The sequence below is a fragment of the Vigna angularis genome, chromosome 5 (assembly GCF_016808095.1).
Source record: "Vigna angularis cultivar LongXiaoDou No.4 chromosome 5, ASM1680809v1, whole genome shotgun sequence".
NCBI lineage: Eukaryota > Viridiplantae > Streptophyta > Magnoliopsida > Fabales > Fabaceae > Vigna > Vigna angularis.
The window spans coordinates 376,257-437,204 of NC_068974.1; the positions used below are offsets into that span (position 1 = coordinate 376,257).

The 60,948-nt window shown below is 38.0% G+C and overlaps 1 protein-coding gene and 1 long non-coding RNA gene across 5 annotated transcripts; both read right to left on the reverse strand.

Moving 5' to 3' along the window:
* Positions 1-18,199: 18,199 nt before the first annotated feature.
* Positions 18,200-32,269, reverse strand: LOC128196783 (uncharacterized). The gene is made up of 2 exons (XR_008249160.1): positions 32,066-32,269; positions 18,200-18,519 (listed from the first exon to the last, which is right to left on the reverse strand). It is a non-coding gene; the product is annotated as an uncharacterized LOC128196783 (long non-coding RNA).
* Positions 32,270-44,478: 12,209 nt separating this feature from the next.
* Positions 44,479-52,907, reverse strand: LOC128196782 (signal recognition particle 9 kDa protein-like). 4 transcript variants are annotated; one of them, XM_052878407.1, is made up of 6 exons: positions 52,468-52,907; positions 52,183-52,377; positions 50,513-50,649; positions 50,189-50,257; positions 44,971-45,064; positions 44,479-44,746 (listed from the first exon to the last, which is right to left on the reverse strand). In XM_052878407.1, exons 3-6 carry the CDS (start codon positions 50,582-50,584, stop codon positions 44,670-44,672), a joined length of 312 nt encoding a protein of 103 aa, XP_052734367.1. In that variant the 5' UTR covers positions 50,585-50,649; positions 52,183-52,377; positions 52,468-52,907; the 3' UTR covers positions 44,479-44,669. The 4 variants fall into 4 exon arrangements, with proteins under 4 accessions (XP_052734367.1, XP_052734371.1, XP_052734370.1 ...); XM_052878411.1 differs by having other exon boundaries at positions 52,193-52,377; positions 52,468-52,824; XM_052878410.1 differs by having other exon boundaries at positions 52,176-52,377; positions 52,468-52,824.
* Between the last annotated feature and the right edge of the window lie 8,041 nt (positions 52,908-60,948).

Here is a 60,948-nt window from a genome sequence, read left to right on the forward strand (position 1 = left end):
GACTAACTTTAGACCACCAGGCTTAAAAGGCATAAGAACCAATTCTCCTAAAAGCTTAAGCAACTAGATGTACACCTATAAATGGGTTTGTATCATTAAAAAATTAATGAGACTCGTCATTGAGAGTTGAGATCCCATTATTTTTACCCAATAGTAGAGTGTAATGGAAATAATTTGTTAGTGCATTGCATGGTATACAGAATCACATATGATTCTATAACTCTATCATGCCTTAACGAGTTTGACCATGCTTAGAATAGATGTTGAGAAAAACAGGTAGAATTGTAAAAAACGTGGAATTTCAAAGCTTTTAAGTTTGTGTGGATCTTGTTTGAGAGCCAACTTTTGGAACCGCGTTAAGTTTCTTTTTCATTTTGGGCTCTTGTAAACCTATGCCCATAAAACCCACTATCAACAAAGAAAAACACCTTCAATGACCTGACATCACTACATCCTTTTCAAACTCTATTGCAACATGTGTCATCTCTTACTAGGCCCCCAAAATGCATTGCATGAATCACTGCAACCAGAGCTCTTTATTGTGTGCTTGAGGTTGCAGACTCTCTGTTTGGTTTCTCTACTTCTGTTGCTCGGCTTGCTTGGTCCATTGATTCTTTACTATGGAAGAAATAAGAATCTCTAGAGCAATTATGATTTCAATTTGGATTTCTATTTTAGAGGTCTAGTCTAAGAGTTCAAATGTTGTGTTTTGCTACTTGGCACTACTACAGTCATTTTTATGCTGCTTTGTTATTTATGACTTGAGAAATGAGCTTTGTGTGGGGTTTAGCCACTGACTTTCATATGCTTATTAGTCTTTGATTATAAATTTAACCTTAATTAAATGTTACATGGGTTTTTCTCTCTTATATTATATGCATTTGTACGAATTTTATATATCTTGTAGAACCTTATGCATCATGTTGTAGTTCCATGGTTTATGATTTTGTATCCCCTTTCCAAGTCTGAATAGAATCCCAAGTTGAATTCCTTGGTGTATTGCTAACATTACTCTAAAATTATCTAAATTATATAATGCTAGAGGAGAAAGAAACAATCAACAAAACATTAACTTAATGTCCAATTAGGCCATTGATCAACCTTAAACTCATATTTCATTCCAAACTATTTGGAAACACAATCAGGCAATGTTCATGACATTGATGGTCGCGAAAAAAAAACAAAAAAACTAATTTAGTCTTAAAGCAAACCGTAATGAGGTGTTTATAGCCCTAGAAGAAGAGTAGTCCATTAATCCTCTATCTAAACAAAACAAGTTATAAAGTGAGATACTAATATAGTCAGAAAGTAAATAGTCACTAGATTACAAACCTCAACTTTCAAATCACATCAACGAAAAAATAAATAGTAGAGTTGTCGGAACCGGAAAAAATCGCGACGGGACGACGATCCGAAAAAACGAACAGGTTTTGAAAAGAGATTTTGGAGTCGGCACCATAGTTTATTCTGGAAAACTACGGAAAAACCATAAAATGATAAGGCATGGTCTATTAGAACCAGATTCTTGGTTCGGGAGTCGGTTACGTGTAGGGAAGGTATTAGCACCCCACAACGCCTGCCTTAAGGCAGTACCTTTAATTAAATATGCGAATATGATGTGGTTTTAAAATATTTAACTTTCCGTTGAAATAAAAACTCTAAAGAAACAAACAATATTTTTTTAGTTTTTTGGGCCCGACAAGGATTGACCTTGCTCCTACGTATTCTCATTCAGAATGAGAAATCAGGGTTCCGTAGTTCGTTTTGAAATTGTTTGAAAATATTGTTTGAGAAATTGTTTAGAAAATTTGTTTGGAAAATGATTATGGATAAATTTGGATTTTTGGGAGAATGAGCCTGACAAGGACTGGCCTTGCTCCTACGTATCTCCACTTTTGATGGAGAATCAAGGATCACGTAGTTCTGCAAGGCAATATTGTTTGTAGTTTGAGATTGTTGATGTTTTTTTAGTTTTTGAAGATTTTTTTATATGTTTTTGGTATTTTAATTTAGGAGAGTGAAAAGGTTTTTAGCACAAGGACGATGCGTGCGATCACACATGTGCCTAACCCTTTAAAACATATTTTCGTAATTTTATTTAAAAGAGAGAAAAGGTTTTTAGCACAAGGACGATGCGTGCGATCACACATGTGCTTAAACCTTTGAAACGTATTTTTGACATTTTTTTGAAGAAAGAGAAAAGGTTTTTGGCACAAGGACGATGCGTGCGATCACACATGTGCCTAAACCTTTAAAACATATTTTTGGGATTTTGAAGAAAGAAAAAAAAGGTTTTTGGCACAAGGACGATGCGTGCGATCACACATGTGCCTATACCTTTAAAACATATTTTTGTAATTTTTAATTTTTAATTTTGTATTTTTCTTTTTATCTTTAATTTTTATATTTTGTAATTTTTTTATGTAAAACGAAATAAACAAGTTCAAATAAAACAAAAGGGTGGGGAAACTATACACAGGGGAATTATAGACAATAAAAACCAACTAAGAAAATAAGAACAAAAACAACCAACAAGAATAGGGGTACAGAGATAAAAACCAGTGTTGCGTGCGGAGTAAAATTGGAGCCCCCTTAGTTTGGGCCAAAATCCCTCTTTCCAACTTTTGTATCTGTCAGGGGTGCAAGAACGAAAATGGAGGTGCATCCTGAAATGTGTGAGCCCAATTGTCTCCTTTTGTTTTTCTTTTTTTTTTATAAGGGTTTGGATGGGTCTGAGTCCAGGAAATGGATAGGGGTGCGCGGGTGAGAAAACAGGGTGTGGCAAGCAGAAAAAGGTTATTATTATTTTTATTTTATTATTTATTTTATTATTTTTTTTTTAAAAAAAGGAAACCGGCCCAACAACCATGGGTTGTTTTTTTAGAAGCATTTTACTTCCCATGATGAAGTCTGAATCTGGTGCACACCCATACCACAGTCTCTCTGATTCCGCCTTGCTTCCACCGCCTCCTACTTCACGTTTATCTTCCCCACTGAACCGGTCATCAAGAGCCGCGGCCTAGGGCGTCGCCGACGATGCCGTTCGTCGTCACCGAAATTGGCCGCCGCGAGTCGCGGCTTGAAGCATCGCCGCTCACCACCGAAATCGAGCCCCGCGTCACTGCCTCTTCGGACCAGCCGCCACGCCGTGCCTCGATCCGGCTACCCAGGGAGGGGTTTCACCTCCGCCGCACCTGCACACGGGCCGCCGCCTCTGCTGAAGTATCTTCTGTCTTTCCCCCAATATGCTTGGGTTTTCTCCTTTTGGTGGTTTGAATCTGTTTAGGTGTTCTTTGCTGCCAGAGTGGAGAAAGATTTTGATTTTTGCAGTTAATGGTGTAGTCAATGATGGATGATGGGTGAAGATTGAAAAAGAAGAAGAAAGGTGTTGTCGTGAGGTCAAGTGTTGGAGGCGAAGGCCAGTGAGGAAGGAACAGGCTTGGTTGGGGTGGATGATGATTGTTGTTGGAGGTGAGGAGTTGGGAGTGAAAGGGAAGTTTGGTGATGTTTGAAGAGTAAGATGAAGGTGATAGGCTGTTGGAGGTGATCACGGTGAAATGGAAGTGTATTTGGGATGGTTACGGGTGAGGGGCTGAGGAATTTTCAGGTTGATAGCCAGAGGTGTTCCCAATAGCCGTCCGTGTTGGAGATGAAGGTGATGATGTTGGCTGTGTGTGAATAAACGAAGAGGGAAGGGATAAAGATCTTAGGTGTTGGAGGTGATCAAGGGTCTTGGCCGTGAGGTATAAACGAAGAGGGAAGGGATATGTTCATCACGGGTGTTCCAGATGAAGGTCCCCCAGTGGCTGTGGGTGTGTTGTTGATTGGAAATGAAGGCTCCTCCAGAGTTTGGAGTTCGGCCACAGTATCATCATCTCAGGTGTCTTCCCCCCATTGATGGAGGCTAGTACACTCCTTAAATTGGCAGAAGACTCAAAATTGTCGGCAAGCCTAATTGGATAAAACTGTCGGCAGCTCTCATTGGAGGATTGTGGGAATAATTTGGTAGAGATAATGGGAGGGTTGGTGAAGTGGGAAACATTGGTGGAAGTTTGTTAAGGTGGTGGTGAGTGGAGCACTGGAGGTTGGTGATGGTGAGTATCATTACTGGGCCCCTGGAGCGATGGGTGATCGGGACGAGCGGTAGGGGGAAATTATGGACGAGCGAGAGAAGAGTGGAATGAGCTGGACGAACGGTAGAAAGGGCAGGATGGACGAGCGTTAAAAAGTGGGAATGATGGACGAGCGGTAGACGATGGAAGAGTCAGGACGAGCGGCAGAAAGGCGGGAGTGATTAGGACGAGCGGTATGTGGAGTGAGATGAACGAGCGGTAGAAGAGCCGAAGTGATTAGGACGAGCGGCAGAAAGGGTAAGAGCTGGACGAGCGGTGATAGGACGAGCGGCAGAAAGCGGAAAAGCTGGACGAGCGTTGATTTGGACGAGCGGTAGAAAAGGCAGGAGCGATCTGGACGAACGCCTCAAGACACTGTTTGCCGAACGCTATTTGCTTCCGGGCCGAACGCTTTAAACCGAACACTGGATGAAATTAATCACCAGTACGAACGCTGAAGACAAATATCATGGAGACCGAGCGTTCAATTAAAGACCGAACGCTTATTACACAATATAACAGAACGCTTATTACACAATATAACCGAACGCTCACATTACATGACCGAACGTTTCAACTGAGAAGACCGAACGTTCACATAAAAAACCGAACGTTTAATAAACACAATGTCCGAACGGTAAACATGAGAGGCCGAACGGTTGAGGACGAGGACGAACGTCCAAAATGAACAAATGGCCGAACGGTCGAATAGTGGACGTTTGAGGATGACCGAACGGTTGAGGCCAAGGACGAACGTCCTAAAGGACCGAAACGAACGTCTGTGATATTATTCAATAGAGAACGAACGATTACATGCAGAGGGAAGGAACCGATCGTCAAAAAGATTTGGAGCAGAGAAGCGAACGGTTAGAAAGGCAGAGGACGAACGGTCGCATAATGGCGAGGACGAACGGTCCGAAAAAGAGGACGAACGGTCGCATAAAGGCGAGGACGAACGTTTCGAAGTTGGAATGATCAGGACGAGTGCTTGGCTGAGGACGAACGTTCTAAATTAAACAAAAGCTGAACGGTCGAATAAGGGACTCTTGAGAACGACCGAACGGTTGAAGCTGAAAATTGCCGAACGTCCTAAAAGTCAGTATGAACGAACGTTCAAATAAGGGCAAAGAACGAATGGTGGAGGACGAACGTTCGAATGAAAAGCGAACGTTCAAATGAAGACCGAACGTTCACTAACACATAACACATCAAAACCGAACGTTCACTAAGAATAAACATGACCGAACGTCCAAAATCGAACGCTGAAGACATATATCATTGAGGCCGAACGTTCATCAAATCATTACGACCGAACAATTCGAGATGAGGACGAACGTCCTAAGGAAACGAAAAGCGGAACGGTTGAACAGTGCATAGGACGAACGCTTACGAAAAGGCAAGGACGAACGCTCTTCTTCTCTTTTTCCTTTTTTTTTAATTTTATTTATTATTTTTTTATTATTTATTAATTTTTTTTACTCTCTTCTTTTTTTTTTTATTTGACAGTCATGATAAATTTATTAGTCAATCCGGACGAAATTGGGTGTTGACAGCTGCCCCTCTTTACTTAGATATTACTGAATAATATGAAAATTTTGAATTTTCGTATTATTGGAGTAAAAGCTAAGTAAAGAAAGAAACACTAATTTCGTCTGGATTTCAAAATGGACAATGAACAATAGGAAAATTTAAAACAAATATGAACAAGGCTAACAGAATTGAGGTGTGTAGACATTGTGGAGGGTGTCGTAACCCTGTGGAAGTGAATGAGGTGTCATAACCTCGTGGAGGGTGTCGTAACCCTATGGAAGTGAATGAGGTGTCATAACCTCGTGGAGGGTGTCGTAACCCTATGGAAGTGAATGAGGTGTCATAACCTCGTGGAGGGTGTCGTAACCCTGTGGAAGTGAATGAGTTGTCATAACCTCGTGGAGGGTGTCGTAAGCCTGTGGAAGTGAATGAGGTGTCATAACCTCGTGGAGGGTGTCGTAACCCTATGGAAGTGAATGAGGTGTCATAACCTCGTGGAGGGTGTCGTAACCCTATGGAAGTGAATGAGGTGTCATAACCTCGTGAAGGGTGTCGTAACCCTATGGAAGTGAATGAGTTTGATTGCTGGGCTCGACCATTGCTTTGCAGAGGGCCGAGATACCAACAATAGAAAGTAAAATTGTTTGATTGTTTGAATTTGATTTGTTGAAATTTTGAGATGTTGAATTTTTTTTTTTTTTGAGATAGAAATGAGTGTCCATTTTTATTTTTTTGAAATGAGAAGCATGGTTGATGTAAATTTGGAAATTGCAGGAGAAAGCTTTGATGCATGATGATTTTTTTTGTCTTTTTGAAAGAAGGAGAATTGATGAATATACATGGAAACAAATTCAAAGTTTTTTTTTTTTTTGAAAATATGTACATGACGTTGACTTTGATGATTTTTTTTTTTGAAAGTTTTGAAATCAAAGTGTTGCATTTTTGTACAAGGATTTGAAGTCTTGATATGTAAGAGAAATATGGTTGGTGTAAATTTTGAAATTTGAGGAGAAAACTTTGTTGTATGTTGATTTCTTTTGTCTTTTTGAAGGAAGAAGATTTGGTGAAAATATGTAATTTTGAAATTGGAGGAGAAAACTTTGATGCATTTTGATTTTTTTTTTGTCTTCTTTTTTTTTTTGTTTTTTTTGAAGAAAGAAGATTTGATGGAAATATGTAATTTTGAAATTGGAGGAAAAACTTTGATGCATGTTGATTTTTTTTTGTCTTTTTGGTGGGAAGAAAATTTGATGAATATACATGGAGGCAAATTCAAAGTTGATGAAAATATGTGCATGATGTGATTGTTTATAATGGAAAACTATGATATATTTTTTTTGTCAATTTGCTTTCTTTGAAATCATCAAATTTATGACGATTTAGACTTTCAATTTCCTTTCAATGGATGTCCAATTCTAAAGTCAACTGTTCAAAATGAAGCTTGTGTGCTACACATTTCTTGACGAGATACTAGTGTGTATATGCTTGATGTCAACGGTTGGGACAAATATGTGGAAGGATTTGGAAGATACCGGGTTGGCTACTTGGGCCTCTTACTCCTTAAAACAGTTACACATGCCAATGTAAGGGAGTAGATACTCAGGAGCTGCTCCAGTTTGGAGCACAGTAAAAAGATAGGTATGGACAAATGTATCTAGGAATTATGAGGGAATAAGTCATGAATCAGGGAGTGAGGATATCATGTGAGATTTACAAATTGCCCCATTTTTGGTTGTGATGGATTTTTGAAGTTCGGGGCGAACCAAAATCATGCGAGGCCCAACAAGGGATGCCCCAGTCTTTGTATGAGCTTTGAATAAACAAACGCAAGATCAACAAAGTTGTCCAATATTTTGAATGGGCCAAAACACATGAAAATCACAGAGTTGTCCCTAGTTTTGGGTATTGTGAGGACCGTAAATTTTGGGAGTGATGGGGACAGAGTAATCACCCACTCTTTGCATTATTGGAATGCATTATTGGAGTACAATTATTGGGGGGGGGGGGGGGAACCTGGATCTGAAACACCCGTAACGATCAAGGGCTTTCACTTCTTCACCCGTAACCATCTCAGCTACCCTATCCTTCCATTTCACTCCACGGCCATTCAGGGGCATTGATCCCTCTCTGCTATCACTCCTTCTTCATCTTTTCCTCCCAGCCAACATCATCATCTTTCACACACGGCCAAATCAGCCTCCTGTAGATACTTCAAGGTAGACGGTGGCCCGTATGCAGGTGCGGCAGAGGTGAAACCCCTCCCTGGGTTGCCCGTGGCTGGATCGAAGAAGCAGTGACGCGGAGGCCGGATCGCGATAGTGAGGAGCAGCCAGTTAGTCAGACGCGGTGCAGAGACGCCGGAGAGAGCAGACAGGATCGGAGGCTGGGTCAAGGTGGCTAGATCAGTGGCGCGGTGGCCGATTTGGCAGTGATGGAGCAAAAAGGGGGTGGTTATGGTGATGGAAGAAGCTGGAGGAGGTGAAGGTGCTAGTCCGGGATATGAGGTTGCGGGTGGTGGACATGGTTGTGCTTGGAGAAAACCAGGTAAGGGGAGCTAAATCTATTTCCTTGATTGTTAAATTATACTGTATTTGATGCAAATATGGGAATTTGGGGATGAACATTTTGGGTTTCTGGAAAACGCGTTTCTGCATAATTCTGCAGAAACGCGCGTGCGTCCAATTTTGGTGAGTCAAAATTGGACGTTCGTCCACTGTGCTCGACTGTGTTGGCCAAAAATATTCGAGCGTTCGGTTTGGTGCTCTAAGCTAACGAACGTTCGCGTTCGTCCATAGATAAAGTTAGAAATCTTAAACATTCGTCCTTAGTCAAGTATTCTCGGTAATGTCGAGTGTTCGGCCTTCAAATGGTAGTCTCTAATGGAGATCTAGAGCGTTCGTCTTTCAGTTGGTATTCTTGGAAGGTAATCTGGAGCGTTCGGCCTTGGTGTATTTTTCAGAATAAGCGTTCGTCTTAAACTTGGTATTCTCGGGTAGCATTGTTGATCGTTCGTACATCATTTGATAGTCCACTGAGCGCCTCTCTGGACGAGCGTCAACTCCTGCTAGCTGGACGAACGTCCACTGCTCTATTAGCTGGACGAGCGTCCACTGCGAGTCTCGCTGGACGTCTTCTTAGATTTCTGGACGAGCGTCCTCCGCATTGCTGAACGAGCGTCCTCCGCATGGCTGAACGAGCGTCCTTTGTCTGGCTGAACGAGCGTCCTCCGCATTGCTGAACGAGCGTCCTCCGCATGGCTGAACGAGCGTCCTTTGTCTGGCTGAACGAGCGTCCTCCGCATTGCTGAACGAGCGTCCTCCGCATGGCTGAACGAGCGTTCCTTGTCTGGCTGAACGAGCGTCCTCCGCATTGCTGAACGAGCGTCCTCCGCATTGCTGAACGAGCGTCCTCCTATGGCTGAACGAGCGTCCTTTGTCTGGCTGAACGAGCGTCCTCCGCATGGCTGAACGAGCGTCCTCCGCATTGCTGAACGAGCGTTCCCCACTGTTGGACGAGCGTCCTCCACTGTTGGACTAGGTATTCTCAGGCTCCGATCGTAAGCGTTCGGTATTAATGGTAGATAGTTCGGTTTTATTGATGTTCATTCTCAGATAGTAATTGTCCATACTGAACGTTCGGTATTATTTTAATAGTCTTAAGTTTGAATCTTAAGCGTTAGTTATTATTATGTGATTAGTAATTTATAGCGTTCGATCTGGATCAGGTATGCTTAGGTTTAGATTATAAGCGTTCGATCTAGTGTTTGATCTCTGTTCGTTCTAAGAGTCTTTAGTCAATATTGGGTCCCGAGTTCCAGTGTTCGGCTCAATAGTTCATGATTCCCTAGCGTTCATTCAAATAGGATTCAACCAAACAGTGTTCAGTGAATAACGTTCGGCAGATAGCGAACGTCCAGTAGCATTCGTCCAGTTGATTTTGGTGAACAGTGCTCGTCCAAATGTATTCTACATTTAGTGTTGGATTCTAAGTTGAATGAAATTATGCGTATAAATGTTTGGAATATAGGATGTAATGTGATATGTGTGAATGCATGAGGTATGATAATTATTGTGATGTATGTATTCTATGACATTGATATGAGATCATGCATTTGCTCATGATACGAGTATTGTGGGGAGGTTTTGTAATGGTATAATGTGAGTTGAGGAACGAGTATGGTATGAATCTCATGGAGAGATTCTGAAAAGTTATGTTGTTAGTGTATATGTTGATGTTGAGGGTCCCGTAGTTGGAGGTTATCCTGATACTCTAATAATTCATCCAGTCTCATGTAGAGAAGGATGAATTATATGGTGAGAGGAGCAGGAGGTCCTGGTCTATGTGCCGGTGTTGGACATAGTGAGGGGACTAACCTTGTGAATGGTATGAAGTATTTTGGAAGTGTATTTGTAAGAAAAAGTAGGAGTCATCACAAGTGCATAACCTTCCGTGACCGCTCATCAACGTATCATCCGGATGAATGTCTAGTAAGAATTGTAGTATGATGGTATATGAGGATGTCTGACATAAATTTTATATGATGTTTATATCAAAGCATTTATGCATGTTTTATAATTGTTGTGTTGCATGTTAGCTAACCCTTACTTATTTGTGCATGTATCGGAAAAATCTTATTTTTGCGATGATCGTATAACGTTTTTGTTGTACGGGAGCAGATGAAGGATTGTCGCATGATCCGGTGCAAATGAAGAAAGAGTTGGAAGACCAAATTAGAAAGATTCAATGTTATATATTTGTAGTTAAATCTGAGCTTAAAATATATGTATAGGGTTAAGTATGAGGTTACGGGGTGTTACTGTAAATGTATTATTATAATATTTTTTGAGTTTGAATTTTATAGGGTGAATTTTTGGGATGTTACAGGTATGAGTCAATTAAGCGAGGTTCAAAAAGAGGTTGCCCCCCACTTCGGGTTTACGAATGATAAGATGGACTCAAAATCATACAAAGCCCCAAAGTGTCTGCCCTTGTTTTGAGGGTGGATCTATGAATTTCAGTGCGGACAAATCTGAAAGGCCCAAAAAGGATGCCCCGGTCTTGGTACGAACTTTGAATATACAGATGAAACAAACGCAAGATCAACAAAGTTGTCCAATATTTTGAATGGGCCAAAACATTGAAATTCAAAAAGTTGCCCAAAGTTGCCCCCTAGTTTGGGAATCGGGGGAAGAGTTTGAATGGGATATGAATTTGTGATGGATATGGAAATGATTGGTTTGAAAGGATTGCCCCAATTGGCTTGATTTTCCTTTGTATAATCTCAATCAAAAGGGAGTTCCCTTCTTCCGAGGGCATTTTTCATCATCATTTTTTTACAACTGCATTGTTAGTCATTTTGTCTTATCTCAAAATTAAGCTTTATGAAAATTTAAGCAACCATTATTCAATCCGTGTGGACTTTTATTGGGCTTGTAATGTGGCTTGGGCTGAAGGGTATTGAAAGAAAGGATATAAAGGCCCAAATAAATGTTTTTGGGTTATTCGAAACAAGAGTTACCATCTACACTTTGTATTAACTATTTGTCAAATCTGTTTTGACTCTCTTTGCTAATTTGCAAACTTCACTCTTTGTTTGTCATCACTTTGTGATCCTTTCTGTTCTTGCTTCACTTTTGATGAATTCTCTTCGTTTGATCACTAAGTGTGTTTTTCTTGCAATTTGAGTCGACTTCTACTGTGATGGTAACCCTTGTTTGGGTAAAATTTTGAAAAGAAATTTCTTATTGGCTCAAATTTGGTATCAAAGGATATGAAATGAAAATGATGATATTAGTTGAAAAACAGATTTTTTGTTTTGTTTTAGAGAATATTAGGTTTGGTGGCCAGTATGAAAACTGGGCTTTGTGGGTCAGTGTGAAAATTGGGCTTGGGAGCCAGTGTGAGCTGGGCTTAGGGAGCCAGTGTGAGCTGGGCTTAGGGAGCCGGTGTGAGCTGGGCTTAGGGAGCTAGTGTGAAAACTGGGCTTGGTGGCCAGTGTGAAAACTGGGCTTGGTGGCCAGTGTGAAAACTGGGCTTGGTGGCCAATGTGAGCTGGGCTTAGGTGACCAGTGTGGGAACTGGGCTTTTATGGGCCAGTGTAGGAACTGGGCTTTTATGGGCCAGTGTAGGAACTGGGCTTTAGTGGGCCAGTGTAGGAACTGGGCTTTTGTGGGCCAGCATAGAAACTGGGCTTTGTAGGCTAGTATGGAAAATGGGTTTCTGGGCCAATGTGGAAAATGGGATTTCTTGGCCAATGTGGAAACTGGGCCTTGCAGGCCATCATGGAAACTGGACCTCTTTAATTCTTAATTTTTTTTGACAACAAATTCCAAGAAAATCACGCATGATAATTTGGAAGTCTGTACTGAAAACACATTGTTAACAATTTGTATCTTCCACAATTATGCTGCTTTTTATTTGACAAATATATTACTGAAGGAAAATTATGCAATTTACGGAAAGAAATCTTTTTGTATTTTTTTTTGACAGAGAAGGACAATTGGACTCAATGGGCTCCAAACCGATCTTTTCTTTTTTTTTTTTTTTTTTTTTACTTTCCGACACGGGAAAATCCAGATCGGATCGGACCTAAGGAGAAGGAACATAGAAGGAAGTTGGACTTACCAGGCACATTGACCCAATGGATCAGATGACCTGAGCTGTTGAACTTGACACAAGAAGATGACAAAGAAAACATTTTTTTTTATAGTATATGGAACAAGAAATTTTTTTTTCATTTTTTTTGTTATGAGAGGATTTCACAAGATTGAACTAAAGAAAATTTTGCAACACTACTAGACTCAATGGGCCCAACACTATTCTTTTTACAACCATGACAAGGGTGTGAATTCCTCTATTTTTATTTTTTTGCACAAATACTTGTTCACACAAATGGAAAGGGAAATTATGAATTGAAAACACAAAATCTTCATAAACATTTTTTTATTTTTTCCAGAAATTCAGATGCACTGGTTCAAGAGAAACCGCATATGACAACGGGGCCTAATGGGCTCAAAAACTGTTCATCTTTCATTCTCAGATTTTTATTACTACAAATTCATGACAACTTGGAAGATTGTACTCTAAAGACATTGTTGAAAATTTGCACTTTGATACTTTTTTGAGATTTTTGGATTGACTTTTATTTTACAAGACTACAAAGAAAAATAGGTCAAGCTTGGACCTGAAGAAAAATCGAACCAAATGCAAAGCAGTCTGAGCTTAACGGGCCGGACGTACCCAAATGTGAGTGCGACACAAGGAATTGAAAATATTTTTATTTTTTTTGTTTTAAAGTGAAGTTTGACATTATGTGAAAATTATGAAACATGATGAGGGAAATGTTTTTTTTTTTTTTTGAGAATTATTCCATGAACTCGATAACAAGATAAATGCGAAACAAAATACATATGAATCAGAACATGTACATTTTTATTGCTCTAAATTTTTTTACGTTTTTTTAGGTACATTTATTTGCTGTATACAAAGAAAAGATGAAAAAGAAATGACAAAACGATCTCCCTTTCGTGTCTTAATCGAAGGATGGTACTTAAAGTTCTAAGACCACATACATGCACTCACCAGGATGGTTTCCTAATTCTTAAATCAAGGCCACCAGAGCTATGGCTCTTTCCACTATCTCTCCACAACAGTCAGAGTAATCAACTAGATGTGGAGACACAAATGAAGAGAACAGACTCTAGCTGGAGTTCTCACGATAGCCAGACAGGAAGTACATCCCAGAGTGACACCGCTACACAATCCCTCTATTTCTAAGTTGCGCTCAGACCCGGGTATAGGGCCTCACTCATGATATGCATATTGTGTGGAGGGAGATTATAATGTAAAACAACAATTGCAAAAATAAACACAGATAAGTAGAAACAATTATTTCAAACATAAATAAAAAGTAAAAGAAACTCACATGCAATTATTCCAAATATTAAACATAGATAAAGACAAAGGGAATAAAAACACAAAGAAAAACCACATCGAATTCGCTTATCTAATTAAATGGCCTGACTCTCTGACGTCCCCAGTGGAGTCGCCATCTGTCGCAACCAGAAAAAATCGCGACGGGACGACGATCCGAAAAAACGAACAGGTTTTGAAAAGAGATTTTGGAGTCGCCACCATAGTTTATTCTGGAAAACTACGGAAAAACCATAAAATGATAAGGCATGGTCTATTAGAACCAGATTCTTGGTTCGGGAGTCGGTTACGTGTAGGGAAGGTATTAGCACCCCACAACGCCTGCCTTAAGGCAGTACCTTTAATTAAATATGCGAATATGATGTGGTTTTAAAATATTTAACTTTCCGTTGAAATAAAAACTCTAAAGAAACAAACAATATTTTTTTAGTTTTTTGGGCCCGACAAGGATTGACCTTGCTCCTACGTATTCTCATTCAGAATGAGAAATCAGGGTTCCGTAGTTCGTTTTGAAATTGTTTGAAAATATTGTTTGAGAAATTGTTTAGAAAATTTGTTTGGAAAATGATTATGGATAAATTTGGATTTTTGGGAGAATGAGCCTGACAAGGACTGGCCTTGCTCCTACGTATCTCCACTTTTGATGGAGAATCAAGGATCACGTAGTTCTGCAAGGCAATATTGTTTGTAGTTTGAGATTGTTGATGTTTTTTTAGTTTTTGAAGATTTTTTTATATGTTTTTGGTATTTTAATTTAGGAGAGTGAAAAGGTTTTTAGCACAAGGACGATGCGTGCGATCACACATGTGCCTAACCCTTTAAAACATATTTTCGTAATTTTATTTAAAAGAGAGAAAAGGTTTTTAGCACAAGGACGATGCGTGCGATCACACATGTGCTTAAACCTTTGAAACGTATTTTTGACATTTTTTTGAAGAAAGAGAAAAGGTTTTTGGCACAAGGACGATGCGTGCGATCACACATGTGCCTAAACCTTTAAAACATATTTTTGGGATTTTGAAGAAAGAAAAAAAAGGTTTTTGGCACAAGGACGATGCGTGCGATCACACATGTGCCTATACCTTTAAAACATATTTTTGTAATTTTTAATTTTTAATTTTGTATTTTTCTTTTTATCTTTAATTTTTATATTTTGTAATTTTTTTATGTAAAACGAAATAAACAAGTTCAAATAAAACAAAAGGGTGGGGAAACTATACACAGGGGAATTATAGACAATAAAAACCAACTAAGAAAATAAGAACAAAAACAACCAACAAGAATAGGGGTAAGAGATAAAAACCAGTGTTGCGTGCGGAGTAAAATTGGAGCCCCCTTAGTTTGGGCCAAAATCCCTCTTTCCAACTTTTATATCTGTCAGGGGTGCAAGAACGAAAATGGAGGTGCATCCTGAAATGTGTGAGCCCAATTGTCTCCTTTTGTTTTTTTTTTTTTTATAAGGGTTTGGATGGGTCTGAGTCCAGGAAATGGATAGGGGTGCGCGGGTGAGAAAACAGGGTGTGGCAAGCAGAAAAAGGTTATTATTATTTTTATTTTATTATTTTTTTTTTAAAAAAAGGAAACCGGCCCAACAACCATGGGTTGTTTTTTTAGAAGCATTTTACTTCCCATGATGAAGTCTGAATCTGGTGCACACCCATACCACAGTCTCTCTGATTCCGCCTTGCTTCCACCGCCTCCTACTTCACGTTTATCTTCCCCACTGAACCGGTCATCAAGAGCCGCGGCCTAGGGCGTCGCCGACGATGCCGTTCGTCGTCACCGGAATTGGCCGCCGCGAGTCGCGGCTTGAAGCATCGCCGCTCACCACCGGAATCGAGCCCCGCGTCACTGCCTCTTCGGACCAGCCGCCACGCCGTGCCTCGATCCGGCTACCCAGGGAGGGGTTTCACCTCCGCCGCACCTGCACACGGGCCGCCGCCTCCGCTGAAGTATCTTCTGTCTTTCCCCCAATATGCTTGGGTTTTCTCCTTTTGGTGGTTTGAATCTGTTTAGGTGTTCTTTGCTGCCAGAGTGGAGAAAGATTTTGATTTTTGCAGTTAATGGTGTAGTCAATGATGGATGATGGGTGAAGATTGAAAAAGAAGAAGAAAGGTGCTGTCGTGAGGTCAAGTGTTGGAGGCGAAGGCCAGTGAGGAAGGAACAGGCTTGGTTGGGGTGGATGATGATTGTTGTTGGAGGTGAGGAGTTGGGAGTGAAAGGGAAGTTTGGTGATGTTTGAAGAGTAAGATGAAGGTGATAGGCTGTTGGAGGTGATCACGGTGAAATGGAAGTGTATTTGGGATGGTTACGGGTGAGGGGCTGAGGAATTTTCAGGTTGATAGCCAGAGGTGTTCCCAATAGCCGTCTGTGTTGGAGATGAAGGTGATGATGTTGGCTGTGTGTGAATAAACGAAGAGGGAAGGGATAAAGATCTTAGGTGTTGGAGGTGATCAAGGGTCTTGGCCGTGAGGTATAAACGAAGAGGGAAGGGATATGTTCATCACGGGTGTTCCAGATGAAGGTCCCCCAGTGGCTGTGGGTGTGTTGTTGATTGGAAATGAAGGCTCCTCCAGAGTTTGGAGTTCGGCCACGGTATCATCATCTCAGGTGTCTTCCCCCCATTGATGGAGGCCAGTACACTCCTTAAATTGGCAGAAGACTCAAAATTGTCGGCAAGCCTAATTGGATAAAACTGTCGGCAGCTCTCATTGGAGGATTGTGGGAATAATTTGGTAGAGATAATGGGAGGGTTGGTGAAGTGGGAAACATTGGTGGAAGTTTGTTAAGGTGGTGGTGAGTGGAGCACTGGAGGTTGGTGATGGTGAGTATCATTACTGGGCCCTCGAGCGATGGGTGATCGGGACGAGCGGTAGGGGGAAATTATGGACGAGCGAGAGAAGAGTGGAATGAGCTGGACGAACGGTAGAAAGGGCAGGATGGACGAGCGTTAAAAAGTGGGAATGATGGACGAGCGGTAGACGATGGAAGAGTCAGGACGAGCGGCAGAAAGGCGGGAGTGATTAGGACGAGCGGTATGTGGTGTGAGATGAACGAGCGGTAGAAGAGCCGAAGTGATTAGGACGAGCGGCAGAAAGGGTAAGAGCTGGACGAGCGGTGATAGGACGAGCGGCAGAAAGCGGAAAAGCTGGACGAGCGTTGATTTGGACGAGCGGTAGAAAGGGCAGGAGCGACCTGGACGAACGCCTCAACACACTGTTTGCCGAACGCTATTTGCTTCCGGGCCGAACGCTTAAAACCAAACACTGGATGAAATTAATCACCAGTACGAACGCTGAAGACAAATATCATGGAGACCGAGCGTTCAATTAAAGACCGAACGCTTATTACACAATATAACCGAACGCTTATTACACAATATAACCGAAAGCTCACATTACATGACCGAACGTTTCAACTGAGAAGACCGAACGTTCACATAAAAAACCGAACGTTTAATAAACACAATGACCGAACGGTAAACATGAGAGTCCGAACGGTTGAGGACGAGGACGAACGTCCAAAATGAACAAATGGCCGAACGGTCGAATAGTGGACGTTTGAGGACGACCGAACGGTTGAGGCCAAGGACGAACGTCCTAAAGGACCGAAACGAACGTCTGTGATATTATTCAATAGAGAACTTACGACTGCTTAGTGTAATTTATTCTACAACCACCTCCACCTTTTTAACATTTACAGTAACTTTAGAAGGAGAACAGAACACGAAACAAGAGGAAAGAGAGGATCCAGTAGGTTAAAGTAGAGAGGGATAATTACAAGGGAAGATAGGAAGAAACAAAGGCAGAGAGATGGATCATGTATTAGGAAAGGGTCGTGCAACAATTAGGGCAATTAGGGTATTTTGATCAAAATGGGTGATACGACCTTGGAGTAACAATCCAAAGTAATTCACCCATGGAAACAATTCAGCATGGCACAAACCTCATTAGGCAGGAAAAAAAATAATTGGATCATGCCATTCATCAAGTTGGCAGAAAAAATCGACAACCGTGAACTACAAGATTGCCAAACTCTCTAGTTAACTAACAAACTTTTATGTAATTTTGGATTGAGGAAAGAAGTTAATTATATCTCTCAGTAGATAAACTTGGCTGAACACATTAAACCCATTAACACATGTTGTATAGAAGAATCAGATTATGATTTCATGTCAATCCACATTTACAATCTCAAACATGCATAAAACACTGGCATTTAAAAATTAAAATACATTGAATATATATTTGTTTTGTTCTAGAAAAACAAACTGATATCTATTGTTTATCAGTGACCTTAACTACCAACTTGCCATCATAGTGCATGTACTTCATGACATACCACGTATGCTTCAAATACAATTGAAGAAATTTCATTTTCAGTACGTTTTAATAGAACAAGAAGGACAAGTTGGATAACTTGGACAATCAAGAAACTGAATTATAAAAAATCAATTGAGTATTGCACAACTGAATATGAAAAGAAAGCAAATATACCAATTAAAAGCTTTTCTAACAGTAAAATAAAACAAAAGTCTGAATGAAATTTGTCACGCTTCTGTTACTTTAAGAAACGCGAAAACGTTGAAGGTATAGAATTACAGAGTCAGGATCAGCACGAAACAATTGAATGGATTGCTCCACAAATTTGTCCTGTAACACCCCGAATTTGGCGTTACAATTTATGTTCCATAAAATACATATAATTTTTTTTTTCTAAATTTAATTTCAACATCAACAAAATATTAAGTTCTTTATTACAACACAAGTCTTCTGAAAATAAAATCCTACACAGTTCATAAACTTCTGAAATTTAAAATTTCCCACAGTTCGGAAATTCAAACACAGATTTATTTTATAAATTCCCCATGTCTCCTTTTTCCCCCACAGATCTCTCATCTTCTAAGCAAGTCCAGAACCATCTGCTAATTCATCTGAAATAGTTTCTGCTCCCGTATAATATCACACATTATACGATCATTGCATTCACATGCACAAACACAAACAGTAGGGTGAGCTAACCGATTCAAGAAATATACATCATCCACAATCTTACTAACATCACAAGTGTGGCAATCAGTCAAATACATGCATCTCAAACATACTCAAAAACCAACTCTTACACTGATACTTCATAATATTTCTCCAGTCAAAATCATCAGTTGATGACAAACTCATAGCTAAGGGTCCAATCACAAGAAGCATGGCCAAACAAATTCAAGAAGGATTAAAATCATTTCCAAAAGAAGGAGCTAAACTCTTATTTACTTGGGCTATCATGAAGTATTTCTAGACCTTGTATTAAGGGTCAAGTAGTATAGGGTATATTTTTAGGCCTTGTATAATGGGCCAAGTATTGTATGGTTTGTAATATTAGCTTAAAAGAGTGTGTCCCACCATGGGACATGATGGCCACATGGCAAGCTCTTAGTGAAGACACTTCTTAAAAAGGAAGTGGCCATGTGTCACTTTCCAAGTGGAGAAACTCTTCCTAAAGTGGAGTGCCACATGTCACTCTAAGAGTGGAAAGCTTTTGCAAAAGTGGATTGTCACATGGCACTTTAAGAGTGGAGGAACTTTGCAAAAGTGGATTACCACATGAGTGGAGAAGACTTTACAAAAGTGGATTGCCACATGGCACTCTAAGAGTGGAGAAACTTTGTAAAAGAGGATTGCCACATGTCTCTTTAAGAGTGGATAGTTTTTAGGGTTTCTTGTCTACTTAGGAGACACCTTTCTCTATAAATAGAAGGGTCTCCTTCCTTGTAAAATCACTTGATGAATTTGAATGTTATTATGCCAAAATGTGTGCAAACATATCTTGTCTCAAGTCAAGGCTAGAGCATCCCATGAGGTCCCTCTAACCACCCTTCTCTAGAGTTGACCCAACCTCTCCGGAGATCCATCAAACACCTCCATCCTACCACAAATACTCACCAAAAACCTCACCAAAATTGTGAGCCCACCACCATATCCATCGCTTCCGCATAAATTCCACCTCCATAGCTTCATCTTCGTGCTTTGGCCCAACCTAGCTCGAGGAGGACGCTATCATTTGGTATCAGAGCTTTGGGTCTACAAGAGCTAAGTATCTTGGTCCTTTACCTATCTTTGTGTATTTCTTGTTGTTATCGTGTTGTTCTTTATTGTCTTCCATTGTTTACATCCATATATGTTATTTTTATGGTTCTAGTTTGTTCTTTTGCGGAACCATTCGGTTTTTACCACTAAGTTTCCATATACATGTGTTGTGGCGTGCTTTTATATTTTTTTTGAGTTTTTCTTCATATATTTGGTTCTGTTTTAATGTCATTTTTGGGTTATTTTTTATTTTTAATTCCATCCATGTTGTCTAGAGTCATGTGTAGTCATTTTTATGTCATTTTCTCTTAGTTCGGGCTTTGCAAAAATCATAAAAAAATATGTCCCATTGGGATTTCGAAATTACAGTATATACATCCATTTGAGTGCTTTTTTATTTCATATTTGAGTTCATGCTTGTCATTAGATCATTGTCAAGTTCTTAGAGTTAAGTTTCTCTTGTGTTTCTTTGAGTTTCATGCTCTATTTTTGATTCTAGTAAGATTTCTTCCATTTTTTTTCTTTGAGTCATGAACTTTGAGCTACCCAAACAAATTGTCCAGATCTAATTTGTGTTGAAAAACAAAAGTGTAGACAAAAGTAAAAAGCCAAAGTAAAAGAAAAAAAAAAGTAAAAGTACAAGCAAAAGCAAAAGTGAAAAAAAAAAAGTTACTTTGACTTGAGACTTTGACATGAGACTTTACCATGACACTTGGAGATGATACTTGGACATAATACCTTGACATGACACTTGGACATGACCCTTGGATATGAGACTTGGACATGACACTTTTGACAAAATATTGTCTCTGCCTATAGTGCACCATTAGCTCAGTGTTTGTAAAGATAAGAAGTAATAATTCTCTATTCTAATTGTTTTTGGTTTTGTTCATCTATTCTAGTGCCTTTCTTTAGGTAATTCTTTTGAGTGCCTAGCCTTCGTTTTTTTAAGCTTTATTTTCTTGATTGTCTTGTTCATTACTCTCTGTTTTGTCTCAACATAACTCCTTTTGAAGAGCTATTGTTCAAATTGGCCCTTGATTTGCATTCTCTTTGGATTCCTACCTTTCGGATTTGGTTTGATATTTGGTGTAGGATATTCTTTGGAGGAAAAACGAAATTGGACATAGTATATTGGGTGATCGGAGACCTCTTTGGACCTTGAAACCTTGAGGAAGAGACAAGAAGAAAAGGAGTGAAACACTTTAGAGAGGAACACACATTATTTATTTGTATTACGCATTTTTGAGTTGTAAAATTGTATTGCTTTTGGATTTGTAACTCATAACCTTGTTAGGTATCTTGGGGTAGTCTGTGATACTCAATCCCATATCCTAACAAAGACTTGTAAACCATATTGAAAACGTTTTTAGTTGGTTAAAGTTTGAAGGTTCCAAAGTGCCTTCTAACTTTACCATTAGGCCGCATAGTCTAGTTTAATTGTTGTCTTTAACTGCTTATAATTTATTGTGTGTCTACTTGTGTATCAAACCTAATTCCATTTGAGAAGTTTGGTGCAAGAGAACTTGAGGTAAACTTTGGCTAGGAAAGGCTTGGATTTTAAGTGATCCTTAGTGATTCTCTTCTCTTTCCTGGAAGTGAACTTGAGATTATTTTGCCTCCTTAAATCTCTAAAGGAATTTACTTTTGAAATACAAGTTTGTGTGTGCATTACATATTTTGAATTTTTTTTTAAGAATGTCTAAGGAACCTTCTTACCAAATTGATAGTGATTATAGTGAAGAGGCCCAACCAAATTTAGAACAAATGGCCAAGGAACTAAAATCACTAAAACTTTGGCAAAAGCAAGAATCCATTTTGAAAGAAAAAGAAAGAGTTGAAAGAGAACAATATCTTGAAACCTTAGAAGAAGAACTTAGAGTTCTAGCCCAAAAACAAGAAAAGGTCCAAGAAGAGATAAAGAAAAGTAGGAGTAGGAGTCACTCAAGGAGAAGTTCAAAAACTCCCACAGAAAACACATACCCTGAACAAGATAGTAGGACTGCTGCACAATTCTACCAACATCCTCCACCTAGAAGGTATAGAAGGGAGAGTGAACAACCACCAAGAGAGATTAGGATAGACCTTCCTCATTTCCATGGGAAAGAAGATGTTGAGGCATACCTAGATTGGGAAATGAAAGTAGAACAACTTTTTGAGTGTCATCAAATAATAGAGGAAAGGAAAGTTTCCCTAGCCACCTTAAGCTTTCAAGGGAATGCCATGTATTGGTGGACTGCCCTAGTAAGAGAAAGAAGACTCTCCAATTCCCCTCAAGTCCAATATTGGAATGACTTGAAGAGTGCTCTAAGAAGAAGACACATACCTTCCTACTACCATAGAGAGCTTATGGATAAACTCCAAAGGCTCCAACAAAGAACCATGAGTGTGGAAGAGTATAGGCAAAAGATGGAACTCTACATGATGAGGGCGGGAATTAGGGAAGAAGAAGGAACCACAATTTCTAGATTTCTAAGTGGTCTTAATCTTGATATTAGAGATAGAGTGGAATTGTTGCCCTATCAAGATCTTAATGATTTGGTACAAATTTGCATAAAGGTAGAGCAACAACATTTGAGAAAAGGTTTGAAAATTGACCACTCAAACTCATATGTTAAGAAAGACTACAAGAGGGACGGAAAACAAGTGAGAAGAGAGGAAACCCCTAGGAAATTTGAGAAAGAGAAAGAGAAGCCCAATCAAGGATCATCATCATCCATGCGCACTAGTGAAATTAAATGTTTTAAGTGTCAAGGTAGAGGTCATATTGCATCACAATGTCCCACCAAAAGGATCATAATCTTAAGGGGTGTTGACTCATATAGTAGTGAAGAAGAAGAAGAGAAAGGTGCAAGTGAGGAGGAGAATGAAGGAGAAGATTCCTACCCTTGTGATGGAGATCTCCTCATGATGAGAAGAGTTCTCAAGAATCAACCCAGTCCCCAAGTCTTAACCCAAAGAGAAAACATCTTTCATACAAGATGTAGAGTTTCAAACAAAACATGTTCTCTCATTGTAGATAGTGGCTCATGTTGTAATTGTTGTAGCACTAGGTTGGTGGAAAAGTTAGGTCTCACCATCAAACCCCATCCTAAACCTTACAAACTTCAATGGCTAAATGAAGGAGAGGATTTGAATGTGAACCAACAAGTGGAGGTCAAGCTCTCAATAGGGAACTATGAAGATAAAGTACTTTGTGACATAATTCCTATGGAAGCTTGCCACATTCTATTAGGAAGACCATGGCAATTTGACAAGAAAACTATACACAATGGTCATACTAATGAGATTACTCTCCACCATAAGGAAAAGAAGTTTATTCTTCATCCCCTACCACCTTCTAAAGTGTTTGAGGATCAATTACAAATGAAGAAACTAAGGAATGAAGAGAGAAATGAAGAGAGCATGCATAAGGATTTAAGGGAGCAAATTCCCAACTCTTGCATTCATGAAGAAGGGGAAAGTAGTGCTCTTACCAAGGTCACTCAAAAGGAGAAAAATTTGTCTAAGAAAACATTGAAGAAAACTCTCCTTTGTGAGCAACCTTCCTATCTCCTTTTTTGTAAAGGAGCACTTTCATGCATTACTGCAAATCTAGAACCCAAGTGTCTATCTCCTTTGGATAAACTTTTGAAAGAATTTAGTGATGTGTTTCCCAAAGAAGATCCCAAAGATCTTCCACCAATCAGGGGTATAGAACATCAAATAGATTTTGTTCTTGGGGCAAGTTTACCAAATAGGCCAGCCTATAGAACCAATCCTCAAGAAACTAAGGAGATTGAAACTCAAGTTCAAGAATTATTAGACAAAGGTTGGGTTCAAAAGAGTTTGAGTCCATGTGTTGTGCCCGTGTTGTTAGTTCCTAAGAAAGATGGAAAATGGAGAATGTGTTGTGATTGTAGGGCTATCAACAACATCACCATTAAGTATAGGCACCCAATTCCTAGGCTTGATGACATGTTAGATGAGTTGCATGGATCCATGATATTTTCCAAAATAGATCTTAAAAGTGGTTATCACCAAATAAGAATAAGAGAGGGTGATGAATGGAAAACTGCATTTAAGACTAAATTTGGTCTATATGAATGGTTAGTGATGCCATTTGGCTTAACTAATGCACCTAGCACCTTCATGAGATTAATGAACCATGTCCTTAGGGATTGCATTGGAAAATTTGTGGTTGTGTACTTTGATGACATCCTAGTATATAGCAAGAGTCTTCATGATCATTTAGGACATTTGCAAGTTGTTCTCTCCACCTTGAGGGACAACCATCTTTTTGCAAACAAAGAAAAATGCACATTTTGTGAAGATAGTGTGGTATTTCTAGGATTCATAGTGAACAAGCATGGTGTGCATGTTGATCCCACCAAAGTCCAAGCCATTCAAGATTGGCCAACTCCCCAAAATATAGGAGAAGTTAGGAGTTTTCATGGTCTAGCATCTTTCTATAGGAGATTTGTCCCTAACTTCTCAAGTATAGCTTCACCTCTCAATGAGCTAGTAAAAAAAGATGTGAAATTTGTGTGGGGAGAGAAACAAGAGTTGGCTTTCAAGCAACTCAAAGAAAAACTTACCAATGCACCCATTTTATCTCTTCCAAACTTTTCAAAAACTTTTGAGATAGAATGTGATGCAAGTGGTGTAGGAATAGGTGGAGTTTTGTTACAAGAAGGACACCCCATTGCCTATTTTAGTGAAAAACTAAATGGTGCCACTCTCAACTATCCCACCTATGATAAGGAGTTGTATGCTCTTGTAAGGTCCCTTCAAACTTGGGAACATTATCTAGTTTCCAAGGAGTTTGTCATTCATAGTGACCATCAGTCACTTAAATATTTAAGGGGACAACACAAGCTAAACAAGAGACATGCAAAATGGATGGAATATCTAGAACAATTTCCTTATGTGATCAAATACAAGAAAGGAAAATCTAATGTTGTGGCTGATGCTCTTTCTAGAAGGCGCAATCTCTTTTCAAAACTTGGAGCACAAATTCTTGGCTTTGATCACATGGGAGAGTTGTATGAACAAGATGACTTCTTTTCCTCCATCTTTTCAAATTGTCAAAAGAAGGCTCAAGGAGGTTACTATGTGTCCAAAGGGTATTTGTTTAAGGAGGGTAAGTTGTGTGTGCCTCAAGGTTCCCATAGGAAACTCCTCATTAAGGAGTCGCATGAAGGAGGTCTCATGGGCCATTTTGGAGTTGATAAAACTCTAAACATTCTTCAAGAGAAATTCTATTGGCCCCACATGAGAAAGGAAGTTCAAAGGTATTGTCATAAGTGCATTGCTTGTTTACAAGCCAAGGCTAAAACTATGCCTCATGGTGTGTACACCCCTCTCCCTATTGCTTCATCCCCATGGGAAGACATTAGCATGGACTTTATACTTGGTCTACCTAAGACTCAAAGGGGATTTGACTCTATCTTTGTGGTTGTAGATAGGTTTAGCAAAATGGCTCATTTCATACCATGCCACAAGGTAGATGATGCAAGTTACATAGCAAAACTCTTCTTTAGAGATGTGGTAAAATTCCATGGGTTGCCTAGGACCATTGTCTCAGATAGAGATCCTAAGTTTCTTAGTCACTTTTGGAAAACACTTTGGTCTAGACTAGGAACCAAGCTTCAATTTTCAACCTCTAGTCACCCACAAACTGATGGACAAACCGAGGTTGTGAATAGGTCTTTAGGAACCATGTTGAGGGCTATCTTGAAAGGAAACCACAAATCTTGGGATGAGTACCTTCCTCACATTGAGTTTGCATACAATAGGGTGGTTCACAAAACTACCAAAATGTCTCCTTTCGAGGTTGTGTATGGTTTTAATCCTCTCACTCCTTTAGACCTCATACCTCTCCCAAATCCTAGTGATTTCATTCATAAGGAAGGAGTGTCTAAGTCTGAATTTGTGAAGAAAATGCATGAGAGGGTAAAGTCACAAATACAACATCAAACTGAGAGATATGCCAAGTATAGTAACAAGGGCAAGAGAGAAGTGATCTTTGAAGAAGGAGATTGGGTTTGGCTCCACTTAAGTAAAAATAGATTTCCAACACAAAGGAAGTCCAAACTCAACTCTCGTGGTGATGGACCTTTTAGAGTAGTTCAAAGGATTAACAATAATGCATATAGGCTAGAGTTGCCTTGTGAGTATGATGTAAGTGCTACTTTCAATGTTTGTGATCTAACCCCTTTTGTAGGAGATTTGGAGCAAGATGAAGATGAAGAGCCTCAAGATTTGAAGACAAATCCTTCTCAAGAGGGAGGGGATGATGACAAACTCATAGCTAAGGGTCCAATCACAAGAAGCATGGCCAAACAAATTCAAGAAGGATTAAAATCATTTCCAAAAGAAGGAGCTAAACTCTTATTTACTTGGGCTATCATGAAGTATTTCTAGACCTTGTATTAAGGGTCAAGTAGTATAGGGTATATTTTTAGGCCTTGTATAATGGGCCAAGTATTGTATGGTTTGTAATATTAGCTTAAAAGAGTGTGTCCCACCATGGGACATGATGGCCACATGGCAAGCTCTTAGTGAAGACACTTCTTAAAAAGGAAGTGGCCATGTGTCACTTTCCAAGTGGAGAAACTCTTCCTAAAGTGGATTGCCACATGTCACTCTAAGAGTGGAAAGCTTTTGCAAAAGTGGATTGTCACATGGCACTTTAAGAGTGGAGGAACTTTGCAAAAGTGGATTACCACATGAGTGGAGAAGACTTTACAAAAGTGGATTGCCACATGGCACTCTAAGAGTGGAGAAACTTTGTAAAAGAGGATTGCCACATGTCTCTTTAAGAGTGGATAGTTTTTAGGGTTTCTTGTCTACTTAGGAGACACCTTTCTCTATAAATAGAAGGGTCTCCTTCCTTGTAAAATCACTTGATGAATTTGAATGTTATTATGCCAAAATGTGTGCAAACATATCTTGTCTCAAGTCAAGGCTAGAGCATCCCATGAGGTCCCTCTAACCACCCTTCTCTAGAGTTGGCCCAACCTCTCCGGAGATCCATCAAACACCTCCATCCTACCACAAATACTCACCAAAAACCTCACCAAAATTGTGAGCCCACCACCATATCCATCGCTTCCGCACAAATTCCACCTCCATAGCTTCATCTTCGTGCTTTGGCCCAACCTAGCTCGAGGAGGACGCTATCATCAGTCGATTCACTAGAGTCAATACAACATATTATTAATCTGCCTACTTACCAAAGCACAGCAGTCAACAATCCTTCTGTCTACTTACCAAAGTAGTATAACCATGATATACTGATTACTTACCAAAGTAATCTAACAAGGTTATTTTTATTATCTACTTACCAAAGTAGTACAACAAGATGATATTGTCTACTTACCAAAGTAGCACAATAAGGTAATATTGTCTACTTACCAAAGTAGTACAATGAGGTGATATTGTCTATTTAACAAAGTAACACAATAAGGTGATATTGTCTACTTACCAAAGTAGCACAAGAAGGTAATATTCAGCCTACTTACCAAAGTAGTACGGTTTATGTTAAATTCACCTCTCATTTTCCCACCTACTTACCAAAGTAGTGTCCGGCTTCAAACCTTTCCCCTCTCGACTTACCAAAGTCGTAGGAAAATAAATAAAAATTCAGATTTACAATTATGGCAATAATGCCTATACTACCCATCCAAATTTACCATCAACTTATTTACAATTCATGATTTAACTCAAATAATTATGACAACTCAGAATGTTCAATATAATTAAATTTTATAATATAGAATATATTATATTACTCATCCTCCAATCTCCAATCTCCAAAATACAACTACAAATACAATTTAAGGATATAATTATCCAAGTTTTTTTTTTTACTCAATGCAAATAAATTTACTATTTCGTGAAAAGATTTTTCTTCACTCATATCATTAATTACAGATCTGAACCAATAAAACTAATAATCAGCATGTTTAACTCATATGGTAAAATTTTCAGTCCAATCCAACGGTTAATGAGGCGGAAATCATAATTTTTGTATAAATGATCCAAAAACATAAATTAAGCAATATTGAGATCCCTGAGAAGATACGAAATTAATATCTCTAAATCTGTAACTCCGATCTAAAATCCGAACGGTCGAAGTATGCCACTATCTCTTAGAAACAACATACTAAAAGTTCAGATTAATCTAACGGTTATCTAAGTAGATATGGAGATTTTACCGAGGTAACTCAGAGACAGAAATTTAAGTGGTTCTCGGTTAAACTCAAAATGCGGAATGAATTCCTCTAAGCACAGACATCTAATTCCAAATCTGAACGGTCAAGATCACTTAATATGTCTTATGAACTACATACTAAAGTTTGGGCTCAATCTAACGGTAGATGAAATATATATGAAATTTGTACCATGACAGCTTAAGAACAGCAATACAGTGTTCATCCGATTGTTTCACACTTTCGAAATTTCTTTCTCTAAACATAGACCTTCAATTACAAATCCGATCGGTAAAATTGTATTAATATGTCCTAAGAATCATATATCAAATTTTGAGGTTGATCTAACGGTTAAATAGGTCAAAATCTATATTTTTACCGAGACAACTTAGTAACAGAACTACAGGGTAACTAATTTACTCAAAATTGCAGTATTTATTTCTCCAAGTACAGACTTCTATTTTCAAATCCGAACGGTCAAAGTTTAGTAATAGGTCTTAGGATTCACATACCAAAATTTTAGCTAAATCCAACGGTCAAAACAATTAATAGAAAATTTTCACCACAGTAACTAGAAAATAAGAAATTATAATCATGAAAACCAAATTTTACACAAGTCAATATATAACTACTGTCAACACCCAATTTCGTTCGGATTGACTAGATAAATTTATTTTATCGTAAAAAGAAAAATAAAAAAAAATATGTATATAAAAAGAAAAAAATAACAAATAAACAAATAAATAGATAAATAAACAAGGGAAGAAGAAAATATAATAAATAAAATAAAAAAAATAACAAAAAAAAAAAAAAAAAGAAGTTCGTCTTCCATTGAGCGCGTTCGGTTCCATTCTCTGCATGAAACCGATCGTCCTTTACCATGCGTCTCAGTGACGCTCGCCCGCTTGTGCTCAACCGTTCGGTCATTCAGTTTGATAGGACGTTCGTTAGTTCTCAGCCTCAACCGATCGCTCATCCTCAATTGTTCAGCATTTCGATCTCACCTTAAACGTTCGGCCATCCATGAGGCATTCACTAGTCACCGTTCGGCCACTCGGTCCTTTAGGACGCTCGTCCTTCGTTTCAACCGTTCGGTCATCATCAACCTTTCCACACACTACCGTTCGGTCATACTCAAGCGTTTCAATATATAACCGTCATCCTCAAGTGTTCCACTATTCAAGTGTTCGACCGATCGGCCTCGCATGTTTACCGTTCGTTCTTTAGTAATTATTAGCGTTCGGTCATTATTGTTTAAAAGAACGCTCGGTCTCTTCATTTGAACGTTCGGTTGGTGAAATTAATGTTCGGTCTGCATGATGTTGGTCTTCTGCGTACGTACTAATGGTGCTTTATTTTGATTAGCGTTCGGTTTAGTGCGTTCGGTCTAGTTTGATTTGATGTCAGTGTTCGGGGATCCAGTTGATTCGTTTTTAACGTTCGCCCTGCGTGATTCTTAGAGTTCGTCCAAACAGTCTGAGGCGTTCGTTCAAGAACCGAATATCACAGACGTTCGGCTTTTTACAATCGTGCCGCTCGTCCAGGTCACTCCTTATTCTGGCGCTCGCCCAACTCACTTCTTTTCTACCGCTCGTCCAGGTGATTTCCCCATGCTCGTCAGGGCCCCAGGAGGCTTGCCGACAATTTGGGGATTTTCTGCCAATTTAAGGAGTGCACTGGCCTCCATCAAAGGGGAGGACACCTGAGATGATGATGCCATGACCGAACTTCAAATTCTGGAGGAGCCTTCATCTCCAACAGCCCATCATCTTCATCCCTTCATGACAGACAACCCCTTGATCGTCCTCACCTCCAACATCCATCAATATTCGTCCCTTCCCTCTTCGTTGTCACCTCACGGCCAACCCCTATCATCACCTCTTTTTACTTCATTTTGATCTCCAAATGTTAATGACCACGGCACAAAGCACTGGCTCCTCTCACCCGTAACCATCCCAACCATTTCTTCTTCACAACTCATTCACTACCTCCACTACGTTTCCCGTCACAATCCTTATTCCCTCACCCAACCTTCAATCTTCATCCATTCCCAACAACCCAAATACACCCACGGCTACTGGGAATACCTCTACCTTCAACCATAATCCATCTCTTCATCCCTACGCCCACATGCTACTAGTAACTGCCCATCCTCCATATTCACCCATCAACACCAACACCTTATACACGGCTAAACACTCATTCCCCATATTCACACACCCACGGATATACCCGTAACCACCCTACTTCAACTTCATCTTTCAACTGTCAAAGAAACCAAAACCATTTTCATTTTTTTTCACACAGACAGTAAAACACCACCCTCCATCACGCACGTCACAAGAACCCATCACCCAAAAGCTTCATTATCTTCTTCCGTAACACTCACACACGGCCAAATCAACATCCAGTTCAACCACTAAAAACCCCAAGAGTCAAACCCAATCAAAGTACAGGAACAAAGGGGGAGAAACCGTTCCTTCAGCTGGCAGCCGATAACACCGTCACGCGAAGAGAAGAGAAGGGAGGAGGGGCCTGGATCTGGTGGCAGAAGCGAACCCCTCCCTGGGTGGCCGGATCGTGTGCAGCAGTGGTTGGTCTGGTTCGCGGCTTATTGGTGCGTGTGCGGCGGCGGCTGGAAGCAGTGACGCGATAGACAGAAGGCGAGCATCTCGGCCTCGCGCACGAAGAAGAGGTGGCAGCAGCGGCGGCCATGGCCGGGCAACGTTTTGGCTTGTAGATAGCGGCGGCTGGATGCGTGAGTTGGAGAACGAGGCAAGGCTCGTTGGGAGAGAAGCGGTCCGCAGGCTTTCTGGATGTTTGGAATGGAGAGAAGGGAATAGAACCCCTAAGGGATTCTGATTAGGTTTGAAAGAGGCTTTGAACCCTGAAACAAAAAAAGAGAACCTTTTCTGCACCCTTTGTTTCATGATTTGCACCCCTTTAATTTGGGCTTAAGCCTGCGAACAAAATAAGAAAAAAGAGATAAAGAAAAATAGAGAACCGGGCCTGACCACCAAATACTCAATGGCACCCCCAAATTTCATCTTTACACCCGTGGCAAATCCAAAGCTGAAGCAAAAAGTATTGGGCCTAAACAAAAGAGCCTCAATTTCACTCAACACCTCTGATTTTCGCCTTTGCACTCTTATTCTTCTCGGTTTGTTTTCCCTCGCTTTATTTTTAAGCTTTTATTTCTCTATTTTTATTATTTGTTTGATTGTTAGTTTTCTTTTACTGTATGTAGCCCTTTGTGTGATAACTACACTCTTGTATATTGTATCTTATATTTTGTCGGGTTTGTTAATAAAAAATATAAAAAATATATACATAAAATAAACAAAACAAAGCCGTGTGAGTGCTCGTGCGATCGTACGCATCAGCCTAGTGTTCATTACACAAAACAATAAAAAACCAAAGAAAAAACCGTGTGAGTGCTCGTGCGATCATACGCATCAGCCTAGTGCTCATTACGCAAAAATTTAAATATTATACAAAAAATACAAAATAAAAAAATATAAAATCTTCAAAAAACCAAAAACATCAACATTTTCAAACAACAAACAGTCTTGCTAGCTAGAACTACGTGATCCTTGATTCTCCATCAAAAGTGGAGATACGTAGGAGCAAGGCCAGTCCTTGTCAGGTTCACTTTCCCAAAAATCCAAAATCATTTTACAAACAAAATTCTCAAACAATTTCCAAACAAATTTTCTAAACAATTTTCAAACAAATTTTTAAGCAGTTTTCTAAAAGAACTACGTAACCCTGATTTCTCATTCTAAATGAGAATACGTAGGAGCAAGGTCAATCCTTGTCGGGAACAAAAAACTAAAAAATATATTTTGTTTATTTAGAAGTTTTATTTTAGGGGATAGTTAAACATTTTGAAAACCACATCATATTCGCATATTTAGTTAAAGGTACTGCCTTAGGACAGGCGTTGTAGGGTGCTAACACCTTCCCTACACGTAACCGACTCCCGAACTTAGAATCTCATTTTCGCAGACCATGCCTTATCATTTTATGGTTTTTCCGTAGTTTTCCAGAATAAACTATGGTGGCGACTCCAAAATCTCTTTTTTTCAAAACCGCGTTTTTATTTTTCGGATCGTCGTCCCGTCGCGATTCTGGTTGCGACAACTACCATTACCAAATTTTAACACATTCATACTCATATTCATGATCATAATCAAGAAAGGATTAGCTCCCCTACCTCTTCTCCTTGCAAGAAATTCTTCACTCTTGATACCTCTAGACCACCACCTTTGCTTGTTTTCACTTTCAATTTCAAAGAAAATTCTAACTTAAATCTCTCTTCTTCAAAGAGAGCAATTCCTCTCCTCCTTGCTAGACCAAGTCAGTCTCCACACTTAGAACACTTAGGATTTTCGTTCACCTCCCACCAAGGACCTCTCTACTCTCCCCAAAACTCCAAATCTGATTTGGAATTAAAAGAAGATGCCTTAGACAACTAAGGACCTATGCACTTGGTACTTAGCAATAATAAACAACCAATGAACCATCCTAAACCATTTTTTTCAGCCCTAAAACATGGTAGGAAAGTCTCCAAAGGTTCCAAAATGTTCTCCTAGTGCAGAACACAACCTACCCACTCCAAAAAAATCGCAACTTGTAAAAATGTACCTAAAATTAAGGTTGGACGCTAGCCCCTGGACAGCAACACTGTCACGTTTTCCCCAGCTCAGTTAGACCCCTTCCCGAAGTCCAAAATATGCGTATGAGTATTCAAATTGAAGCTCTTTGAGTCTAGTTTCCAATGAAACAAGAATCAACTCAATTGGAGTTCGGTAGAGAGAGTAATAAGCAAAACAGTCATCATAGGTCAAAACTGAACCTACCTGAGCGTGATTAACGTTTCCGAGTTTTAATAATTTTACTGCAGCTAGCCCGGTAGTCCAAAAATTTATATTTATATGTCCAATTAAATATATTTGAGTCTAGTTTCCAATAAAACAAGAATCAACTCAATTGATATTTTCTACAAAAAGTTATGATTAAAATAGTAAACCATGTCAAACCTGACAGCATTCCATTTTACATTATAACTTGAACTTTTTACAACTTGGTAAATTCTTGAGGTTCTAGGGTCTTACATTCTACCCCCCTTAAAAAAAATTTCGTCCTCGAAAATTAAGATGTTACTCAAACAAATGAGGGTATTCTTTTATCATATAATCCTCTAGCTCCCATGTCATCTCTTGGGTTTCCTCGTTCCAAAGCACCTTCACTGTATGAATTTTCTTTCCCCGTAACTTCTTTGTTTGAACTTCTAACACCCTTACTAGCATCACTTCGATAGTAAGATCTTCACGCACTTGAATGTCATCTGTTTCCAAAACATGAGTCGGATCAGAGACATACTTCCTCAGCTGCGACACGTGGAACACATTATGCAAGTTCGCCAACTGTGGTTGTAACACTACCTCATATGCTACTGGTCCAATCCTCCTAAGAATATCGTAAGGACCAAGAAACTTTGGTGACAACTTCCTTGATTTAATAGCCTTACCTATGCCGGTAATCGGTGTCACACGTAGAAACACATGATCTCCTTCGTTGAACTCAAGAGGTCTTCTTCTCTTGTCTGCATAAGATTTTTGTCGACTTTGTGTTGCACGCATCCGGTCTTGTATCAACTTGACTTTTTCTGTTGTTTGCTGCAATAACTCGGGACCTACTGAAATTGTTTCTCCATCCTGAAACCAGCACAAAGGTGTCCTGCACCTTCTCCCATACAATGCTTCATACGGTGTCATTCCAATGCTCGCATGAAAGCTGTTGTTGTATGTGAATTCCACCAAAGGCAAAACCTCACTCCAACCTCCCAAATGATCCAATACACACGTTCTCAGCAGATCTTCCAATGACTGAATAGTCCTTTCAGTTTGTCCATCTGTTTGAGGATAATATGCTGAACTCATTCTTAACTTTGAACCCAAAGCCTCTTGCAATTGCTGCCAGAACCTTGACGTAAACCTTGGATCCCGATCTGAAACAATGCTATTTGGTACACCATGCAATCTCACTATTTCCTGAATATACAACTCTGCCAATTTCTGCATTGACATTCTCAGGTTGATTGGCAAAAAGTAAGCACTTTTCGTCAATCGATCAACTATCACCCAAATGGAATCATGACCCTTCAATGATCTTGGTAAGTGAGTTACAAAGTCCATCGAGATGTTGTCCCATTTCCATTGGGGAATATCCAACTGTTGTAACATTCCACCTGGTCTTTGATGTTCTATCTTAGCCTTCTGACATACCAAACAAGAAGATACAAACTTTGCCACATCCTTTTTCATCCCACTCCACCAGAAAGATTCTTTCAAGTCTTTGTACATCTTAGTCATACCAGGATGTATGCTAAGACGACTTTTGTGTCCTTCTTCTAGAATCATCTTCTTCAGCTCATCCTTTGCTGGAATGCAGACTCTATTCTTAAAACGAATAATACCATCTAATCCCAAACTGAAGTCTTTAGCTTGATCCGTTCCCAACAACTCCACTGTATCTTGTAGACTTGTGTCTTCCTTTTGTCCCACTTTGATCTCTTCCAAGAAATCATTTGTGATCTTTAAATGACAACACCAAAGGTGATCTTGGCTTAGCTGTAATCCCAAGTTCATATCTCTGAACTTCTCTATTAATTCAAACTCCTTCACCATCAAAGCTGACATATGTATTCGCTTCCTACTCAAAGCATCGGCTACAACATTTGCCTTCCCTGGATGGTACTGTAACTCAAAATCAAAATCCTTCAAGTACTCCATCCACCTTCTCTGCCTCATGTTCAACTCCTTCTGATCGAAGAGATACTTCAAACTCTTGTGATCACTAAAGATTTGAAAACGTGATCCGTAAAGATAGTGCCTCCAAGTCCTCAGAGCAAAAACCACAGCCGCTAATTCGATGTCGTGCGTTGGATAGTTCCTTTCATGCACCTTCAACTGCCTCGATGCATAAGCTACTGGTCGCTTCTCCTGCATCAATACACAACCGAGCCCATGCTATGAGGCATCACAAAACACTTCAAAAACTTTAGAAGTATCAGGGACTGCTAATACTGGAGCACTTGTCAACCGTTTCTTCATCTCTTCAAAACTTGTTTCACACTTGTCGGTCCATAAGAAAGGTTGTTCTTTACGAGTCAACTGCGTCAAAGGACCCACTATCTTGGAGAAACCTTCAACGAACTTCCTGTAGTAACCAGCTAGGCCCACAAAACTTCTTACTTCTGACACCGTCTTTGGACGTTCCCACTTTAGTACTACCTCCACCTTCGTTGGATCTACAGAAATTCCTTTGGCAGAAATCACGTGGCCAAGGAATTGTATTTCCTCCAACCAAAATTCACATTTAGATAATTTCCCAAACAATTGATGCTCCCTAAGAGTCTCCAACACAATCCTCAAATGTTCAGCATGTTCTTCACGATCCCTTGAATATATAAGAATGTCGTCTATGAACACAACAACAAATTTATCTAGCCACAGTCGAAATATTCGATTCATGTAATCCATGAATATAGCAGGAGCATTGGTCACTCCAAACGGCATCACCACATACTCGTAGTGACCGTAACGTGACCTGAAAGTCGTCTTCTAACTATCCTCTGATTTGACCAAGATCTGATGGTAACCAGACCTCAGGTCAATTTTTTAAAACACACCAGCTCCTCGCAACTGATCCAACAAGTCATCAATTCTTGGTAGTGGGTACTTGTTCTTAATCGTCAACTTATTCAGCTGCCGGTAGTCGATGCACAACCTTGAACTACCATCTTTCTTCTTTACTAACAAGACTGGAGCTCCCCATGGTGACACACTCGGCCTGATAAACCTCTTCTTCAGTAGTTCCTCAATTTGTCTCTTCAGCTCTGCTAGCTCTGTCGGAGCCATCCTATACGGAGCCATAGACACTGGTCCAGCTCCTGGTACCAAGTCTATAGAGAACTCCACTTCCCTGCTTGGTGGCAACCCTGGTACTTCATTTGGAAAGACATCCTATACGGAGTCAATTTTGATCCATAGAAGAAAATGAAAATCGATTCAGTGCTTACCGCGAACTATGCACTATGCTTGTATATCCACATTATCTTCTATTAATTTTCCTAAGTCACACGGTGAAACTCTACCCCATCCAGAGTGGAGACAACCAATGATTGAGGGAGAAGTGTGCATTTCAAAGTAGTGGTACTTAGGTGTTGGTTCCTCTTCCAGCTAGAAAATCAATTGTTTGGTGATAATGGTTGTATACTCTTAAAACAAGACAAGATGGAACCATTGGTCGCTATAAAATTGGACTGGTTGCCAAAAGCTACACACAAATCTATGGCCAAGATTATATTGACACCTCCCCTCCTATTACTAAAATGACATCTATTTGACTTCTCTTTTCCATTACAGCCATTCACCATTAGACAATTTCAGCTTGACGTCAAAAATGCCTTTATTGTGTAAAAAACGTGGAATTTGAGAGCTTTTAAGTTTGTGTGGATCCTTTTTGAGAGCCAACTTTTGGAACCGTGTTAAGTTTCTTTTTCATTTTGGGCTCTTGTAAACCTAAGCCCATAAAACCCACTAGCAACAGAGAAAAACACCTTCATTGACCTGACATCACCACATCCTTTTCAAACTCTATTGCAACATGTGTCATCTCGTACCAGGCCCCCAAAATGCATTGCATGAACCACTGCAACCAGAGCTCTTTATTGTGTGCTTGAGGTTGCAGACTCTCTGTTTGGTTTCTCTACTTCTGCTGCTCGGCTTGGTTGGTCCATTGATTCTCTACTGTGGAAGAAATAAGGATCTCTAGAGCAATTATGATTTCAATTTGGATGATCTATTTTAGAGGTCTAGTCTAAGAGTTCAAATGTTGTGTTTTGCTACTTGGCACTACTACAGTCATTTTTATGCTGCTTTGTTATTTATGACTTGTGAAATGAGCTTTGTGTGGGGTTTAGCCACTGACTTTCATATGCTTATTAGTATGTGATTATAAATTTAACCTTAATTAAATGTTACATGGGTTTTTCTCCCTTATATTACATGCATTTGTACGAATTTTATATATCTTATAGAACCTTATGCATCATGTTGTGGTTCCATGGTTTACGATTTTGTATCCCCTTTCCAAGTCTCAATACAATCCCAAGTTGAATTCCTTGGTGTATTGCTAACATTTCTCTAAAATTATATAATGCCAGAGGAGAACAAAACATTCAACAAAACATTAACTTAATGTCCAATTAGGCCATTGATCAGCCTTAAACTCATATTTCATTCCAAATTATTTGGAAACACAATCAGGCAATGTTCATGACATTGATGCACGCCAAAAAACAAAAGAACTAATTTAGACTTTAAGCAAAACAGAATGAGGTGTTTATAGTCCTAGAAGAAGAGTAGTCCATTTATCCTCTATCCAAACAAAATACCTTATAAAGTGAGATACTAATATAATCAGATAGTAAATAATCACTAGATTACAAACCTCAACTTTCAAATCACATCAACAACAAAATAAATAGTAGAGTAAATTGCACTAACCACCTCTTAAAAATACAAAAAACATTCCTGAATTTTTCCATCCCTGCACACCTCCCTTAATTGTTTAAAAAACATTATACTAACATTCTTTATACATTACAGTAACCACCCTAATTGTTTGAAAGCATTACACCGTCTACCCCTATAAGGTAGATGTTAATAAGCAGAAGGTGCTTGTGTAATTTCACATAACCTTAGGACTGATTAGTGTAATTTATTCTACAAGCACCTCCACCTTTTTAACATTTACAGTAACTTTAGAAGGAGAACAAAACACAAAACAAGAGGAAAGAGAGGATCCAGTAGGTTAGAGTAGAGAGGGAGAATTACAAGGGAAAAGAGGAACAAACAAAGGCAGAGAGAGGGATCATGTATTAGGAAAGGGTCGTGCAGCAATTAGGGTATTTTGATCAAAATGGGTGATACGACCTTGGAGTAACAATCCAAAGTAATTCACCCATGGAACCAATTCAGCATGGCACACAACTCATTAGGGAGCAAAGAAAATAATTGGATCATGCCATTCATTAAGTTGGCAGAAAAAATAGACAACCATGAACTGCAAGATTGCCAAACTCTCTAGTTAACTAATAAACTGTTATGTAATTTTGGATGGAGGAAACAAGTTAACTCTATCTCTCAGCAGATAAACTTGGCTGAACACTTTAAACCCATTAACACATTTTGTATAGAAGAATCAAATTATGATTTCATGTTAATCCACATTTACAATCTCAAACATGCACAAAAGACTGGCATTTAAAAATTAAAATACATTGAATATATATTTGTTTTGTTCTAGAAAAACAAACTGATACCTGCCGGTTATCAGTGACCCTAAGTACCAACTTGCCATCACAATGCCTGTACTTCATGACATACCGTGTCTGCTCCAAATACAATTGAAGAAATTTCATTTTCAGTACGTTTTAATAGAACAAGAAGGACAAGTTGGATAACTTGGACAATCAAGAAACTGAATTATAAAAAATCAATTGAGTATTGCCCAAGTGAATATGAAAACAGAGCAAATATTCCAATTAAAGGCTTTTGTAACAGTAAAATAAAACAAAAGTCTCAATGAAGTTTGTCAGGGTTATGTTACTTTAAGAAACGAGAAAACGTTGAAGGTATAGAATTACAGAGTCAGGATCAGCACGAAACAACTGAATGGATTGCTCCACAAATTTGTCCCACTCAGTTATGTAAACCATCGCACCAGACAGATACTTCGAAACAATTTTCTGCCAATTGTCAAGCTCTGGTCAACTAAGTTCACCTGCATATCAATGAGAAAAAAATGAAAATATAAAAAACCAGTGTCACTAAATTGATAACAAAGTGTACATATGATGAAAAATTAGGATCTAAAGTCAGCAACTAAATTTCATTATGTCAACAAAACTAAAAAAACAACAAATTCAAATGCATAGTCTCACACCTCCCGAAATTTCACACAAATATTATCAACCGAATGAACCAATCCACATTCTCTGGTAAAAATAGAAACTCACGTTTATAATGAAATAAAAAACTTGTCAGAAAAAACAAATTAGATTTATATTGAAGATATCTCATTCTTATCGATCCTCGATTTGTCTACAACCCTACTTTCTTAGTAAATTATGCAAAGAACAATGCAAGTTACCCTATTAAAAGAGAGGAACATGACAAGAGAAGCCATTCAAGAAGTACCAAGTTCCTTCAGGGATCCAAAACCCACCAATGCCACATTGCATGCCATTTAAGCCTACACTTTGAAAACACACACACACTCACAAGTGACTAGCTAAAAATACAAAACCCACTGTTAAACTGATTTTTGTCACCTAAAATCAGAACCAACAAAGTTTTTCCACTAATGTAGGGGTCAACCTAGGTATCAATCCAAGGACTCAGTACAATTAAAGTTAACTCTTGTATTTTATTTATTTACTACCTATTAACTAATGCAAGGTGGGGAAATAAAAATGAAAGAATGAAATTTATAAAGGAAAAGAGAATTTAAAATCTGTAAACTGTTTAAAAGAAAAAAATGAAATTAATCAAAAGAGAAAATGTCAAAACTAAACTATTCTAAATGAACAACATCCTATATGAAAAGCTATTTAACTGTCACTCATTAAATTGGATCTATTACTATTTACACACAACTGAAACAAAACTTAAGACTGTGTATCATGATCAAAGAATAAAATCTGAAATTGAAAATACAGAAAAATCTAAACTAAAACTATTTTAATTTCCAATCCACAGTAACATAAAAAAATGAAATTAACATGGAAAAGAATTTCTAATCTATGAGAAAGAGTTCCAATTTAAAAAAAATAGAAAACAAGTAACTAGACCTACAGGTTGCAGATAGAATGCTCAAACTAAAATGAAGAACAATTTAACAAGTAACACCTAACTAAGGAGCAGAACAAACTCATTGGTTAAAACCATGAATCAGAAACCTAAAAGCAAAGATTAGTGCAGAATAGTATTCACTTGCAACTCAGGAAGACATCCTGTAAAATCATACCCTCTTGTATACTCTCTGTACCAAACCATAGCAATTGTGAGTCTGATGCAAGCTTTTATTCAATATCAAATGCACAGTCTAGTCTAAATGCACTTAAAACATACAATCTAATTCTAAAAACCTATAAATTTTCAATGAAAACAAACTGCCAGAAACAACTTATCGTGAACAGCAAATGAAATCAAGTAATAAAACCTAAACTATTATCAACCAATCAAAAGAATCCATCCATAAAAGGAATCAGAATTGCATTAAACATTAAACATTGAAGATAAAAGTACATGATACCAGAAATCACCGAAAATCACGGCCTGTCACCCTCGCAACTCAGTGAAATCTTCTACTCTATGAAACTAAAGAATTGTCTCTCGCTCTCACTCTCGTGATCTCCAAGTCTCGTGAGTGAAGTCTGTCACCCTTCACACACTCGTTCGTGGAGTCTGTCACCCTCCGCGATTCACTCCCTAGAGCTAAGAATGGCGCCTGTCACCCACCACCCGTGTCTATTTACATAAAGGAAACCCCGGGTCTAAAGAAAAGAGAAAATGAAAAAAAGGAAAAGAGGAAACTTGCTTGTGATGCTTTATTCTTCTCTTCATCATCGGACGGCTACCGTTTATCTGTTTCCTTGCTTTGCTCTGACCGTCGATCCTATCCACGTGGCAGCTCCGGTCAGCTCTTCTTCTCCACCGGTCAGTGACGTTTGAAGCACTGGCTAAATGACTTGAATATTGGGAGCTTTCCTCTCTCACCTTTAGCTTTGCCCTAGCTTTGGGTTCTTTCTTCAAATGAAAACGAGGGGAAGAGACCCCCAAGGCAGCTGCTGCTTGTGCAATCAACACGGTCTATGCCAGCAGCGCCAATTCAGTGCACTCCAGCAGCGGTGCAGAAAGCTTCCTCGCGGCCCAGCTTAAGACGACCCAATTCAGTGGCATCAGCACCAACTTCAAGCGTGGCAGCAGTGGCCCAAATGTTAATCAGCTTCAATTCAAACAGCCCAAACAGTGCAGGAGTACCACTGTACAAAGAATATTAATCCAAAATTAAAGAAAAAAGAGAAAATCAAATAAAAAAAAAGAATTTTTATGAAAAGATTTTCTAAAAACAATTTTAATTTTCTAATTATTTAAAAATTCTACAAAATACACCTAAAAATCTATTTTTAACTAAAATTATACAAAACTAAAGAATTTAAAGAAAAACCTAAATCTAGCCTAATTCTAAACAAGTAAAGACTAAAATAGACTAACATAGACTCCTAAACTCCTAAAAGAATGCAAATTTAAGGAGTTATCACCCACTTAATGACATACCGTGTCTGCTCCAAATACAATTGAAGAAATTTTATTTTCAGTACGTTTTAATAGAACAAGAAGAACAAGTTGGATAACTTGGACAATCAAGAAACTAAATTATAAAAAATCAATTGAGTATTGCACAACTGAATATGAAAACAGAGCAAATATACCCATTAAAGGCTTTTATAACAGTAAAATAAAACAAAAGTCTGAATGAAGTTTGTCAGGCTTCTGTTACTTTAAGAAACGAGAAAACGTTGAAAGTATAGAATTACAGAATCAGGATCAGCACGGAACAACTGAATGGATTGCTCCACAAATTTGTCCCACTCAGTTATGTAAACCATCGCACCAGACAGAGACTTCGAAACAATTTTCTGCCAATTGTCAAGCTCTGGTCAACTAAGTTTACCTGCGTGTCAATGAGAAAAAAATGAAAATATAAAAAACCAGTGTCACTAAATTGATAACAAAGTGTACATATGATGAAAAATTAGGATCTATAGTGAGCAATTAAATTTCTTTATCAACAAAACTAAAAAAACAACAAATTCAAATGCATAGTCTCACACCTCCCAAAATTTCACACGAATATTATCAGTCGAATGAACCAACCCACATTCTCCGACAAAAAGAAACTCACGTTTATAATAAAATAAAAAACTTGTCAAAAAAAAAAACAAATTAGATTTATATTGAAGGAATATCTCATTCTTATCAATCTTTGATTTGTCTACAACCCTACTTTCTTAGTAAATTATGCAAACAACAATGCAAGTTACCCAATTAAAAGAGAGGAACATCACAACAGAAGTCATTCAAGAAGTACCAGGTTCGTTGCTTTACTCTGACCGTCGATCCTATCCACGTGGCAGCTCCGGTCAGTTCTTCTTCTCCACCGGTCAGTGACGTTTGGAGCACTGGGTAAATGGCTTGAACATTGGGAGCTTTCCTCTCTCACCTTTAGCATTGCCCTAGCTTTGGGTTCTTTCTTCAAATGAAAACGATGGGAAGAGACCCATAAGGCAGCTGCTGCTTGTGCGCACCGTTTCATTAAAGTTGCAGACCCAACTTGTGCAATCAACCCAGTCTATGACAGCAGCGCCAATTCAGTGCATTCCAGCAGCGGTGCAGAAAGCTTCCTCGCGGCCCAGCTTAAGACGGCCCAATTCAGTGGCATCAGCACCAACTTCAAGCGTGGCAGCAATGCCCCAAATGTTAACCAGCTTCAATTCAAACAGCCCAAAGAGTCCAGGAGCACCACTGCACAAAGAGTATTAATCAAAAATTAAAGAAAGAAAAGAAAATCAAATAAAAGAAAAGAATATTTATCAAAAGATTTTCTAAAAAAAAATATTAATTTCCTAATTATTTAAAAATTCTACAAAATACACCTAAAAACCTATTTTAAATAAAATTATACAAAACCAAAGAATTTAAAGAAAAACCTAAATCTAGCCTAATTCTAAACAAGTAAAGACTAAAATAGACTAACATAGACTCCTAAACACCTAAAAGAATGCAAATTTAAGGAGTTATCACCCACTTAATTGCATAAAGTAAATATTCACAAAGTGGGGACCTACCACTATCAATAACAGCATGTCATGAAATCCTTCTAACATGACTCTCATTCATTCAACAAGGACGTGGCAATAACAATTTAAGAATCAATCAAAATCAAATGATCCATGAAAAGTAAAAGACGTTATCAATTTGAGTCAATTTTGATCCATAGAAGAAAAATGAAAATCGATTCAGTGCTTACCGCGAACTATGAGAAACAAAATGAGGCAGTGAAAACCCTTTGATGGGAGCACTTTGCGCATTTTCTATTCAATCCGAAAGAGCCTTAATAGTGCCAAAGCCGAAAGCTCGTAGGCACTGCAAGCAAGCCTTTTAAACAGTAAAATTGGGTTAGACTTAGATCTGCTTAAAGGAAAACCCCAGTTTTTGTTTCGTCATGTTTTAGAGAGGCGTTTTAACTTTTGCAAATAGGAAAAATAAAATAAACAAGTATCCCCAAAAGTTTACCTTTTTCTTTTTTTTACAAATAAGGACTCTAAATTTTAGTTAATTAATGTTGAATGAAACCTTATCACATTTTTAAATGTATACCTATAACTTTAATTTTAGTCCAAGATCCTTAAACACTATCATTTTTATAAATAAGCAATTTAAATTTTTACTTTTATTTCAATTCATTCTAAAAACGTAACAATATTTATAAACAGTTTTTTTGAAAAAGTTTGAATTAAATTTCTTATATCAAATGTCAATGTTTTTTCAATTTTGTTCTTCTTCTTACTATGACTTGTTTTTTATGTATTAAAATACAATAAAAAAATAAGAATTTAGAAATAAAGAAAACAACAATCAAATGACCCATTTGCTTTTTAAGATATTTTATTTGACAAGACGTTTAAATTGTTTATGTAAAACTATTTTACTTTTCACAATTTCAGTTTATAATTTTAAAGAATAAGATTAAGAATCTGCATGTCCTAAACCAACAGAAGTATTAGAACCATTTAAATTTTATTAAAAAATCTTGAATTTATTTTAATTCAGATAAGTAACTATTAATTCAGATAAGTATTTAAATTTTTTGGTTTATATACACGCTTTAGCCCTATAAGAGCAATTGTAATTTTATATTATCAATTATTTTCTTAATTTTAATACCACTCCGTAACGAGATTCATGCCCATGCACTAACATAGAAGCGGTGAACTAATTTCATACGGAAAAATAAGTAACGCATAAAAGGCTTACGTTGCAAAGTTACGTTAGAATGGTGTCTTGAACAATGATTGAGTAAAACCGTCATGGGTTTGTGGTGGTCAAAGAATGATTGAATAAGGGTAAAATGGAATTTATAGTTTTATAACGGTGCAGGAAAAAAAAAAGTGTTGGAAGCAGCAGTCAATCCCATACCATAACAATAACGTGTAATCTATGGGATCTAAAATTCCATATTCCTTGGGGGATAGCATCCAATATTCACTCCCAGTGACTATGAACTATGAATCCTGCAAGTTGGCCTTAGCCTGTTGTAGCTTCAACAATTTGGCCACCAATCTCATTTAGACAGAAGCACACAACAATATTTTGTAATTGCTAAGTTAGTAAGGAAATTCTAGTTTGATGATGAACTGCTGACACAGTGGTTTGGCTGCACCATTGGATAGATGTAAAAGGATTCAATAACGGTAACGATGCACAGTAAATCTTGGTGGCATAACTAAATTCTGTAATACTCAAGACTTCCAAAAGATCAGAAATTCAGACTTCAAAACTTCAATATACAACCACTTTCATCATAGAATCTGAAGAAGTAATAATTAGATCGGGAAAAGTATAACTGTTCAAATTCTTAGAAAGTCCTCTGACTCAAAACCATCATGTCTCGCAAAGAGCAAGTTATTGCTTCCTTCCTCTTCCTTTCTTGCTTGGTTGAGCATCCATTTGCTCTTTTCCAGTGACTTCTGATAGATCAACTGCAGAATTACAAGTGATGGAGAATGTAGAAAGAAATCTCAGCACCAGACAAGAAAGAATATCCAAAACACAATCAATGTAAACCATAAAGGAATATTGCACTGAGTGGTTTCGTATTCTCAAAAGAATCTGTCTTTGACCAGTTTTATAGATAACACGAATGTTGCACAGAAGTCTTTTTAGTTAAAGCATCATCACATTAACAGCTTAGAGTAAGACATACCATCAGGACCACGGGCCATCAAAGCAAAGAACATATTGTTCAGTTTTTCCATCTTCTTAGCCTCCTGTGCTTGGTCTGTCTTGTACTTTAGACACTGTAAAAAGTACAACAATTGACAATTAGAAATTAAGATTACGAGGCTAATAATGTAAGAGGCAGTCAATCATAAAACAATGGAAAATGATGCTAATTGCTAGGAATATAATTATTACAAATCATTGAATAACAGATTTTGTTCTGCTAATTAAAATGAGAGCTCATACGCGGCTAAATTAAATTTTCACCACCAACAATCATGAGAATTTTATTAGTATATTATTTTCTTTGTCAGAATAATTATAATGTTAGAGTCATTATTAAGTCTAAGAAGGGAGTAGTGTGTTGGGAGCTGCTTCCTGTTGTACCTAGTTATGTCCCTAGGTATCTAGTAAACTTTTTTGATCTTTCATCTTCCCATTATATCAGATTTCTATCATTATAAATAGAAGATGATTAGAGGGGTCTTTCAAGCCCTCAAAAATATATTTCCTCTCTGTTTTAATCTTAAGCTTCTTTTATGCATATTATATTCTTCTTTAGAGAATCTGATAGAATAATTTTATTGGCAGAGTTATATACCACCCGAATTAAAAGGGCAACCCAACTGAAACATTAACGGGTAACTTCACGTGTATTGCCGTAGTTAAAGAAGTATGGAGTTACTTAAGATTAAAAACAGAGAAAACACTTTTGGAGGGCTTAAAGGACCCTCTTATGGTCTTCTATTTATAACAATAAAGAGCTGATACACTAGGGAGATGAAAAAATCAAAGGACTGTACTTGACTGCTAGGAACAGAACTAGGTATAGTTGGAAGAGACTTCCCAACACACTACTCCCTACTTTAGACTTAGTGATTACACTAGCATACACAGATTTAATTATTATTCCAACAAAATTGATATTATATAATCAACATAATCTAGATTATATATGTATTATTAGGAATGTTTTTATTTATTTCCATATCACATATTTATTTTCAGAGGATATCAAATTTCATCTATTCATTGCATTCATTCCTTTTTCTAGATAGATATAATTGAAACACCCACGTTGCTTCATAAACACGGTCTTAGCTCAATGTTTCTTTCTTTTCTAAAGTTTATCATAAGATCTTGTTTTTCGGAAATGTGTCCGGTAGACCCATTTGTCTTTGAAGGATTTTTATTTTTTTGCAAACCTTTCACAGGTTCCCTTTCACTATTTAGGCACAGCTTCCAATGAGTTTTTGACAACCACCACTCTTTCCAGCAAATATAGGGTTGTGATCGCATCGTGCCAATTCATCCACAAACATCATCCAAAATGCAAACCATGTTATGTCATCGCATTGGACATACAATTGATAGGTATTTGAAGCTAAATGGGAAAACCCCTCAATCACACAATATTGCCCAACCATATATTGTTAAGTCACCTGTTGCTCCTACCTTATTGGTTGATTTATCTACACCAATGTTTAAACACTTTATGGTATGCAACATGCCAATCCTCCAGTAACACTGCTTTGGTGGCACACACCGTAATTCATTCACTGGTCTCTCTCAATCTCCCTCCCTTGGTCCTTGGGTCATTGACTCCAGTGCAATTGATCATGTATCTAGTAATCCTTCTCTTTTCTCTTCCTTTACTACCGTTGTCAATTTTCCTTTTATAACTGCAATTAATGGTTCACAAACACAAGCTTGTAGCATAAGTACTACATAACCCTTCTCATACCTTACAGTTGACTTTGTTGTTTTTATACCCGTAATTGATCTCCTAATTTACTTTCTATTACCCATTTAACCAATTCCCATGATATTATCCTGAACTTTATTAAAAATAATGTTACCTTGAAGGATCGGATATCAAACCAGACAATTGATGCTAGATTTGAGTCACATGGCTTTTACTACCTCTCTCCATCACCACGGCTATGTGCTTCGGTGATCTATCAATGATGATTCATTAAAAATTAAGACATCCCAGGTTGACAAAATTGCAAAAGGCAATGTCTGTCTTCTTTGAAATGTGAATCATAATTAAGTAAACATGTTCCTCGATCTTTTCTTGACTGTCTTAATAAACAAGTTGTCTCTTTTTCCTTTAATTCACTCTGATATTTGGCATCCTTCCCATACTATTACCCCTTTTTATTTTAAATATTGTTACCTTTATTGATGGTTATTCTACATGTACTTGGATTTTATGGTTATTCTAGATATATCTAGACATGGTTATTGAATGATCGAAAGTGTTTTCTATGTTTCAAACTTATATTTATGAAATCAAAAACACAATATTATATATGCATAACTTTTTTTCGTGGTGGCAATGCTCATGTGAATATTTGTCGAGCCAATTTCAATAAGTTATCAAATAATATCATTCACCAGACTTCGTGTAATCATAATCCTCAACAAAAAGGAGAAGCCAAAAACAAAAACATATATTTTATTCATACTATTTGGGTACTTCTTCATAGTCATCTTCACCAATTTTGGGGACATGTTATCCTTAGAACATGCTATCTCATTAATTGGATGTCATCATCTTTCCTTAAGAATTGGGTAGCCCGCTGTGTCCTTTTTTCCTTGTTGCCCTCTGTACAATCTTTATTGTACAAAACATCACACTTGGTTGAGATAAATTTTTCCTTGGTTATTTAAATGTGTCTTCATGGGATATAATCCTTGTCAAAAATGGTATCGACTTTTCTCTTCTGATCTTCATAGGTATAGTGGAGGACATGCCTAATCCTTCCCCATCAACCTTTCCTGCACTAGATCCGGTCTCCTCTAAAAATGATCGGCCTATTTTTGTTCAGAAGGTATACATTCTATCATTAACCCTCGTCCACACCATACAAACCTTAGTTATCATCAATTTTCCACCATACACTATGCTTGTATATCCACATTATCTTCTATTAATTTTCCTAAGTCACACGGTGAAACTCTATCCCATCCAGGGTGGAGACAACCAATGATTGAGGGAGAAGTGTGCATTTCAAAGTAGTGGTACTTAGGTGTTGGTTCCTCTTCCAGCTAGAAAATCAATTGTTTGGTGATAATGGTTGTATACTCTTAAAACAAGACAAGATGGAACCATTGGTCGCTATAAAATTGGACTGGTTGCCAAAAGCTACACACAAATCTATGGCCAAGATTATATTGACACCTCCCCTCCTATTACTAAAATGACATCTATTTGACTTCTCTTTTCCATTACAGCCATTCACCATTAGACAATTTCAGCTTGACGTCAAAAATGCCTTTATTGTGTAAAAAACGTGGAATTTGAGAGCTTTTAAGTTTGTGTGGATCCTTTTTGAGAGCCAACTTTTGGAACCGTGTTAAGTTTCTTTTTCATTTTGGGCTCTTGTAAACCTAAGCCCATAAAACCCACTAGCAACAGAGAAAAACACCTTCATTGACCTGACATCACCACATCCTTTTCAAACTCTATTGCAACATGTGTCATCTCGTACCAGGCCCCCAAAATGCATTGCATGAACCACTGCAACCAGAGCTCTTTATTGTGTGCTTGAGGTTGCAGACTCTCTGTTTGGTTTCTCTACTTCTGCTGCTCGGCTTGGTTGGTCCATTGATTCTCTACTGTGGAAGAAATAAGGATCTCTAGAGCAATTATGATTTCAATTTGGATGATCTATTTTAGAGGTCTAGTCTAAGAGTTCAAATGTTGTGTTTTGCTACTTGGCACTACTACAGTCATTTTTATGCTGCTTTGTTATTTATGACTTGTGAAATGAGCTTTGTGTGGGGTTTAGCCACTGACTTTCATATGCTTATTAGTATGTGATTATAAATTTAACCTTAATTAAATGTTACATGGGTTTTTCTCCCTTATATTACATGCATTTGTACGAATTTTATATATCTTATAGAACCTTATGCATCATGTTGTGGTTCCATGGTTTACGATTTTGTATCCCCTTTCCAAGTCTCAATACAATCCCAAGTTGAATTCCTTGGTGTATTGCTAACATTTCTCTAAAATTATATAATGCCAGAGGAGAACAAAACATTCAACAAAACATTAACTTAATGTCCAATTAGGCCATTGATCAGCCTTAAACTCATATTTCATTCCAAATTATTTGGAAACACAATCAGGCAATGTTCATGACATTGATGCACGCCAAAAAACAAAAGAACTAATTTAGACTTTAAGCAAAACAGAATGAGGTGTTTATAGTCCTAGAAGAAGAGTAGTCCATTTATCCTCTATCCAAACAAAATACCTTATAAAGTGAGATACTAATATAATCAGATAGTAAATAATCACTAGATTACAAACCTCAACTTTCAAATCACATCAACAACAAAATAAATAGTAGAGTAAATTGCACTAACCACCTCTTAAAAATACAAAAAACATTCCTGAATTTTTCCATCCCTGCACACCTCCCTTAATTGTTTAAAAAACATTATACTAACATTCTTTATACATTACAGTAACCACCCTAATTGTTTGAAAGCATTACACCGTCTACCCCTATAAGGTAGATGTTAATAAGCAGAAGGTGCTTGTGTAATTTCACATAACCTTAGGACTGATTAGTGTAATTTATTCTACAAGCACCTCCACCTTTTTAACATTTACAGTAACTTTAGAAGGAGAACAAAACACAAAACAAGAGGAAAGAGAGGATCCAGTAGGTTAGAGTAGAGAGGGAGAATTACAAGGGAAAAGAGGAACAAACAAAGGCAGAGAGAGGGATCATGTATTAGGAAAGGGTCGTGCAGCAATTAGGGTATTTTGATCAAAATGGGTGATACGACCTTGGAGTAACAATCCAAAGTAATTCACCCATGGAACCAATTCAGCATGGCACACAACTCATTAGGGAGCAAAGAAAATAATTGGATCATGCCATTCATTAAGTTGGCAGAAAAAATAGACAACCATGAACTGCAAGATTGCCAAACTCTCTAGTTAACTAATAAACTGTTATGTAATTTTGGATGGAGGAAACAAGTTAACTCTATCTCTCAGCAGATAAACTTGGCTGAACACTTTAAACCCATTAACACATTTTGTATAGAAGAATCAAATTATGATTTCATGTTAATCCACATTTACAATCTCAAACATGCACAAAAGACTGGCATTTAAAAATTAAAATACATTGAATATATATTTGTTTTGTTCTAGAAAAACAAACTGATACCTGCCGGTTATCAGTGACCCTAAGTACCAACTTGCCATCACAATGCCTGTACTTCATGACATACCGTGTCTGCTCCAAATACAATTGAAGAAATTTCATTTTCAGTACGTTTTAATAGAACAAGAAGGACAAGTTGGATAACTTGGACAATCAAGAAACTGAATTATAAAAAATCAATTGAGTATTGCCCAAGTGAATATGAAAACAGAGCAAATATTCCAATTAAAGGCTTTTGTAACAGTAAAATAAAACAAAAGTCTCAATGAAGTTTGTCAGGGTTATGTTACTTTAAGAAACGAGAAAACGTTGAAGGTATAGAATTACAGAGTCAGGATCAGCACGAAACAACTGAATGGATTGCTCCACAAATTTGTCCCACTCAGTTATGTAAACCATCGCACCAGACAGATACTTCGAAACAATTTTCTGCCAATTGTCAAGCTCTGGTCAACTAAGTTCACCTGCATATCAATGAGAAAAAAATGAAAATATAAAAAACCAGTGTCACTAAATTGATAACAAAGTGTACATATGATGAAAAATTAGGATCTAAAGTCAGCAACTAAATTTCATTATGTCAACAAAACTAAAAAAACAACAAATTCAAATGCATAGTCTCACACCTCCCGAAATTTCACACAAATATTATCAACCGAATGAACCAATCCACATTCTCTGGTAAAAATAGAAACTCACGTTTATAATGAAATAAAAAACTTGTCAGAAAAAACAAATTAGATTTATATTGAAGATATCTCATTCTTATCGATCCTCGATTTGTCTACAACCCTACTTTCTTAGTAAATTATGCAAAGAACAATGCAAGTTACCCTATTAAAAGAGAGGAACATGACAAGAGAAGCCATTCAAGAAGTACCAAGTTCCTTCAGGGATCCAAAACCCACCAATGCCACATTGCATGCCATTTAAGCCTACACTTTGAAAACACACACACACTCACAAGTGACTAGCTAAAAATACAAAACCCACTGTTAAACTGATTTTTGTCACCTAAAATCAGAACCAACAAAGTTTTTCCACTAATGTAGGGGTCAACCTAGGTATCAATCCAAGGACTCAGTACAATTAAAGTTAACTCTTGTATTTTATTTATTTACTACCTATTAACTAATGCAAGGTGGGGAAATAAAAATGAAAGAATGAAATTTATAAAGGAAAAGAGAATTTAAAATCTGTAAACTGTTTAAAAGAAAAAAATGAAATTAATCAAAAGAGAAAATGTCAAAACTAAACTATTCTAAATGAACAACATCCTATATGAAAAGCTATTTAACTGTCACTCATTAAATTGGATCTATTACTATTTACACACAACTGAAACAAAACTTAAGACTGTGTATCATGATCAAAGAATAAAATCTGAAATTGAAAATACAGAAAAATCTAAACTAAAACTATTTTAATTTCCAATCCACAGTAACATAAAAAAATGAAATTAACATGGAAAAGAATTTCTAATCTATGAGAAAGAGTTCCAATTTAAAAAAAATAGAAAACAAGTAACTAGACCTACAGGTTGCAGATAGAATGCTCAAACTAAAATGAAGAACAATTTAACAAGTAACACCTAACTAAGGAGCAGAACAAACTCATTGGTTAAAACCATGAATCAGAAACCTAAAAGCAAAGATTAGTGCAGAATAGTATTCACTTGCAACTCAGGAAGACATCCTGTAAAATCATACCCTCTTGTATACTCTCTGTACCAAACCATAGCAATTGTGAGTCTGATGCAAGCTTTTATTCAATATCAAATGCACAGTCTAGTCTAAATGCACTTAAAACATACAATCTAATTCTAAAAACCTATAAATTTTCAATGAAAACAAACTGCCAGAAACAACTTATCGTGAACAGCAAATGAAATCAAGTAATAAAACCTAAACTATTATCAACCAATCAAAAGAATCCATCCATAAAAGGAATCAGAATTGCATTAAACATTAAACATTGAAGATAAAAGTACATGATACCAGAAATCACCGAAAATCACGGCCTGTCACCCTCGCAACTCAGTGAAATCTTCTACTCTATGAAACTAAAGAATTGTCTCTCGCTCTCACTCTCGTGATCTCCAAGTCTCGTGAGTGAAGTCTGTCACCCTTCACACACTCGTTCGTGGAGTCTGTCACCCTCCGCGATTCACTCCCTAGAGCTAAGAATGGCGCCTGTCACCCACCACCCGTGTCTATTTACATAAAGGAAACCCCGGGTCTAAAGAAAAGAGAAAATGAAAAAAAGGAAAAGAGGAAACTTGCTTGTGATGCTTTATTCTTCTCTTCATCATCGGACGGCTACCGTTTATCTGTTTCCTTGCTTTGCTCTGACCGTCGATCCTATCCACGTGGCAGCTCCGGTCAGCTCTTCTTCTCCACCGGTCAGTGACGTTTGAAGCACTGGCTAAATGACTTGAATATTGGGAGCTTTCCTCTCTCACCTTTAGCTTTGCCCTAGCTTTGGGTTCTTTCTTCAAATGAAAACGAGGGGAAGAGACCCCCAAGGCAGCTGCTGCTTGTGCAATCAACCCGGTCTATGCCAGCAGCGCCAATTCAGTGCATTCCAGCAGCGGTGCAGAAAGCTTCCTCGCGGCCCAGCTTAAGACGGCCCAATTCAGTGGCATCAGCACCAACTTCAAGCGTGGCAGCAGTGGCCCAAATGTTAATCAGCTTCGATTCAAACAGCCCAAAGAGTCCAGGAGCACCACTGCACAAAGAATATTAATCCAAAATTAAAGAAAAAAGAGAAAATCAAATAAAAAAAAAAAGAATTTTTATCAAAAGATTTTCTAAAAACAATTTTAATTTTCTAATTATTTAAAAATTCTACAAAATACACCTAAAAATCTATTTTTAACTAAAATTATACAAAACTAAAGAATTTAAAGAAAAACCTAAATCTAGCCTAATTCTAAACAAGTAAAGACTAAAATAGACTAACATAGACTCCTAAACTCCTAAAAGAATGCAAATTTAAGGAGTTATCACCCACTTAATGACATACCGCGTCTGCTCCAAATACAATTGAAGAAATTTTATTTTCAGTACGTTTTAATAGAACAAGAAGAACAAGTTGGATAACTTGGACAATCAAGAAACTAAATTATAAAAAATCAATTGAGTATTGCACAACTGAATATGAAAACAGAGCAAATATACCCATTAAAGGCTTTTATAACAGTAAAATAAAACAAAAGTCTGAATGAAGTTTGTCAGGCTTCTGTTACTTTAAGAAACGAGAAAACGTTGAAAGTATAGAATTACAGAATCAGGATCAACACGGAACAACTGAATGGATTGCTCCACAAATTTTTCCCACTCAGTTATGTAAACCATCGCACCAGACAGAGACTTCGAAACAATTTTTTGCCAATTGTCAAGCTCTGGTCAACTAAGTTTACCTGCGTGTCAATGAGAAAAAAATGAAAATATAAAAAACCAGTGTCACTAAATTGATAACAAAGTGTACATATGATGAAAAATTAGGATCTATAGTGAGCAATTAAATTTCTTTATCAACAAAACTAAAAAAACAACAAATTCAAATGCATAGTCTCACACCTCCAAAAATTTCACACGAATATTATCAGTCGAATGAACCAACCCACATTCTCCGTCAAAAAGAAACTCACGTTTATAATAAAATAAAAAAACTTGTCAAAAAAAAAACAAATTAAATTTATATTGAAGGAATATCTCATTCTTATCAATCTTTGATTTGTCTACAACCCTACTTTCTTAGTAAATTATGCAAACAACAATGCAAGTTACCCAATTAAAAGAGAGGAACATCACAAGAGAAGTCATTCAAGAAGTACCAGGTTCGTTGCTTTACTCTGACCGTCGATCCTATCCACGTGGCAGCTCCGGTCAGTTCTTCTTCTCCACCGGTCAGTGACGTTTGGAGCACTGGGTAAATGGCTTGAACATTGGGAGCTTTCCTCTCTCACCTTTAGCATTGCCCTAGCTTTGGGTTCTTTCTTCAAATGAAAACGAGGGGAAGAGACCCCAAGGCAGCTGCTGCTTGTGCAATCAACCCGGTCTATGCCAGCAGCGCCAATTCAGTGCATTCCAGCATCGGTGCAGAAAGCTTCCTCGCAGCCCAGCTTAAGACGGCCCAATTCAGTGGCATCAGTACCAACTTCAAGCGTGGTGGCAGCAGTGGTCCAAATGTTAATCAGCTTCAATTCAAACAGCCCAAAGAGTCCGGAGCACTGGACAAAGAGTATTAATCCAAAATTAAAGAAAAAAGAGAAAATCAAATAAAAGAAAAGAGTACTAATTTTTATGAAAAGATTTTCTAAAAACAATTTTAATTTCTGTTCTTCCAAATTTTGGAATTGGACCGAGCCCAATTTATTCCTCTGTTTCGCAAGATGGATTAAAGCCTATACTCTTTTCCTCCAAAAACATGGACCGGGCAAGAGCCCAAACTTCTTTTTGTAGGGTAAAACTTTGTCAAAAGCCAGAAAGAGGGAGATCTCCTCTCCTTCCCTTTTCGGAAGCCAGCAGCCAGGGGCAGTTTCAACCTTCGTCTCTTCTTCTCCAACACAAAAACAGAAACCCCCTCTTTCTCTTATTTTCTATCTCACTCGACAACCACGCACAAAACTCAAATCTCCCTTTCCCAGCCGAGACCGGCCACCGCGTCATCTCCGCGCACACTGCCACCTCCGCCAGACCGGCCACTGCGTGTCGCCGTCCAAGTCGTCGCCAACTCAGCCGCCCACCGTTGAGCCCATCGCTGGTCGTCGCTCCAAAATTCCTTTCTCCTCTTCGCGCGCGGGAAGTTCTCGCCTTGCACCCTGCAACCGCCACTACCCCCACCAAAGTCAGCCTCCGCGAGCCTCCGAGACCGTCAAGGGCCGCTCTGTCCGATCTCCTTGTCTGCCATAGCCGCCGCGCCCAGTCGCCACCTTTCGGACCACGAACCAGGGTCGTGCCGGCAATGGAACCCGCTGCCCTTGCTGGAGCCCGCTTCCTCACCGGCGCCGTCACTCTCCTTTTCTCATTCCCCCCATTTTTATTTATTGATTAGTTTGGTGTTTCGACTTCTGAGATTAAGAACGATGGTGTGTGTTGTGTCCGAAACAGTGGTAGCCCTTTTTTTTTTGGAATTAATCTGATGAATGTTGTAACATAGAAACATTGAAAGGAGTGGGCTAATCTGATAGGTTGTGTTACAGGCTGAGGATGACAAAATTTTGGTGCTTGGTGTTGAAGTCAATGAACACGAAGATGTTGAACTAATGATGCAGTTTGAAATGTCAATCACCCTTGTTTTAATGTGTTGGATATAGTAGAGGATAAAATGGCTTATTCCAAAGGACAAGCTTTGAGTGTATTGGCATGTGATCTGTGATTTAATCTGTTTACTTGATTTGATACAGGTGAAGGATGATCTTGCATAGCTGCGGCCGAAATTGTTACTCAGGTTGAGGGAGATCTTGTTAGATAGAAAAACTATTTCTGTTTCTGTTTTGCTTTGATGCTTTTATTTACGTGTTACCTGGGTGTTAAAGGATATTGAAAGACCGAACGTTAAATTGAGAATAAACCATAAAGACCGAACGTAAGAAAGTGACCGAACGCTATTTTGTTGAACACCACTTGAATTCTATTTCGACGAACGTCAAGAGATCATGCACTACTAGGACGAACGCTAAAACCGAATCACCATACTGGATTGAATACTATTGGGCCGAACATTGTGAGATCAAAACAAACTAGGCCGGACGCTCAAAACCGAACGCCATATTTGACTCAACACCATTAGACCAAAACCGAACGCTCGCTACCTGAGAGGCTGAACGATCGAACGACGTAACGTTTGAGGCTAAAAATTGCCGAATCGTCAATGAGACTAAATGGCCGAACGTCAGAGGACGAACGGCCGATCAGTTGGAACGCTTAACGCTGAAAATTGCCGAACGTCAATGAGACCAAATGGCCGAACGTCTGAGGACGAGTGACCGAACGTCTTTGGGGTCGAATGGTTTGAGGCCGAGCGGTTGCAGGCAGGTGGAAGGAGCTGAACATAAAAAAAAATGGAGAAGATAAACACATGATAAAGGACGAACGGTCTCGAACAGAGGACGAACGGTCGCTCAGTGCAGAGGACGAACGGTTGAATGCAGGTGGAAGGAGCTGAACATCAAAAGAAAATGGAGAAGATAAACGCATGATAAAGGACGAACGGCCGAACGTTTGTGCTATTATTCAATAAGGAACGAACGTTCGCAGGCAGGGGAAAGAAACGATCGTCAAAAAGAGACGAACGAACGGTCGCTCAGTGTAGAGAAGCCGAACGGTTGAGGCTGAGAATTGCTGAACGTCCTAGAGGTATGAATTGACGAACGGTCGAAAAAGGCAAAAACGAACGGTTGCACAGAGCAAAGGACGAACGGTCTTGCAGGGCGGAGGACGAACGGCACGGTCGTACAGCTACAACAAAGGGCCGAACGCTTTTTTTTTATTATTATTTTTTTATATATATTTTTTTATTTTATTTTTTATTTTTTTATTTTACACTCCTGATGAAAATAAAATAAATCTATTAGCCAATCTGGACGAAATTGGGTGTTGACAATTTATATTGAAGGAATATCTTATTCTTATCAATCTTTGATTTGTCTACAACCCTACTTTCTTAGTAAATTATGCAAACAACAATGCAAGTTACCCTATTAAAAGAGAGGAACATCACAAGAGAATCCATTCAAGAAGTACCAGGTTCGTTGCTTTACTCTGACCGTCGATCCTATCCACGTGGCAGCTTCGGTCAGCTCTTCTTCTCCACCGGTCAGTGACGTTTGGAGCACTGGGTAAATGGCTTGAACATTGGGAGCTTTCCTCTCTCACCTTTAGCATTGCCCTAGCTTTGGGTTCTTTCTTCAAATGAAAACGAGGGGAAGAGACCCATAAGGCAGCTGCTGCTTGTGCGCACCGTTTCACTAAAGTTGCAGACCCAACTTGTGCAATCAGCCCAGTCTATGACAGCAGCGCCAATTTAGTGCATTCCAGCAGCAGTGCAGAAAGCTTCCTCGCGGCCCAGCTTAAGACGGCCCAATTCAGTGGCATCAGCACCAACTTCAAGCGTGGCAGCAGTGGCCCAAATGTTAATCAGCTTCAATTCAAACAGCCCAAAGAGTCTAGGAGCACCACTACACAAAGAGTATTAATCCAAAATTAAAGAAAGAAAAGAAAATCAAATAAAAGAAAAGAATATTTATCAAAAGATTTTCTAAAAAAATATTAATTTCCTAATTATTTAAAAATTCTACAAAATACACCTAAAAACCTATTTTTAACTAAAATTATACAAAACTAAAGAATTTAAAGAAAAACCTAAATCTAGCCTAATTCTAAACAAGTAAAGACTAAAATAGACTAACATAGACTCCTAAACACCTAAAAGAATGCAAATTTAAGGAGTTATCACCCACTTAATTGCATAAAGTAAATATTCACAAAGTGGGGACCTACCACTATCAATAACAGCATGTCATGAAATCCTTCTAACATGACTCTCATTCATTCAACAAGGACGTGGCAATAACAATTTAAGAATCAATCGAAATCAAATGATCCATGAAAAGTAAAAGACGTTATCAATTCGAGTCAATTTTGATCCATAGCAAAACAATCAAAATCGATTCAGTGCTTACCTACGAACTACGAGAAACAAAATGAGGCAGTGAAAACCTTTCGATGGAACACTTTGCGTAGTGCCAAAGCCGAAAGCTCGTAGGCACTGCAAGTAAGCCTTTTATACAGTAAAATTGGGTTAGACTTAGATATGCTTAAATGAAAAACCCAATTTCTGTTTCGTTATGTTTTAGAGAGGCGTTTTAACTTCTACATATGATTCTATAACTCTATCATGCCTTAACGAGTTTGACCATGCTTAAAATAGATGTTGAGCAAAACAGGTAGAATTGTAAAAAACGTGGAATTTCAGAGCTTTTAAGTTTGTGTGGATCTTGTTTAAGAGCCAACTTTTGGAACCGCGTTAAGTTTCTTTTTCATTTTGAGCTCTTGTAAACCTATGCCCATAAAACCCACTATCAACAGAGAAAAACACCTGCAATGACCTGACATCACTACATCCTTTTCAAACTCTATTGCAACATGTGTCATCTCTTACCAGGCCCCCAAAATGCATTGCATGAACCACTGCAACCAGAGCTCTTTATTGTGTGTTTGAGGTTGCAGACTCTCTGTTTGGTTACTCTACTTCTGCTGCTCGGCTTGCTTGGTCCATTGATTCTCTACTATGGAAGAAATAAGGATCTCTAGAGCAATTATTATTTCAATTTGGATATCTATTTTAGAGGTCTAGTCTAAGAGTTCAAATGTTGTGTTTTGCTCTTGGAATAGTCACTTGGCACTACTACAGTCATTTTTATGCTGCTTTGTTATTTATGACTTGTGAAATGAGGTTTGTGTGGGATTTAGCCACTGATTTTCATATGCTTATTAGTCTGTGACCTTTGTTATGTCTACATGGAGCAACTTCCTGGATTTGTTGCTCATGAGAAGTCATTTATATGGTATGTAGTCTAGACATCTAGGATTATTTTCATCTGAGGGCTAAAATTTGTTTAAGATTTGGATTGTGTTAGGATATTTACCCTATTTATCATCATTATATTGTGTCAAGGGTTACCCTATTTATCATGATTATATTGTGTCTAGGGTTGCCCTATTTATCATGTACTCTTGTATAAATTTATTCTTATAAATAGAAGATTAAGAGAATGATTAATCAAGCCCTCTAGAATTATTTTACAGATTAATTCTCAAGTGATTGCTATCTTACAAAAGTGCTTTCATTGGCAATAATAGAATTTTATTTTAAATGGTCTTTCCCTATTCCTCTTAATGCTTCAGTTTAATATAATCTAGTAGGTTCAAGGATTCCTTGATACCACTTTCATTTAGGCCCCATCAAAGAACATGTTGAACTCCATAAAACAATGTTCTTTCCACTCTAATGAATCTCCTCACAATTTCATCAATATCCAAGCTATAATTGGATTGGTGGTCTCAATTACTTGAAGGTTTTGAATGGTTAGATATCTCAACCATGCCACCATTTGGACGAGTGCAGAGAATGCACAAGCCCTATACATGTTGAACTCAAGTCGACATAGATATAAAAGGGTGCATGGAAGGGACTAACTTCAGACCACCAGGCTTAAAAGGCATAAGAACCAATTCTCCTAAAAGCTTAAGCAACTAGATGTACACCTATAAATGGGTTTGTATCATTAAAAAATTAATGAGACTCGTCATTGAGAGTTGAGATCCCATTATTTTTACCCAATAGTAGAGTGTAATGGAAATAATTTGTTAGTGCATTGCATGGTATACAGAATCACATATGATTCTATAACTCTATCATGCCTTAACGAGTTTGACCATGCTTAGAATAGATGTTGAGAAAAACAGGTAGAATTGTAAAAAACGTGGAATTTCAAAGCTTTTAAGTTTGTGTGGATCTTGTTTGAGAGCCAACTTTTGGAACCGCGTTAAGTTTCTTTTTCATTTTGGGCTCTTGTAAACCTATGCCCATAAAACCCACTATCAACAAAGAAAAACACCTTCAATGACCTGACATCACTACATCCTTTTCAAACTCTATTGCAACATGTGTCATCTCTTACTAGGCCCCCAAAATGCATTGCATGAATCACTGCAACCAGAGCTCTTTATTGTGTGCTTGAGGTTGCAGACTCTCTGTTTGGTTTCTCTATTTCTGTTGCTCGGCTTGCTTGGTCCATTGATTCTTTACTATGGAAGAAATAAGAATCTCTAGAGCAATTATGATTTCAATTTGGATTTCTATTTTAGAGGTCTAGTCTAAGAGTTCAAATGTTGTGTTTTGCTACTTGGCACTACTACAGTCATTTTTATGCTGCTTTGTTATTTATGACTTGAGAAATGAGCTTTGTGTGGGGTTTAGCCACTGACTTTCATATGCTTATTAGTCTTTGATTATAAATTTAACCTTAATTAAATGTTACATGGGTTTTTCTCTCTTATATTATATGCATTTGTACGAATTTTATATATCTTGTAGAACCTTATGCATCATGTTGTAGTTCCATGGTTTATGATTTTGTATCCCCTTTCCAAGTCTGAATAGAATCCCAAGTTGAATTCCTTGGTGTATTGCTAACATTACTCTAAAATTATCTAAATTATATAATGCTAGAGGAGAAAGAAACAATCAACAAAACATTAACTTAATGTCCAATTAGGCCATTGATCAACCTTAAACTCATATTTCATTCCAAACTATTTGGAAACACAATCAGGCAATGTTCATGACATTGATGGTCGCGAAAAAAAAACAAAAAAACTAATTTAGTCTTAAAGCAAACCGTAATGAGGTGTTTATAGCCCTAGAAGAAGAGTAGTCCATTAATCCTCTATCTAAACAAAACAAGTTATAAAGTGAGATACTAATATAGTCAGAAAGTAAATAGTCACTAGATTACAAACCTCAACTTTCAAATCACATCAACGAAAAAATAAATAGTAGAGTTGTCGCAACCGGAAAAAATCGCGACGGGACGACGATCCGAAAAAACGAACAGGTTTTGAAAAGAGATTTTGGAGTCGCCACCATAGTTTATTCTGGAAAACTACGGAAAAACCATAAAATGATAAGGCATGGTCTATTAGAACCAGATTCTTGGTTCGGGAGTCGGTTACGTGTAGGGAAGGTATTAGCAC

Bases quoted from the DNA above. Each gene is read 5' to 3' on its own strand.
- LOC128196782 (XM_052878407.1), bottom strand. From the start codon at position 50,584: ATGGTTTACATAACTGAGTGGGACAAATTTGTGGAGCAATCCATTCAG. The intron at 50,258-50,512 runs GTAATTCTATAC...TATTTGGAGCAG, and splicing joins TTCGTGCTGATCCTGACTCT to ACACGGTATGTCATGAAGTA. The intron at 44,747-44,970 runs GTATGTCTTACT...GTAATTCTGCAG, and splicing joins GATGGCCCGTGGTCCTGATG to TTGATCTATCAGAAGTCACT.